We start from the raw sequence: 62,148 nt of genomic DNA, 5'->3' as shown, positions 1-62,148 counted from the left end.
CTTAGAAACTCCTGGTTCTTACACTTCAAAGCCTTGGCGAGCGTGGATTGTTTTGTTTGATGAAGGCCGTGCCCTCCCCTCCCCATGAAAGTGGAGGGGTGCTGCTCCCTCCTTGGGAACTGGCACAGGAAGATAGTGTTCAGCTACAAAGTGGGGATGGGGAATGGAGGGTATCATGGAAGCTGTTTTGGGACCTAATCTTTAGTTCTTTCAATGGAAGTCTAAACGCCTTATCCTGATACTGTTTTCAATCAAGGAAATTGTTTGACCACAAAGTCTCATTATTGAATAGCCCAGGGGCATGACATTATGTTTATGGAGTGGTTTGCCACTGCCTTCCCAAGTCATCTACATTTTACCCTCAGCAAGCTGGATACTCATTTTATTGACCTTGGAAGGATGGAAGGCTGAGTAAACCCGAAACCTGAACTGACTTCTGTCAGGATTGTACTTGGGTCGTGAGCACAGCTGGACTGTAGTACACCACTCTGTGCCACATGGCTCATATTTGGTATAGCCTGATCTTGTCAGATCTTAAAAGATAAGAAGGGTCAGTACTTGGATGGGGAGGGCCGCCAAGGAAGACTCTGCAGGGGAAGACAATGGCACACCACCTCTGCTTCTCGCCTTAAAAGTCCCTTCCTGGGGTTGCCATAAATTGCTTGCAACTTGACAGCACATATACACAAACACAATCATTAACAAAATGTCTCTCTAATGTGGTGGAAAGTGCTGTTAAGTCATAACCAATTCATGGCAACCTCATACACTTTTCAAGGGAATAGACATTCAGAGGTGGTTTGCTTTTGTGTAGCAACACAGGACTTTCTTGGTGGTCTCCCTGCCTTTGTGTAGCAACACAGGATTTTCTTGGTGGTCTCCCATCTAAATACTAAATAGGGCTGACCTAGGCCACTGCACCACCACATGCAGAATAATGCACTTTCAATCCACTTTCACAATTGTTTGCAAGTGGACTTTGCTACTTTGCACAGTAAAATCCAGCTGCAAAGTGCATTGACTGTGGTTTGAAAGTGCATTATTCTGTATGTGCGGAAGGGGTCCTAGATTCTATGTGGGCCTCACTTAGGGGTTTTCTTATGACATCTGACCGGATGCTAGGCTGTCCAGCATCCTAGTCTAGCATGATCCGGTCCAGCATTCTTCTGTACCTTCCTCCATGTTATCACTCTTCAGATTCCCCCCCCCCCCCCCCCACACACACATTTGAGCCTCGGGAATTATTTGTAGCAGCTATGAGGGATTTTTTAAAATTGTACTTTTGCACATTCTAAAAACAAATATCAGGTTAAACTTATAAATGAAAACAAAGCACAAACTTGGTTTCCCTGGTGTTTTGCTGCTCTCTTTTTATGGTTCGTTTCGAGATTTGTTTTTCTTGAACAGAACTTCAAAGAGTGTAAGTTGGAGGCGCCTCCGCTCACTGGGAGGGCAGAGCCACTTAACAGACCCTCCTCCTCTTCCTCCCTTCCGCCCTTCGATCCTATTAACTCCCTTGTCCTGTCGGAGGGCACTTTTCGTCTACGCTTCCGCCTCCCCTTTAAGAGCAGGTCGCCGTTACTAGGGCGGTCGGAGAGGCGGGCAAACTGAATAGCTCCGGAGAGGCAACAGCCAGGGACGGCGGCTGGTTCCGCTTGAGCTAGAGGAGCGCCATGGCGTTTGCCTGCCTGGTAAGGGCTCGGAGGAGTAGAATGGAGGCAAACGTTCCCTGGGCGGCGTTGGTGCCTCCTCGATAAAGTTGGCCTAGGCTGGTTGGGGGCTGCATCGTTGGAGGGGACTGGGTAGACTTCGCAGCCCGGACCGGGGGCAAAGAGCAGCGTCCCGGGTGAAATGGGGGTTTTTGCACAGGAGCCAAAGAAGAGAGCAAGACCAAGCAGTTTGCTCCAGCGTCTGGGTGTCAGTCTAGACGTCTAGCAGACAGAATTGTGCAGACAGTCGTTAGGGAGGAAAACTTAACACTTCGCATCATAATATTTTTATTCGGTTGACAGAAATATCACAGTAGGGAGTCAGGTTTTGAATTTGCTGAAACTCATCATTAGAAATTATACTCCGGCACCAACCTGCCATGAACAAAAGATTTGTGGAAGTGATGGCAAAATTCCAATCTGCAGTTTTTAATTGTCTTACAATGGAATGGAAGAAGCGTAAAGCAGGTGTAATCAGATTAGGCCATTCCAGGTTCAAAAATAGCATTGTGTTCTGCTATGTTTAGGAGTCAGGTGGTTAGGGTAGGGTGGGTGGTTTTTTTTTTTTTTGCAAGTTAGTTTTTCAATCTCCACCTTCTTGTGTTGGTTGTATGGGGAGCTGTCTGGCTCACCAGAGTTAGATATACTGAATTGGCACAGTAATCTGAAAAATAATTTATTCAGATATGTATTTTTAATATTAAGAATTTCATTTCAGTATTGAGATGTGTGTGTCATATTCCAAATACTTTTACTCGGAAGTAAAACCTATTGCAGGTGAAGGCAACCTTTTTGGCCCACGTGCCAAGAAAGCAAAACATCCCCCTCCCAACATGGGTAATGCAATCCTGAAGGCTGTCTGTGCTACTTTAGATTACGATTAATCCAAGACATAATGTTGCCAGAAATGCACAGGGCCCAGATTGGTTCTAGGTGACTGGCAACTCCAAAAGAAATAATTGCCAGCAAGGCCTAGGTGCCTAACAGTGGTGCTGCTAGTCTGCTTCCGAAAGGGTTCCAGCGGAGACCAGGCACAGGGAAAATCCCCATAGAAGGGTCTCAGAGGCTGCAAATATGTGAGTATGTCCCCAGCAGACATCCCGTTGCATTCCATACAGGTTAACAGCTGACTGTGATGCAAAGTGCAGACAGAACCGAACATGGCCTAGCAGGTGTGGGGACCTGGCCCTGTGTATGTCATAGCCAAGGGGCAGAGCCACATATCAAGTTTCCATCTCCCCAGCAGACACCATATTAAAGGAACTGACTGACAGCAGCTGGCAGTGATGGCAAGGGCCCAGCGTTCTCACTGCAGCAGTGGCCTCAAGCTGGCCCATATGATGCAAAGACTGCAATCATCCAGAAAGGGGCACAGGGAGAAGATAAGGAGAGTGTGCCCAGCCAGAGGTCTCTCCCACTCACCTGCAGGGGCTGCTCCTGGCAGCCCAGCCATGCTGCTGAGGGCCCCCTGGGCCCCAAGCCATCCCTGCCTGTTATGGAGCAGGAGAGGAGGCCACTGGAGTGTGCTTAGATGTGGTGGCATGTAGTACTGCCAACAAATCCCCCAATAGCCTCCTCAGTGGAGCAGAAGTATTCTGGAACTGGAATGACCATTATTCTGCTCTGGGTGCTGTCATTCCAATCCCACAGCAGTCTATCTAAAGCCATTCTGTACTCCTCATAACTTCTGTGTATTTCAATGGAGCCCATGCAAGTCTGTTGGCATACCTGTCTCCTAATGTGGGCATTCTGACATCTCTCATTGTTCCCAGCGGGCAACCTTGTCATTCATTTTAGTATTTCCCCTCTTGATGCATATCTGGCTGTCTTGAATGTCAGTTTTGAAATCCAGCAGCCCATCCAGGTTCCTCGCAGCTGTTACCACATATTCTGCCAACCTCTCCATGCCCTCAGAGAAAGTGTTCCTCTCCAATGCAGGTTTCCAGTTGCTCCTGCTCAATTGCCACTCCAGGGGCCCAGCATGGCTCTGAGTCCCCTGCTACAGCTTCTAGGACCTGTGTCAGCTGCCTGCCTCCTGCCCCCCCCCCCCATCATCGCCTCCTTCCAGCTGTTCTAGTGTTCCATGATTCCCTGCACCCTCACTGATACCTCCTCTGGCTGACTCAGCCCCCTCCCTTCCTTGTGGCTATACATATTTATTTACTTCATTCATGTTGCCTGCCTTTCTCCCCAAAGGGATCTAAATTGACTTATATCATTCTCCTCTCCTTTGTTTTATCTTCACACCAACCCTGTGAGTGAGGTTAGGCTGGGTTTGTGTGACTAACCTAAGGCCACCCAGGTAGCCTCTGTGGCACAAGTGAGGATTTGAATCTGAGGGTCCCATTTCCTAGTCTGACTACAGTGGCTCATTCACCCAGACCACCCCTGGCTCATCCCCCCTTTACAAAGCTGCCAGTGGGGTGAGTGGCAGGGGAGGGAGGAACCAGGTATGAGGTCAGTCTTGGAGGTGCTCCTGGGCCCCTGCTGTGTTTGGCAAATGACCATGATGGGGGACCACTACCATCTACCCAAGGCACCCAAGAGCCCTCCCTCTTAGACATGTCATCAGGGAGAGTCACAGATAGGTTAGAGAGGAAATGAGGCAGGGAGGGGTGTGGAGTCCCTGTCAGGTAGTTGAAATCAAAGAGACTGAGATGCAGTTGTGGCACAAGCTAGACTTCATTCAACTGAGGTCTGATAACTCAAGTTTGCATCTCCCTGGGGCCATGGCATGATACTCTAAGCCTTCCCTGGCATGACCGACATGTGTCTAAGTGGGGTGTAGTTACAGGTGAAACTTGGAAGTGCTGGCTGCATGCAGTGCTTTATTTCAGGAGGCAGGTTTGGACAGCAGACCGAAAAGTGTGTGTGTGTGGGGGGGGGGGGGCAGGAGGAATGGCACTAGACACACCATGGTGTCTCCCTGTTGAATCCTCACCTGCAGAAGCAAAACAGAGATGTGCGCAATGACAAGTGGCCAGAAATGCCTTGCTGGAATTAGTCACCAGAAACTTCACTTTCCCATTGAGGCACGGGCTGGAACATTCACCTGTTCTGAGTTGAAGTGTTCAGCAACTGCTAATGATCCATCCGTCCTGGCAGCTGCTGCACAGAGCTCTGTTCCTGCAAGATAATGAGCTCAAGCGTTGTGTGGCAACCTACTCCACTTAGAATGGAGCAGCTTGACTACCCCCAAAGTGGATCTGGGGAATTGCCAGGTGGCTCTCAGCCACAAGCAAGGGGAACAGGGAAGGAGGTTCGAGAGCCAGGCCCCTGGCTACCTGTCATTGCGTGGCTACCCCTTTGGTTCTACCTCTGGAGATGGGGTTCCTGTTTGGGTTCTGAAATGGGAGAGGTCAGCCATAGAGTATGGACTTTGCTCTTTCCTTTGGGAGCTGGGGCAAAGTGCTTGCCCAGTGGTGCTCAGGGCCCTTTCTGTGCCTTGCCCAGCACCAGAATGCCTTGCTGCTTACTCTGTGAGATGTGCTCAGTGAACAGGTGAGGGGAAACCCTCTCTTTGGAGATCTTTAGGAAGCACTGCAAGGTTTGCTTGTTTGGCCAGGACTTTGGGGGATGTGTGACAAGACAGCAAATTTTTAAAAAGGAGGGGAGTTATTTGGGTTTTTTATTATTATTTGTAATTGATCTTGAGCCAAGAGGAAAGATACGGAACATAAATATTATAATATTTTTAATTGTATTTTGGAGTTTGTACTGTAATCCTCACATGACATTTTGACAAGGCAGAGTCACCAGAAGCATGGAAAGCATTAAATACACCTTTTGTAATATTCAGAGCTGTTGCATACATTCAGTTCAAAGAAAGGAAGAATCCTGTGGCACTTTGAACACCAGCAAATGCATTGTTGCCGCACGTTTTGTAGGCTCTTTTCACATTAAAATGGGAATTCAGATGTGTCTCTCCTGTGACTTACAGTGGTACCATTACCAGAATTAAGACCACTGACTTCATTTGTACTTCTAAGACCACTGACTTCATTGTACTTAAAATGGTATAATTCTGCTTAGTGTGCCCCTGTTAGATGCTGTCACAAGGCTGTATATTCTGTGCACTAAAATTCTGCACAGTGCTGTCTAAATAGAAGGCATGCTTTTCCATGCCACAGAAGAACAAATTGTGTATGATACATATGAGCATGGGGGGGGGGGGGGTCTTTTTCTTTGCTGCTTCTGCATAGCTGGATTTCTGAACATTAACGTTTTAAGTATATAAATGGAATTACCTCACTGTCATTCTGTGTCACATGCCATCGTTTGCAGTGTTTTGGCACCAGGCCTAGATCTCTTTATTTCAGCCTGCTTTTAATTGGCAGGTTTATGCTCTCTCCTCCACCCTTTTTGGCTTTTGGTAACATTATGTTTCTAATTGATTGATGCCTTGATTTTAGCTACTGCTGTTTTAGTTTCTTTAGATGTTTTTTGCATTTGTTTTAACCTGTATGGCTGTGTGTCTTGTGTAATGGAATCCCACTGTTGTGAACCACCTCTGGCACTTCTGGCAGAGAAGCAAAATACCATTGTGTTAAATAATAAATACTAGTTGCAGCATTTGTATGCAGTAGTAACACAAGTTGAGTATGAACTTTGCCTTATCCCCTACTTTTCTGGCCTTTGAAAGCTTTATAATTTTCCAGCTCATCTGATGACAATATATTTTTGTTGTTTCAAAGTACTGTATTTCTTAATGGGTTTTTATATCTTTTACAGGAAGATCCAACACTGGAGAGAAATTTCAAAGGCCACCGAGATGCAATAACTAGCGTAGACTTCAGTTTAAATAAGAAACAACTAGGTGAGCCTGGTTTCAGTTCTCCTTCGCATTAAAAAATGTGCGAAGCTTTGGCAAAAAAAGTTGCTTTCAGATGAGTCAAACGTCATAGTGTTGCATCCATTTTTAAGTAGATAGTCAGACTTGTTGGGATTTCCTATGGAATGCTGTGTATGCTGCACAGTATCAGGATTACACCTTGACTACAACACTGTCAGTATTGATAGCAGCAAACCAGAAAGAAGTAGTCCAGAGTAATATTGACTTGAGAGAGGAGACTGGTGTGACTAGGTATACTGATGTAACTTAGGGAAATGAAAACAGTTTTTAAAGATTTAAAGTGCTGTGATGGGACACCTAAAGAAAAGAAACTGGTTCAGGTTTCTATTCATATATTGTTTTCCAGATCTCAGCAAGCCAGATTCTACTGCATTGCTCCCACTCTGCTGATTGTACTGTTTTATTCTGTGTGATCCAGCTTGAGTCTCAGTAAGAAAGGAGAACTATTAAATAACGTAAATAAATTACATATATTGCACTTAGGAAATTTTTACACTGTTCAGAATAGTTTGGAAATATCTGCAGCTGCTCAGACTATTTCAGAAGATGGAGTGTATTTTACAAAGCATATTTTCAAGGGATTCTTAGGTTGCCAGAGATAATTAGGGGATGGGGTGGTATATCAAAACTAACAAATAAATAAAATAATTTACATGTTGGCTTCCAGTTTAGTGATTTGTGAATACGTCATTCAGTGATAGGAAAGATAATTTGAGGCTTATAGTTAGAAATACTTGCTGGCTGCTTGCTTGTGTGTATGTGAATATGAGAGAACTGTTTTCAACGCAATTACCAGTAAAAGAAGACTCTCACATTATCTTTTTAAATCTAGTAAGTGGCTCTATGGATTCATGCTTGATGATCTGGAGTATGAAACCCCAAATGAGAGCCTATCGCTTTGTGGGTCACAAAGATGCAGTGACGTGTGTTCAGTTTTCACCTTCTGGGCATCTGATTGCTTCAGGTTCTAGAGACAAAATGGTTCGTTTGTGGGTTCCAAGTGTGTAAGTATATGCTTTTTTTGTTCTTCATGCTAAGGTTATATATGATTTCCCTTACTGCTGCAGAACTCCAGGGCTTGAGAACAAATTTAAAACATGAACTCAGTCATGGGAAAGTGACAGCTTATGGACTGCGGAAAAAGAAATAATTCTTTGGTATTGATGTTATCAGTGTAAAATAGAGGGTGCACAAGGGGGAACTGTCAAAACCTCTTTGCAGTTACACCAGAAAGAATGGGTTAAGAGACTCTTGGTTTATGTGTCATCTCACATGGGGCGCAATCAGTGGGTGGAGCTAGGGTTGCTGCCTTTCAGTCTTAAAATGAATAGGTTAATTCAGTTTATGGCAGTTGTCAAAATGAGATACTGACTAGGACTGTACTGTCAAATGGGGTATATGGAGAAGCTGAGCCTCTGCACTTCTCTTGCTCAAGCTATTGCTTTAGTCCATTTTGCCAATTGTCTTCAAATTGTAGATTTTCCAGAAAAATTGTAATTGCAAAACTTGCCAGAAAATTACTCAGTGCCCTAAATAGGGCATGATCTGATTTAATATGTTTATTTTGACCTATTTTATTAGCAAATATTTATGAGTACCCAATGTTGATTTTATGTCCCAACTGCAGTAATCAGACTGGTGTGTGTGATTGAGGGGGACCCAAGGGTGGTTTAAACATTGTATTGAAAACTTTACGTAAACTTGAATTTTATTGGCAAGTAGTTGTAAAGTTTGATGACAGCATGGCATGTACTTCTGTTACATTGTTTAAAGAACAAAGGTATTGAAAACTTTTGCCATACTAATTCTAGCAACCCAAAGAACTGTGAGCGATGTGCCATGTTATCCACTTGTCTACATCAACAAAGTGTTGTCTACAGAGGTCATTAGTTGCATTACTTGTGAGTTTCATATCTGGTTAATGGTTGCAATGAATATCTGGTTAATGGAGACATGAATAAGAGTTTTAGCTTTGCCTGTGGGTAGTCAAAGTAATCAGGTGAACTTATAACTTGATTACAAATCAATAAAAGACTTAAAATTCTTAGAGATGATAATCCGAAAAAAATTAATTACAACTTTGATGCTGCCAATATTGTGCTGGCAGTGGCATCTGTTCATTGTTGTTTTGTGTTGTGTGTGTGTGTGTGTGTGTGTGTGTGTGTGTGTGTGTGTGTGTGTAATCAGCATCAAGTTGCCTCTGACTTAAAGTAATCCCAACAAGGCAAGTGATAAAGCAGAGGCAAGGCAAGTGATAAAGCAGAGGTGGTTTGCCATTGCTCTTCTCTGCAGACTCTTCTAAGTACCAATGCTGCTTAGGTTCTGAGATCTGATGAGACCAGGCTATACGATTCTGCCTTCCCTGCTCCGTTGTTTTTAGTTTTATAAAATATTGACTCTTTACAGATAGATTTCCCCCCCATGGAAAAACAAAGCATTGACAAATTTTCCATTCCAGAAAAGTTTCCACAGAAAAATTTCCACCCTGCAACTCTGACTGTATTAGATCCTGAAAATATTTCATAAGATTCCCACGGGAGCAGCGTGCATGGCTTATAAAAATGTGTTCTACAGTAGTCAGTTTTTAAAGAATGTGCTGAACTAAAGTTTTCTTCTGCTAGTTCGCTCTACGTAACTCTCTGGCAAGGAGACTGTCATACTCATTTTTCAGAAGCAGGAATGCACTAGTTGAGAAGAGAATACATGGCAATTGACAGATGCTTTTACACAGGCAGCAGAACAATCACTGAATGTTTCTGGACATCTGTCTTTGGCTAGGAAAAGCTAGACAGCTTTTAGTTTCATATAAGCAATTGACTTATACACAAGAACAAGACTTATTTACAGTATTTATAATTAACTGCGTATTTGTGCAGAAAATATTCAGGGCAAAGTCATTAACGTTTACAATTGAATGATGGTCATAAAGCTTTTCCAACTCATCACGCAGCCTTCTTGTTTATGTGCCCTTTCCCTTTTTGCACCAGTGCATACTGCGACGTGATGTTCTTTCATGTTGCATCACTGGGACAAACAGTTTTAATAGGATGCTGTTTGACTTTTGCTACTTCAAACATTCTGTTTTATTACTCTGCACAGAGGACACAGACGTAAATTGGCTGAAGTTAGGAGGCTTTCCAGGAACTCAGTCTAAGCAGAAGAGTTCCTTCTTGGGCTGTGTCTCGCATTGCATTTAGGATTTCTCTTGAGTTTAGGTCAACAATTTCCTTTAATGTCAATTTGTGTTGTTTTCTGGAATGAGTGGGCAAGTTTATGTCTGGGCAAACTGTTTAGAACACAATATCTTGGTCTTCTATTGCACTGTTCTGTCTTTTGTCATTTAACAAAACTTTTCTTTCTTAAATTAAGCAAAGGAGAATCCACTGCATTCAAGGCTCATACAGCAACAGTTAGAAGTGTTCACTTTTCTAGTGATGGCCAGTCGCTGGTTACGGCCTCTGATGACAAAACTGTTAAAGTGTGGGCAGTCCACCGACAAAAGTTCTTATTTTCATTAAGTCAGCACATAAACTGGGTTCGCTGTGCTAAGTAAGTACAACTTTTTTTCCTGTACGATAACATTAGTTTTATGAGAAGCAGGCATCACCTCAGAGTCTTTTGCATGACCAAATAAGCATCTGAAGTTTTCACACCAATAAAAGAGCTGAACTTTTGTTTAAGACTCATGTGGATTCATTAGCCACAACATATATTTTGGGAATTAGTCATATTTCAGAACTTCAGATTTTTTAAAGGAAACTTGTTTTCAGTAGAAAGTCCTTTCTGCAAAATATAATCACTATAACTATCCTGAACTGCTACAGAAACCAGAGCAGGACAAGTAGGAAATGAACAATGCAGTTAATATATGGAATAAGTCAGTTCATTAAAACCAAACCTTCTCCATTTTACTTTTCTCCCAGGTCTAAAACACAGGAACAGGTTGGTGCGCAGAACAGCTCCCACAACTCCTTTGTTTTTAGCTTCATTTAACTTTAAGAGAGCAGCAGTGGCGTAGGAGGTTAAGAGCTTGTGTATCTAATCTGGAGGAGCCGGGTTTGATTCCCAGCTCTGCCTCCTGAGCTGTGGAGGCTTATCTGGGGAATTCAGATTAGCCTGTACACTCCCACACACGCCAGCTGGGTGACCTTGGGCTAGTCACAGCTTTTCGGAGCTCTCTCAGCCCCACCCACCTCAGAGGGTGTTTGTTGTGAGGGGGGAAGTGCAAGGAGATTGTAAGCCCCTTTGAATCTCCTGCAGGAGAGAAAGGGGGGATATAAATCCAAACTCCTCTTCTTCTTCTTTAAAGCCCTTAAGGGTGTGTGTGTGTGAAAAAGCTTACACAAATTATATTTGGGGTATGTTCAGTACTCCAAGGCTAATTCCAATGTCTCTTGGGGTAGAGAAATACACTCCCCCACCCAAACTTCTATGTTGTTGGTGGCAGAAGTCAAGGGTGTTGCATTGCTGGCTACAGCCTTCATGCAACTAAGATTTCACTTCAGAGCCTGCAGAAAATCATGGGACAGGATGTAACATGGGCTGACACAAAAAAGTAATTTCAAAATCAGTAGATTTTTAGCATTTTAATGCCCAAGGTCCTTTACTGTGTAAAACACACTGTAAGTGGCTTTACTTTCTTGTCATTGTTTACTAATCTGCAGGTGACAGGATCCTGGAAGGACAAAGTTGCTGAGATACTTTTTATACATTCTGACAAAATACACCACTGGGGTGACTTCTTATCCCAGCACTATTACTTACTGAAAGTTTCCCTACAAACATAAAATGTTATTTTTACATTTTAAATGGCTTTCTAATAATTATTGTTAATGCTGAAGTTGCTTAGAATTTTAGTATAGAAGCAAATGGGATAAGAAATAGAAAACAGAAGAGCATGTTCTGCATACATCTTTACTAATTGGTAAATAATAAGGAAAGATTTTTTTCTGCTACAATTTTATTTGGAATGTTAAACATCTCATAAGAATTGAATCAAGGGAATTCAACTATCTTGATTATATAATCAGATTCACTATTTGACGTAGGTAGTAGAAGGAAGGAATTACCAGTGTGTCTTGACATAAGCCTGATTTTTAACACAAATCTCTTATTTTTGAAAGCATATGGCTATTGCGTTACTGTTGCGAGGGTAATCCAAAGATAGCTTCTGTTACTGACTACTAAATTTTCCTTAACAAACGTCTTTATTTTAGATTTTCTCCTGATGGAAGATTGATAGTATCATCCAGCGATGACAAAACGGTCAAACTTTGGGACAAAGCAAGCAGAGAATGCATACATTCTTTCTGTGAGCATGGTGGGCAAGTATCCGCACTATATCTTGGGACTTCTTGGGCTTTTCAAATGTATGAGAAGTATTTTTTAAATCAAACATAGAATTCTATCACTTACACATCCTAAAAAAAGGTATCATTGTGACCAACCCCATTTTTAAAAATAGTGTTAGTGTTGGAGTCCACAAGGAGAGTCAGCACAGACAGTCATAACATTTAATTTTAAGACCCTCTTGGGCGAATGGGATGGCAAAGCCAGTTCCTTCAGCCTTGCCTAGTGAAAATGAGCTCTGGTCCGCTCTGCCAGAACGCCACCCTGAGTGAAACATAAGCTGGGGCAGCAGTGCCTCTGAGGAAAGTGCATGCAAGGGATGGTGAGGTTAAGAGGGAAGAGAAACTTGGGAAGCAGGTGTAAGAACATGGGATGAAAAGAAAAGAATGGCAGGTTATCAAGATGAGCTGCAATTTATTGCCCCTAATGACACTTTATTTAGTGGTGATATTTTCCTTGTATGTTCATTCTCTTCGATGAACATCCTGTAATCAAATTTTGCTGCATTTTTTCCCCACCTTGATAAGGTTTTTAAAGGCCACATGGTAGAACACATAACAGATTGAAGGAGAATATTGGGTGGCATTTGTAGCTGCTTCTTGGTATTATATGACATATTTGCATGTAATTATTATGCAGGTTTTAAGTCCTAAGTCCCAATATGCATAAGTGGCAAATTTCCTCCAAGGCAACTTTCACTGTCTCAGTTTTGTGTGGTGAGCATTCCTTTTGCACGTGCCTTTGAACAGCAAGAGCTGACATTTGCTATTTCGCAGTGGACTGATGCTGTAAACGCTATGGCCCCTTCCGTACATGCTGAATAATGCACTTTCAGTCCACTTTGCAGCTGAATTTTACTGTGAGAAATAGCAAAATCCACTTGCAAACAATTGTGGAAGTGGATTGAAAGTGCATTATTCTGCATGTGCGGAAGCGATCTGAAAGGTGCTCTTATTAGACCACAGGTACAGCCCTTGCGTCCCATGCCAGTGAAAGTCTCCTTAGGGTAGCTCCTATCCAAAATCTAGGAGAGAGGATCATTCTTGTCATGGGGAAGGGGTTTCAGTCTTCATTGACATGTGTTGTTTAATCAAGGGCCCCAGGCATGAGCTTGTGCCTGTGCTCTAGATGTTGTTTCAGGCCCCAAAAGGACATACAGTGGGAAGGTTTCCTTTTATGTAGATATTGTAAACTCCTATAGCTGCTGAGTACTTTTTATTCCACTGCTGCAGAGTAAAATATTCTTAATTCTTCTTAATTGTTTGCTGAGCTGCTGTGTGGTCAAACTTGTATCTCTGTATTAAGGAGAGGAAGACATGGCTTTTGGAATGATGAGGTGTTTTGAATCTGCAGAGGGTGGAAGGGCTGCCTGATCTGATTAAGGTTTTGCAGGATCTTTCCTGTCTATGCATCGTGGGATGTTTTCTGACTCTATAAATCAAGAAGCAACACTGTCATTTCCTACTATAGATTCCCTACCCCTCTTGTGAAGGGTGGATCTGGTGTTCACAAATAAATATGAATGAAACATTAACTTATATGGGTTTGGTGAAATCTCATCTTGGTGACTTTACTGTTCGAGAATATGCGAGAACTTGTTTGCAGAGACATTCATATTCCTAGAAGAGTCTTGTTGCACCTGATAGACTGTAATAATAAATCTGTTATAAACTTTTGTGAACGAGAGCCTGCTTCATCAGTTGCATGGCATGTGCCATCAGGAGAGATAGATGCCACTATGAATACATCTGCTGAGGGCCAACTTTATGCAACTGATCGTGGTATCTAATACCAAAAAGTTTACGCTATAGTACATTTAAGGTTCCTTAATACTTTGTTTTGTTTTGTGATTCTATGTGTATTCTTCTGGAATTCAGAGAACTGTACTCATTTGTGTTTTAATCTTTGCAGGTTTGTTCCTCATGTGGATTTTCACCCTAGTGGCACGTGTATTGCTGCAGCTGGCACAGACAACACAGTGAAAGTATGGGATGTTAGGATGAATAGGCTCTTGCAGCATTATCAAGGTAGCCATCACACTTGTTCATTTTTGCTTTCAGCCAATGCTGGGTCCCCAAGTAGAAGTAATACCTGTAGGATTCAATCTAGAGTAGTCCTTCTGCTCATGTTGGGGGTGGGGGGGAGTTGGCAATTTCAGACACTAGTCCCTTAGACTACAGCCTCTGTACTGTATTCTTGTTCTTCCTGCGGTTCTCAGGAAGTTGGAGTCACTGGCTTAAATGCAAACTGTATAAAAATAGAAATAAAATACTCTTTAAAAAAAACAGATCAAGACCCAACAAATTATTTTTAAAATGAATATCTTAACCTTGTACAAAACCTTAATGAACATCCAGACTACAAAACATTAAATCATGTAATATATTTAAGACCTTGCTGTAGCTATAGGGGATTTCTTAAAATAAAGAATCAAGTGGGATTGAGGATTATGAATAACAGAATTGGCTGCAGAGTTTATGGATCTGTCTAGATTAGTGTTGTCTTCTCTGACTGGTTGCAGCTGTTTATGATCTCAAGCAGATCCTTGTACTGAAGATGCCAAGAACTGACCAAACATGTTGACAACCATTAAATTACAATCTCTCTCCTTTTATAGGAACATTGAGCTTTTATATGAAGATTTAGCTTTTAATAATATATATATGCACACATGCACATATAACATACCATAAGCAGCAAACATGACGATATTTTAATCAGAAAGTACTCAATCATCCCTCACTATCAACAGTTCACTTAAAAATCTCATGGTGTCTCAGTCATATTTGTGCAGCTTATAGAATGCAAGGATATGTTTTTTAAGATGTATGCCATTAAAAGGGGAGGGGGGAGGTCAATTTACATGTGCATACAAGTTACTGTTATGTCCAATAGTAAATTTGTGCTTGTGCGTGTAACATTTTAGGGGGATGCCTTAATCCAGGATCGTTGTTAAAAGGTAGTTTAACAAATGTTGCTCGTGCATCTTGGTATTCCCAGTCTTCAGTTTCCCCAACTCCCTCCTGCCACTCAGCTGTGTCTCAAGGCTGTCTGAGCCTTCTATGACATTGGATAGGTGAACCACGTGGCATCCACCCAGGTCGCATGCCAGAGATCAAGGGAGAAAATATAAGAATGCAAATATGGGGGAGTACAAGCAAACCCAAGTACAGTCTGTCCTAGGGAAGGGCTCGTGGATGGAGTCACTGCTGAGACTGGATGTACCTCAGATAGTTCTGCATTGCTGTAAATGCAGAAGTGCCTCATTGTGATATTTGTAACCTATGTAATTAAAAACATTTTAATTATATGTGTTCTTAAATCAGCACAGAGAACTTTCTGTGGCTTGAAGAACTTACATTGGTGTGCATGAAAATCATAAGCAGAAAAATTGCCTTTCAGCCACTTCATTTGAATGGGGCCTAGTCTGTTTCAGTTTTGTGTATATGTTGGTAATGTGTTATGCATTTATGTGTGTGTTATGCATTTGTTGTGTGTTGTTTTTTTTTTTTAGTACATAGCGCTTCAGTGAACTGTCTGTCTTTTCACTCCTCTGGAAACTACCTCATCACTGCCTCCAATGATTCAACTCTAAAAATATTGGATTTACTGGAGGGGAGGCTGCTTTATACACTTCATGGTCACCAGGTGAGGAGAAAGTCTTGATAAGAAAGTGGGTAATTTTAGACCAGTGAAGTTGCATATGACAAAATGGGTGTATTACAGCTTGGGCACAACATCATTTATATGTTATGGTTTCCCAGCATATGCAGTCATGGCCAGGCAACATGCTGTTTCCAAACATGGTAATGTATAAGGGTATACACATCTTCCCCCACTTCACATTACCTATATTTTCCATATTGGGAAAAGGTTGTCTGTAAAATAACCTTGAGTTTCCAGTAAGCATTGAAATGTTTCAGTTGTATCTCTTCTCTGTAACTTGCAGGTTTTGTTAGTATAGTGAGCAAGCTAACCCTGTGTGTTAGAGCTGTGATCTAGCAGACAATTAGTGTATGCTCTGCTGTGGTGTCTGAATTTTTTTTTTCATTTTGCCTTTTATAAGATGCCTGCTCCCCTCCCCCAGGTTTCCAATCTGGTCTCGTGAATTCCTGCAGGGCATTTTAGCTGTTTGGAGATTAGATGCATTTCAGTAGGACTTGTGAGAGATTTGTTTTCATAGTGATTTGTCCTGCAGAATGACAGCACGCTTAAAAACATTGTACTTTGGGCTCTCTTTCTCAAAGTTGCATTCTTTGATCAAGGAATAGGTAGATGTTCTTGCTGTTGTGGAGTTGCATTCCTCCTGAGGGACCAGGTATGCAATTTGGGATGCTCTTGGATCTAGCTTTATTATCTGATTTTCAGGTGGCATTTGTGGCCAAGAGTGCTTTTTAAATCTCTTGTCTGGTGTACCAGCTATGCCTTCTTTTTGATGACTGATGTTTTGGCTGTGAGAGCCATGGCCTGTTAATCTATAGATTAGTTTACTGTAATGTACAAGGCTGTCCTTGAAGATTGTTCAGAGGCTGGTTTAAACTCTAGCCAAAGTTTCGACTAGAACAGGGGTAGGGAACCTGCGGCTCTCCAGATGTTCAGGAACTACAATTCCCATCAGCCCCTACCAGCATGGCCAATTGGCCATGCTGACAGAGGCTGATGGGAATTGTGGGTACTGATCATGCTCCTAGAGAGCCACAGGTTCTGAACTTCTGGACTTTCACTTGTATAATTCTGTTCATGTGACCGTCTTGGGACTTTTAAAAGCTGGATTAGAGGCTGAAGTGGATGCCTGAGCAGACTTCCCTGGTGATTGGAAGGAACATTGCTTCGATCTTTTCCACAAAAGTGTGTGCAGAGCAGGCCAAGGCACTGTGGCACTTTGTGGCTTCCTTAAACCTATCATCAGGTGGGGATGGCGTGAACACTGCGAGCAGATAGGCAGATGTGTCATAGATGAACGCCTCTAGAAACAGCAGAACTCCTTGAGCCCTCAGGAAAGCCTCCTTGAAGAAATTAGGCGAATTCATACAGAAGCAAGTGGCCCTTGAAATACTCTGATCACAGATCACTTAGTTTTTAAAGGTAAGAATCAGTGAGGTCCTCAAAACTGGCAAGAGAGATTTCCAGGCTTTATAACAGCCAGCAGTCTTGCAACCATATTCAGGACCAATTGAGGTTTCTGAGCCATTTTCAAAGGCAGCCTTATACAGAGCATGTTGCCATAGCCTTACATGGATGTCGTGAGTACATGGATGATGAACAGTCAAATTCTGCTTCTCCAGGAAGGAGTGTAATAAGCAAACCAACCAAAGTTGGTTAAAATTCTGCAGGCCAAAGTGATGGAATGTTGTTAAGAACTGTGGGTGAAAGCAATGTTAGGCACAAATATTTCTAAACCCCATTTAGGTCCATGGGGAATGTTAATCACTCACATAAGCAACATGTTAAAGTTTGCATGTTTGTGTCGAAGAGTCTGTGTGACTCAGATTTGGTTCCTGTTCTGACAGATGACTGGCGTTCTGGGACATTTATTCATGAGAAAAACTCTGGATTCCTTAGATATGCCTTGACGTAACCATTGAAGTACCAGGAATCCACTTCCAGATGATTAGCTGCAGTTTACATGGGGAAGGCTGCCAAGTTTACATTGCTGTCTTTAATTATAGTGGTGCTTATTATTCATACCAGAAGGATCATACCGGAAGGATCATTAGAGAGATGAGCTTAACTCTGTATTTATAATTTGCAGCTGCATGGTTTGGTATATTGTGATTGCATGTTAAGTGTACTTTCCCTTTGGACTTTCCCCTTGAAATACAAACTTAATTTGTAATGAATATATAGGCCCATACAGAAACAGAATGTTCTGCAACTAAGTCATTCTTGGGTGGTCGCAAAAATCTGCATGCAAGTGTATACCCTGTGAATGTGAAAGTACATCAGTTTCTAAACTGTATGGATTGCTTGGAAGTTTTAAAATTTCCTGCTGTTGAATAGAATAGTCCCACATGACAGAGAAGGCAGTAATCATGGTCATTACTGGAAGAAACTTCATAGACATGTAGAACAGAATGTCTTGCAAGAAATGAAAACTTACTATGAAGGATGAACAAAGGCTGAAAGCCCAGTTAGGACAAGATAAATGCCTCATCACTTCTTGAGCTAGAACATAGGTGTCAAACTCGCGGCCATCCAGATGTTATGGACTTCAGTTCCCATCATCCCCTGCCAGCATCAGATGATGGGAACTGTAGTCCATAATATCTGGAGGGGCGCGAGTTTGACACCTGTGAGCTAGAATCTTAAGCTGGTTGCAGCTGAATGGAAGAAGTCTGCAATAAAACTATGTCTTACAAATATCAAAGTTTATTAATTCCACAGTCTTCTGTAATGTCATACATTTAGTATACAAAGGAATCCTTCAATACAAATCAAGTATACCTGCTTTGACCTTCTTTTATTTATTGAAAAACAGATCACCCTACCCTTCTAGGATAGCTAATAGTATAAGAATTTTTAGAGTATAAGAATTTTTAAAAATTCACAAAATACAAATGTCCTGGATTGAAACCTGCCCATAATAAGCATATTAAAATATCAGAAAAATATTACTCCTGTATAATTCTCATATAAACGGGCCAAATCAATATTGGCAAAAGGCCTTCTGGATCACTTGTGTCCCACTGGCCTTTAACTTTAGTGGTTTGCACTAATCAGGGGTAGGGAACCTGCGGCTCTCCAGATGTTCAGGAACTACAATTCCCATCAGCCTCTGTCAGCATGGCCAATTTGGTACCCATGCTGGTAGGGAAAAGCTGATAAGATATAGTTCCTAGTCAGAACATCTGGAAAAGGTCCCTGGAATCCTTGATTGGAGAAAGTATTGCATTTGGGAAATTTATTTATTTGGGAAATTTCTATGCCACCTTTTTTGAGGACCTGCCCAAGGAGGCTTAATATACAATCCCAAATCTGGCCTTCTGTGTTTGATGGGCTTGAAAGTTTAGTAGACAGAATAACTAGATGGAGCAGTTAAATAGAAGGGTGTTGGTTTTTTCATAGATTGGATAGTATTTTAACTGTATTTATACTGTATGTTCCGTATGCCAATAAAGGCAAATTGAAATTGAGATTGAGATTGGATAGTCATGTTCAGGCACTGTAACTCAGCAGTAAATGTCTCATAGTGTCCATCAAATTGAGTTTTTGCAAAAGCTGAGTGTAGAAGTTTGAAATTGTATTCCCTGTGTGCTTATTCTTAGATCATTGCAAAACTATTTTATGCAGATGTGTAGTAATTGAGGACGGTAGATCAAGATAGTTTTACATTAGGAGAGTGGCTATAATATTTTGTGAATATTATTAATCTTGGCCACATTGTCCAGATCATAAGACAAGAGATGGGTTTTGTGCGTGTGCCTTCTCCAGTCCTGAGACTCCTTTATAGGAAAATAAAAATTGATGGCTGTGCATTCTTGTACAGATTCAGGACCCTGTCAATTGGTAAGATTATTGTATATCATACATAGTATTTGAATTTTCCATTTTAGAATTACTGAGGTTTTGGGGCTATATGTAACAATTTATACATAAATTGTGTTTATAAGAATTCATCTTGTAAGTAAGTCCCCTTGGGTTCACCATGCAAGGAATCAAAGTGCTATTAAAGTATCTCATTTATCTTAAACCTGCTCAAAGTGACTTACCACTAAAACAATAAAAACAAATGCAGTTAATCATTTTAATAAATGTAGTTTCTCAACGTGTATAACACCAGCATTTAGAATTGTTTGTACCAAATTGTTTTCCCATCTCTTCAATATATTTATTTTTTCAGTATTTTACTATATTGTATATGTTTAGTGTTACATGACTTATTCTTTTGTCATTTACAGGGGCCAGCTACCTGTGTTTCTTTCTCACGAACAGGAGATTTGTTTGCTTCTGGGGGCTTTGATGAGCAGGTATCACCTGTACATTCTCTTGTACCAGTTCATGTTACCGATACACAGATCTCGAAATTTAGAATGCAGTGCATTAGGAAGGTTGAGAACCACTGTCTTAAACCCATACATGCTAACATGGTTTCCAAGCCACTGCTAAAATAATGTCATGTTTCAAATTAGCATTATTTTTCAGGTAATGGTATGGAAGACAAACTTCGATGCTGTAGATTATGGTGATGTATTGAAAACGCGAAAATACAACATGAATGTGAACGGTGCTTTTAACAGTGAGGTAGGTTGATTTTGGTAGCTGTTGTAAAACTTTATGTTCCCTAGGTGATTATTATGTTTGTGACAGCAGATAATTCAAGATCTGTTGGTTAAGAAATCCTAAGGGTCTGCGCAGAATCTTACTTGGGTCTATTAAGGGAAGCTTATTCCCAGGAAATGGTTTTTATGATTGCAGTGCCATGTGGCTTGCCTTCTCCACATTCAAAATTGAACTTCCCTCAGCATGTTAACAATGATAAAAGCTGAGTTTTAAAATGAGAATAGTCTTGATATTTTTAGGAAAACTGTTGGGTAGAGTTCATCTGACGTCTAAGTGGGTGTAGTGTGGAATTGTATCACATAGCAATGTTTTTGACCTTTTCGCCCAGTTTGTCATTGCTCACTCTCTTTATTTGTTTTGTATAGTCATCATTCTCCGCTGTTTAATAGAATATCTGTAAAACTTGGATATCCTAATAGGATATCTGTAAAACTTGGATTTGTACTCTGCACTTTGTGTTATTTTTAAAACAATACTTGCCTAATGAATTTCTCAAGTTGACTGTTATTCCTTGTTAAAACTGATATTCAGTCTTTCTTTACTGATAGCAGAAGAATGTGCAGTGTTTTTTGGGGGGTGGGGAGGAGGGATGACTGTGCAGATCAACCATCCTGGAATTTGGAACTTTTCAGTGCTGAATGCTCTCAGTCTGGTGGTTTGTTTTTAAGAAAGGGAATCAGCAAAGAAACTGGTAACAGGAAACAAAGAACAACAGAGGAGAAGTGGCAGGATACCCCCATTGTCAATCTGTAGATGTTTAGAAATTATGCTATTGAAACAGGGAACAAAAGATGAACACAAAGCTTGCCAAGGGAAGTCAGTTTTAACACAAATATCCACCTTATTTATTTATGTTCGATCATTCAGTTTGGAACCAGGTATACAGAAAAGGATGGTTTTCTGTCTTTATTTCCTACTGAATAGGATTCTTCTTCTATGAATTTAGAGAAAATGAGAACTTTGTAAGTTCAGCCATTCAAATCGGACAGGGAAAGAAGCAAAAACCTTGTTTTCTGGCTGTATTATTTCTCCTTGTAACAGCTCTCCAAACTGAATTAACTTCGACAATACATTGAATTAACATCTCTCACCATTTCACACTGATCAAAATCATAGAAGAATAGTAGTTTTAAAATGGAGAGGAATGGAAGTGCTTTCTAATGTACTACTTAGAATCACTCTCTGTGCTTCAGTACTTCCATTGAGGCTGCTCATAATAAAAGAGGCACTTCTGCTGCTGCCTCTTAATAGGCTTGGTCACTTTTGTGGCAGTTTCACTCATGATACTAGAGTTAGCTTCCCAAAACATGTAATCACAGCCCAACAATTTACAAGATTGTAAATAGTGTTGCTAGTATACCCTCAGGGCTGGACAGCCCTGGATTAACCATTAAACACAATCAGAACGTGTTTAGGGCACCAAGGGGGAAAGGGGGTACCACAGAAAGTGAAGAAAGGGCACCACCATCACAAAAAAATTATCCTAACTTAAAAAATGGGGGTGGTGGTAAAAAGGGGGCACCACCACCACAAAAAAGGTAGTTCAACTTCAGGGGAACTGAGGCCCCGATCATAGCTGGTGTGTGATAAGCAATGCAGGCTGTGTGATAGTGATGGGTTCCATACACCTTTCTCTGCATCTATTCCTGCCCCTGGATATATGGTTGGTTTTAAGACCAGGCACAACACCAAATAATTGTTTGTATAGCACCTAGTTGGTTAGTGTTCGTTACTGTTAGTATGATTATATGTGAGAGGATGATTTTATGTGACCCCCTTTCATTTCCTGTCATGCATTTCATAATGGAAGTGATGTCTTATGAATGCTTACACCTGAAATCAATTTGTCTCTAAACTGATATTCATTTATTCTAGCAAGGGATTTGTGAACGTGTCACTCTTGAGCTATTTTAGCATTTATCTGATGCTAAAATAGTTTGTCTTTAAAGATGGTTATATGCCTTTACTTTTGTTGTAAGCTGTGATTGCTGCTTTAACTTAGAAATGAGAAATTCTAAATATAATCCTCTTTCTCTCCTAATCAAACTGCTTGATGCATTTAAACAAGGTATCAGTTGAATGTGAATACACACATGTTTTTTTTTTACTGGAAACTGCTGAGTTCTGGAAGGGAGAAAGGTGGCTAATAAATGTTTTGAATAAATAAACTATAATCCTCAGAATACTGCTAGATTCTAGACCAGGTCCAGGCATATTTTTGGAAGGACACGAGTATTATTTCCTATCAGTTAAGGTGGCCAGAACTTGGAGGATCATCATAAAATGGCTGGGAGTTCAGTATAACCCTTATGCCTGCAGCTTTTGGCAACTGCTAGTTTTTGAGAATAAACAGTGGAGCTAGGTTGATCTTTGGGTTGTCCAGTCCATGGCTGTCAGGAATGCTGCTATTACCTTAATGGTGAGGAAGCTGATTTGTGAACTAAGAAGTCCTGATTAGCAAGATTGTAGGTGACTTTATGTGAACCACACTCTCAGAACCCTCCCCTTCTAAGCAATATGCAGAAAGAATATCATCCTACTTTGTAGGATAGTGGTAATGGTTACTAAAAGACAATATCTACCAACTCGGTCTAGCCTTTAAGATGGCCCCTCACCTTGATACGGTTGATCTGGCTACCTGGATTCATGCCATGGTGACACTGAAACTAGGCTACTGTAATGCACTGTACATTTGTCCCCCCTCAAAGTCAGTTTGGAAACCAATTGGCTCAGCTATTATCAGGAGCTAGACAGAGCATGCATATTACTTCCATTCTGCAGAAGCTCCATTAACTATCCATTTGTTACTGGACTCGATTTAAGGTATTGGCTGTCAGATACAAAGCCTTTCATGGCCTTAGTACCTCTGATATGTGGGATTGCCTCTCCCCCTATGCTCCACCATGTCAGTTTTTCTCATGTGAACAGGGCCTCCTGTGGGTGGGTAGAATTGCAAATGGGTAGAATTAACAAATGCCTGCAATGTGTACTTTCTCCGTTGTGCCGCCCACCTTATGAAATGGCCTGCCCAAGGAGGTCAGGAAAGCTCTGACTTGCCTAGGTTTCTGCAAATGATGCAAAACTGAATTATTCAGGAGGGCTTTTCTGCAGAGTCATAGAATTGGCATTTGTACAAAATGGTTCACAAACTTCCTTGGATAAATAATTAGGGACTGTTGACTATACTGCTGTGTAGGAGTTACTGAAAGTAGGATCTTACTACATAATTTTACACCTCTTAATGTGTCATATTAATACTTAGGCTGTGCTTCAGTTCTTTCTGGCTGGTTCCAGACTTCTGCAATGCATTGTTTATTGAACATCCCATTTTGTTGATTGTATGGACTTGCTATTTGTAATGTGCCTTGAGTCCCTGGGAGAAAGGCAGACTATAAATAACATAAATAGACAAATGTCCCATATTAAGTGGTGGTGATAATAACTGTTAAATCCTGTTGTTCAGTGAGAAAATCACCTCTAATGAATATATGTTGTTGAGAAACGGGGGAAATCGCTGAAACTTAGTTCAGTCTGTCCAGGCTATCCCACCTCTCCCCCGGTTTCCTCAATTTACAAGAATGTTCTATAATGCATTTTCTATAATGTTCTGTAATGGAATTTTCATCTAAATACTTTTTTTTCTTCTACCGCAACCAGATTAGTTGTAGTTGCCATATTCTGGTGGCGATTGTACACAACTCATTTATGCTGCCAATAAAGTTTCTAAAAACCTAGGGTCTATCTGACTATTTAGTGTTCTTTTGTTTATTTAGATATGTTCAGTACTTGTTAAGTAGATATCTAGTAGCAAAAATCTTTGTGCTGAATAAATAATATACAAAAAGAATAACTAAGATAGCCTCTGCAGTAGTATAATTATATAGTACTCCTTCCAAAAAGCCCCTGTTTAGAATGTTGCATATTGGCAGTAAACAGTTTCTGGCAATACCTCATTCATAGCAGGAAGAATATTTAAATTGGCTCACTATGATTAGATAACCATCGAGTTATTTATTGGGAAGTAATGTTGTCTTTGTGCATTTGTATTTTCATTTATTGACATAGGATGATAAACCCAATTATTTTGATCTTAACATAAAGAAATGGAAGACTTAGCTTGGAGAAGCTGTAATCTGAAGGGGACCAAAGGAAACTCTGGTGAATGAGATACCTACTATGGAAAAGCCAGCTGCCTTTTTATGGCTGACCTTTCACTTCCTTGCCAAATAACTGCTTCCTAATAAGTTCCTACTGTATCTACTGGGAAGAGCGCCATTGTTTTTTCCCCCACTGAGATCAAATGATTATGATTCGGGAAAGGAACCTGAAGTCAAACAGCCCAATGCAGAGCTGTCATGCAGGCGGAGGCAGTGCCACTCCAGCACCACCTTGCCTGCTCCAAAGGGTTTTCCTGCAGTTTTTTAATTTATTACCTTTAAACCCCCCACGCCCCATGGGGGAAGTGGCGATCACGGCGTATGTCCAAGCCTTGCTCCGCTGGTGCAAGAGGGCTAAACTGGCAGTGGAAGCCAGCTAAGGTCAGCTCCACCACAGGAATTCCTCCATCATGCCAACGCAGATCTGGATGCCAAGGAAGCACTGGTGAAGAGCTGGGCTCTGTGACTGGGCGTCCCAAGGCTCTGCAGCAGCCAGGCACTGGTGTAAGTGCCCCGGGGAAGGCACTTCTGCCAGCGTGAGCCCACACCACATCCAGAGGGGGATTCACCCCTCCCCTCTAGATTAGGCTGCCAGATTGGTAGTTAATATCTGATTTCTGAGACTAAAAAGCAAAAGCATTTAAAAGTTTCATTTTGGGGGGATATGCAGTATTTACTGATAATTTGCATTGTAGCTGAGAGCTCAAGATTTGTGGCTGCCAAGCAAAGACACTTGGTCACTGTTATATATATTGGTATATTTGTCCTGTTTAGTAATACAGCAGTTATGTGACTTCTGAAAACCTCACTGAGAGTACTAGGGGTGTTTATGATGTATATAAAACTTCATACAAAAATGAGCCTGTACAAGAAGTACAGACTAATATACGCTGTCTTGGAATGTTTTTTGTAGAAATCAATGGACCCTGACAATGTTAACGGTCAAAAATCTGGAGTTTACAGACAAGAAAAGGTAAATAAAGTTGAATTTTTCTCTGTCAGGACTTTTGTTGTTCTGTTGAGCAAATTCAATTGTGTCCATGAGTATTTAGATAGAGGCTTTAGGTATGGGTTTATTTGTTGTCTTAATGGCAAAGTAATGATTTGTGTGATACAGGAAAAATTTTTTTACCTGCATCCTTCTGAATTGTCATGAGTGGACTATCCTAGTCCACATAGATGAGTTCAAGAAGCAAGCACATACATACAGGTATTCTTAAATTGTATGTTTTTTATGGTATGTTTTTAAGTTGTTTTATCGTTGTTGTTCACCGCCCTGAGCCCCTAGGGGGAGGGCGGTTTAGAAATGAAATAAATAAATAAATAAATAAAAATACATACATAGGCTATAAATGAGGGTAAATGTCTAGTAATTGTTGAAGGTGATTGCAGCCTGTAGATTAAGCTGGGAAAGTTGAAAGGATGTTTATTGAGATGTCATGTGAAACCATGGTTTAATTCACTACGTGTGTAAATGGTATACATAATCCATTCCACTGTGTGTGACTGGTATGTCAGACTAGGATCTGAAACCATTATTTTGAAGCAAATTTGTTAACCACAGTCATAACTATGCTTTTTGTGTGGAAAACAACTGCAGACACCCTGGCTTAAGCCTGCCTTGTTTCCTGGCACAGCTCACCCCGCCTTGTGGGCTGAGATGCCAACTGGGGCTGTGTGCCATAGGCTTGGGTAAAAGCTAAGACAGTGAAACCACTATTTGTTTGAAATAAACCAGGTTTTGAATGATGGTCTGCGAGTCAAACTGTGGTTTCACAAACTAACCCAAGTTAACATAAACCATGTGTGCTTGCTATGTCTGAACTAGGATTAAGTGTTAAATTGGCAAGGAAAAGATAATATGTATGCTATACATTTTAATAACATATAAACTCATTGGATTGAATCCAGCTAGATTTTCCCACTGGTGCAAAAGGAAGGAGGTATTCTCTTTTAGTGGGGTGAATCATGAACAAAGGACTCTTGTTGAATGTCACTGAAGTGCCTTTATAGGCTATATGAGCACAACTTTTACAATTGGGCACTCCTGTGTATTGTCTGTTCCTACTATTGTTCCTTTTTTAATATACATATAATTTTATTTTTCATAAATAAAAACAGAACAGAACAGAGGAAATCAAATAGAAACCATATCACAACAGCAATTACATCAAGAGAAAAAGAGAAGAAAAGAGTATGCATATGCAAACAGTATAATAAACTATGATAAGCAGTAAACAGTATATAATAGCAACAATTATAAGCAGTAAATAGTTATATAATAGTGAGCATTAAATGTTTTTTCATTCGCTATTATGAGCCATGTCTCTTCATGATCTAGCAGTTGGAAATGGATTTTGGAGAAGTTCCAGATAAACTAGAAACTCAAACTACAGAATCGGTCAGAAAGCAGCAAGAACAAATTCAAATTGATGAGACTAGTCTTGCCAGTACCTTACAGCACATTGTGGGACAGCTGGATGTCCTCACGCAGGTATGGAATGACTTCAAGAGTCTTGTCGAATGGATTGTCGAATGCTTTCACGGCTGGACTCAACTGGTTGTTGTGGGTTTTCTGGGCTGTGTGGCCGTGGTCTGGTAGATCTTGTTCCTGACGTTTTGCCTGCATCTGTGACTGGCATCTTCAGAGGTGTGCCACAGAGAGAAGTATGTTACAAGTGTGTAACACACTTCTCGCTGTGATACACTTCTGAAGATGCCAGCCATAGATGCAGGCAAAACGTCAGGAACAAGATCTACCAGACCACGGCCACACAGCCCAGAAAACCCACAACAACCAGTCTTGTCAAACTTTTTCGGTCTCTCTTGGTTATCGAAGTTCATTCTTCAAGAGCAGACAAAAGAAAGCTTTTAGTACACAGTGCATAAGTTTATCAAATGTGCAGCCCCAACGTGTAATGAATGACCATAGCATTAGAGGGCTTTAAATTTAAAAAAATGATTGGATAAGCATGTCTATCCATAGTTATAAGCAGTGGTGGTTAAATGGAGTCACTACATACAAATGGTTGGAGAATGTTGTCTTCATGTCCTGCCTGTGAACTTCCTGGGGGTATCTGTGGAAAAATGGGATGCTGGGTGGGCATTATTCCTCAGGGCTTTTCTATTTCCCCTTAGTGTGCATAGATCTTGTTTAGACAGCATTCCGTCTTCTGGACTTTCTGTTTTATTGTCATTCTTCAAATATTGGATATCCCCTGTGAGATTGGAAAACAGGCCAGACCTAGCAACCTTTAGTAGCCTAATGTTGGGTAACAAAGGATATCAACTGCTATTTGGATCTGTATGTCAATTCCCAGGTAGCTCCTGAGACATGTTTCTGGATCCTATAACCTTCTGGATCTTGTAATCTTCTCTAACATTTCCAGTTTGACCTATCACTAAAAAAACCTCCAATGTACAACACATTTACACGTGTTCAGCCAGAACTGATTATGCAAGTGAAACCAAGTTGCTCACAGTGGTATTGCAGAACACATCATCTGAACAGAATGTCTGCCCTTGGGGATGGATGTTTGTGAAATAGCATGCGGAAGAAGAGCAGCTCTTCAATTTAAAAAGCTGAAGTTGACCAATAGTTTTGTTATATGGTGGTGAGAGAAGCACACATGTTTCCCCAACATGGTCGGGAGGAGGAAAAGAATTAGTCTAAAATAAAACAAAATTGAACATTTAGAGACTCCATACATTGAAATTCTTGCATCACTATAAAATCATACAGTAAATCATTTAAATTAAACAGTGCGACTTATGGTTCAGTATTTTACGCACAAAACTTTAAAATAGTTCTCTTTTTAAGTATTAATTGGCTGTGGTCCAGTTGAAGCATAACAAGGTAGCAGTTTTAGAAGTGGAGTGGGATGGAGTGCTCTGTGCACAAGGAAGCAGTAAGGTGGCCTTTATCCTGCAGTGCATCCACGGTCTTCCAGACACTCATTATAGTAGGAATGATGACAGCTGAAGTGGTATTATGCCCTGCACAACAGGACATTCCTTGCTTCTGCACCTCAACATTTTAACTAACAATAAAAATCCATACTGGATGAGGGCAGTGACTGCTGAATGACTAATTTAACAAGGACTCTCTGAGAAATCAGGCGTATGTCTCTATCTTAGCAAATGAATGAAAGTGCAGGAGACACCAGGCAGAGAAGAAAGCATGTGATGTCACAGCAGCAGGTCTCCTGTGTGTGATGCCTTCATGGTGGCATTCCCTTTGACAGTGCCACAGAATGACCAGTAGAGGGCCCTAAAATATCCTGCATTGAAAGAAGAATGGTTTGTGTTGCAACTGCATATATTCTACTTTCCAATAGAAGTAAAATTAATATCCAGTTTTATGTGGATATTTAAATATACTTTAAATATACATTCTCTCGTTTGCATATAAGATAATTGTTAGAGACTGTTTATTTTTTCTTTTATTACACATATTTAAGTGGAACTGACTGTGTTGAGGCATTCTGCTTATCTTGGGTATTTCCAAATCAATATTTCATTACAGACAGTGACATAATATTTCATTGCAGACAGATGACAGCCAGTTTTCAGCCTCTGTCTGAATGTATTTGTATTTATTATATATATGCAAGTATGCCAGTTCCCTTCATTCTTTTATACTCTAGTGTGAGCAACAGGCCTCAGGCCGGGATAATATAGGAAGAGGCTAGGTTGGGTCTCAATGGTTCTCATTTTCTCTGGACAAAAGAAATGAGCTGCAACTTTGGACTCCAGTAAAAGGAAGCAAAAAAAGATTGCCTCTCAGTAGGATCACCAGGATTAAGGGGACACACTAACTCAGTCATAAATAAACAGTTTCACTTGATCCTGTGGATAAAAGTGAAGCACTTTTCTTAGAATATTATTGCAGTAAGCAAAGGAAACTGACACTGGGTGGTCTGACCACCACTGATGGGGGCCCCATGAAAGGGACAAATAACCCTCTTGAAGCCACCTCTCAGGGTTCAAGGAAAGGAACTGTGCTGTTCCCAATGGTTTGTTCCCCACTCTCCTCCACTTGGGTTTCTGCCTCTTCCCACCAAAAGGTTTGGGGGAAGGACTGTGTTCCTTAAGACCTTATTGGAGCCCAGAGGTCAGATTTGGCTTGGGGAAACCTGGTGGGGTCAGGTTTGAAAAAGCAGACCAGTTTTTCCACCTTGTTCTGCCCAAGGCAATGGTGTCAGTGATGAATAAGAGGGTGGGGAACCATGTTGCCTCCTTCTCCCCTATCTGTCACACTCAAAGAGCCTTTAGCTGCTATACAGTTAAGACCATAGTTCTTTGATGCAGCAATTTCCTTAGAAAGGCATATTTTTGGATCTGTGCTGGTTAGCTTCTCCTGGGTGAGATTGCTTAATTGTGGAGAGCAGCAAGAAAATCATATGGATAATAGTAGTTCGACAACACAATAGTAGTTAGTTTTGTTGTTTAAGTTACCAAGGAGAATGTATCTGAAATTAAGTAGCAATGGAGGTTTTTGTTCCAATAGTTAGGTCAGTTCACAGAATCTGCTCCAGCCTTGTGGTATGCGTGCATTCTGTCCGTGACACTAGATGCTTCAGGGTTTTTTGGTATGCTTGTGTGGCTTACCAACAAATTACTCTGCTGATGCTGTCAGCAGTGTGTACATTTAAATACAAATAAATGTGATGTGCAGCACATCCAGGTCCTCTGCATGTTTACGAAGACGTAAGCCTCACTGAGGTCAGTGGGAATGAATCCCAGGTGTGTTTGTAGGACTGCAGCTTGAAGTGGCTAACCTTGCAGTACTATCCTACAGCTGGCTTTTCTTTTTCATTTTTCCAGACTGTTTCCATTCTGGAACAAAGGCTGACATTAACAGAAGACAAGCTGAAGGAATGTCTTGAGAATCAACAGAAGATTGCTCAAAGTAAACCCAGTTGATTCCCCAGGGACCTGAAGGAGCCAGGATCATTGGCACAGTGTGCATTTTAGGCATTTTTGTATGAATGGGATTTTTAAACTGAAAAGTGATTTTATTGGATTAAATTGTATAGTTGTCTGTAAATACATTTCTGCTAAGATTAAATTTTCCTTTCTTACTAAAGAAGCCCTTGGCTTTACCAGTTGAATTTTCACATCGTCATGTTGAAGGGTATTCATTAAAATAACAACCTCCCTTCTCTCAACTTCTATGTTGTGTTCTGAGGAGCATCAGTTTGGAAATGGCAGGTTTCTAAGCCCTGCTTTGGTGGTTGGTGTGAGTGTTCCCATGTGTAGGAAAGCAGTGGGCCTTCTCCTCACATACAGAAATAGCAATAAGCAGAAGAAGTTCAGACAGATTCTGCTTCAGGCATCAAGTGGCTACAAGAAAATTTCTAGTGGGACAATTTAAGTACCTGAAATGTCCACAGCATAAAAAAACTCTAGCATATACCTTTCACCATATGTTAAGAGTTGAAAATAACAGATCGGAGTCTGGGATAATTCATATCAGCAAGCATCCATTCTGCATTCCAGTTATTTAATAAGTGGTCACTTGTGTTTTATTTTGCATATTTATTTGCTTCATTGATAGCCCACCTTTCTCGCTGAGACTCATGGCAGATTACAAAATCAATTAATTCAGACAGCCTTAAGACCTAAAATAAACAATTGCGCTGGACTTGGATTACAGAATTAGAAGATGATGCAAACAAAAAAAGAGTTTAAGACATGAGATACTTAACTGCAGAAATCTGGGAACAGAATCTGGATTTAGACATAGCATTCATACCACTCTCATTCTGCAATCACTCCATTGACTTCCCATCAGTTACTGGAATCAGTTCAAGGTAATGACTGTACCATATAAAGCCCTTCAAGGCCTTGGTTCCTCTTATCTGCAGGACCATCTGTCTCCCTATGGTCTGCCATGCCAACTTCACTCATCCCAGAAGGGCTTTCTGAAGGTACTGTCCCATAAATTGGTAAAATTGCTAACTACCTGTACTTGCACATTCACTGTTGCAGACCCAATCTTAATGATCTCTCTGAGAAGGTCACAGTGGCTACAACTCTCCTGGCTTTCTGTACACTATGCAAAATGGAATTATTCAAGAGGGCTTTTTTTACAGGTAAATAGAACTTAACTGTAATGAAATGGTCAGAAAGAGGATAGGGTCTGTGACCTACACCATTGTGTTGCTACCTACCAAAGTAGGTAGTTTCTACACCACTTAACATGTCATGTTAAAAGGCTCATGTTTTGTTTCAGCTCTGTTTGCAATTTCAGTTCATTTTCTGATTTCTGAAGTCTGAACCAATCATTTGCTCAGTAGATGTCCCATCCTGTTGATTGTACTTAATTTACACTACTTAATTGACCTAGAGTCTCAGTGAGACAGGTGGACTTTAAATAACCTAAATAAAGTAGATTACAAAAGTGGAAGACAGTGATACAATAGCAAGCTAATATATTTAAGAATGTAATAGACTATGATCCTATTTCTTTTTGAAAAGCGCCTTCCAGAACTGTGTCATGATCCTATAGCACAGGGGTTCCCAATGTTTTTGAGTCTGTAGGTGCATTTTTAATTCTGCCAAAACATGGAGGGTGCAGCAAAATGGCTGCTGCAGGAGATGCAGCCAGCTACAAAATGATTGCCATAGCTGAATTTCAGTAACACAATTCAGATCCTTATGCTGTGGTGGCCACTGTTGCCAAAACGGCTTTACATAGAGGTTGAATAGCATGGGGATTAAGACAGCCTTTACAGGACAAGTCTCACACTGATAACTGCTCTCCCAAGGCATCTCTTTGAATCTAGTCCATAAAGAACGATTTAAACTTAAACCAATCCAAAGCACATCCCTTGATACCTACTTCCAACTCCAAGCACCTCAACAGGTTGGTCCACAGTATCAAAGGCTACTGAGATAACCAGTAACAGCAACAAAGTGGCATGGAAATAATAGCTAAAGCCTCCAGCACTGCCTTAGTCCCATAGCCCAGCCTGAAGCCAGACTGTGGGGGATCTAGGGCACAGGAATATTCTGAGAAGCCCCAGAGTTGTTCTGCTACTTCTCACTCTGTCATGGTATGTATACCAGAAGGGCACGTTAGAGATCCCTTTTCTCTAGCAGTGGGGGTTTTAAGTAGTGGGTAAATAAATTCCTGTTTTAGTGACAGAATAAAGGTTCCTTGAGTTGAAGATTTAATTACACTTTGACAGGAAAAGAATATGATTGCATATTTCTGGAGCCAGAACTTGGTATTAGTTTTTTCCTGTGGTTCATCAGGGCCAAATTTGGCTCATCAGTTTTTTCCTGTGGCTTGTCAGGGCCAAATTTGGCAGCAACCACCAGGCAACTTGGTATTTCCCTACATGCGTAACTCACCCAGGCCTGGATACTTGCTACTGTTCAGCAACAGCCACTCCATGAAAGCCAATGGGGTGCAGTGGTTGGAGTTTTAGACTAGGAATTAGAGAACCAGGTTCTCCAATTCTGCCATGGAAGCTGATTGGATTACCTTGATGCAGTTACACATTGTCAGTTTAACCTACCTCACAGGGTTGTTGTGAGGATAAAATGAAAGAGAGGAAAATGCTGTCAGCTGCTTTGGGTCTCCATGATGGAGAAAATGGGGTATAAATTAAATAAATAAAAATAATACAAGCTGAAGATGGAGGAGCAGATGAAAGGTTGGCTGGTGAATGCTTGGGAAGGGACAAAAGGAAGCATGCCAAGGCGAGGAAAGTGTAAGGAATTCCAAAGAGCAGAAATAAAAAGGCTTTTGATTATAAGTCCGTTTATTCAGACATCCTGGAAAGCACACACACACGACATGGCAGGAATGAGCAACCCCGCTCAAACAACAGGTTATAATGCTGACTAACCCATCCCCCCTGCCCCGTTCTCATGAGAACGGAATTCTACTATGCAAAAGCGAGATAAGCATTCTCACAAGGTTGGTGCAGGTCCTGGCCGGACGCCCGGCCAAAAGAATCTCCGTCAAGGCCAGGTTAGGCTGTAAGGGAAACAAGAACGACTGAGATCCTTACACTCTGCCTCTCCTAAAAGAAATCTCCTCTTTTTCCCCCTCCCCCGGTTTGTCCGGAAAAGCTTGGTGAAATGCAGCAATTAAAGAGGGGGCATCGATATTCTCCTTATACACCCATTGATTATGGCCAGAAGAATAGCCAACCCATGACACCAGATATTGTAGACGTTTGCGAAAGAAGCGAGAGTCCAGGATAGCGTCGCCAGGAGGAGGAAAAGAGGAAAGAGTGTGGGGTGTTCCCAACAAATCCTTGTGGGTCCCCTGTGGTACGATTGGCCCCAACCTGACAAATCCTTGTGGGTCCCCTTTGGTACGATTGGCCCCAACCTGTGGTACGATTGGCCCCAACCTGACAACTGACAACTGTGGTACGATTGGCCCCAACCTGACAACTGACAACTGACACTATTCAGTGGCTGAAATTTAACACAGTTTTTTCACAAGGAGGGAAAGCTGAAGATGGTCAGATAGAAGTTGGTTGGCTGATGAGTGAGAAGGGGAGGAAAAGATGAAAAGCTATGGAGGTTTCCAGGAAAGGAAAACAGAATGTAGTGAGTGGGGGGGGGGGGGATACCAGTGAAAATTAGGTACTCCCCTTTTATTAGATTGCATCATGTCAGAAGGCCTGTGAAGAGCTACAAGTGATGTCCTTTGGTTTGAGACAAACCAACAAAACGATTTGTTCCCTGCTTGTTTTTTTTATTTCCAGCATTATAAAATATACACTCCTTGTCCAGGGGTCTTTTTGCTCATTACAGGGTGCCCCTAAAGAAGGCTTACGAGTGATGTGTGAAAATAAGATATGCAGATGTGAGGAAACTTGGTATGGCCCCAGGAAGAAATGTACGGTGCTTCCTTCTGCATGCAACAACAAGAATGGAAAAAGAGATCTTAAGACTCTTCTCCCTCTGTCCCTTTTTGTGCATCAAGCTTTGAATAGTGTCACTTCAAAGCCGTTAAGAATTCCTTATCAGTCAGTTAACTTAAACCTCTTCTTGCTAAAATATGTGGAATAAGTCCTGGAGGTCAATTTTTCTAATGGTAACCTTTTGTTGTGAAACCACAGAGGGGAAAGAACTGTGGCTTGCTGGCAGAGCATCTAGCAGAAGGTTCAGGGATCAGTCGCTAGTATCTCCAATTAAAAAATTATTATGTCTGAGCATTATCTATGATATAATAGGAACTATGAGTAGTTGTGAATTGAGTCAGTTAATTAAAAGATGTTTGATGGATCTTGATGATAATAGTATGCTGATTAGAGCACACAGAGTATGTTAATCCATTTCGATTGGTATTCTTCCCTCAACAAAAATGGCAAACTTCCTGTTAGGTGCTGCTAGAAAGACTATTCCACACTCTCTGTGGATGTGGAACTAACCAAATTGACACTATTGATCATGTTCTTTTGGATTTCCCTGAAATGATTTTTCTTTTGCTTTAGCTGTCTCTTTAGAAGTGAAGTCTTCTTCGTTACTAAGAGATGAAGATAAACAAGTAACTTCGCATGTTGCTAAATTTTGTGTGGCTGTGGTGAAATCATATTGCAACTTAGGTAGCAAATCTTAGGCTTCCCGTTTAGTTTGTGATGGCTCGCTATTTATGACTTTTGTCACAAAAACTCTAAGAGAAGTAAGTGTTAAGTCAGTGGCCAGCCACTCCTTTGTTTAAAATAGTCTTCCAGAAAAACTAAGGGATGTATCTGTCACTTTTTGTCTCACACATTTTCTTCAATATCTGATCAGTGTCACTTACACATAATTACAGCCACCAGTGAGTGCCACCAGCTTGATTTTCACTTACTTTACTACCCCTCCCATCAAGACCCAGTACTTTGAACAGAATATTCCTACTCAGGGGACTATAAATATTCTCTCTGTCCTGCTCTCTTTCCTGACACTGGAACATCTGTGGGGATCATCTCGCAAAACTGAAAGCACAGGAAGCAACTGAATGTAGATTATTGAGGGGGTATATCTTGCAAATTCCAGAATAAGCTCTCCAAAGTGAGGACAACTCATTTAAAGAACTGCAGGGCGGATTCCAGAGAAGGGTTAAAGATTCTATTTGGATCTCCAAGGCAGCTGCTAAGCCAAGTTCTTAAAAAAGCAGTTTAATTTGTTGCCCTTAGACTTGCCAAACATATGACCTCACTAAAGTTTTAGCAACAGCTCTTTTTACTCAGATTGGTCCCCAGGGAAGCAACATATGCCAGCGGGCTAAAGAAAGGGGAACTTTTGGCTGCGAGGGGCATGGAACATGTTAAAACATACTCAGGCACAAGGAAAAGAAATAATCTTTTAAAGCACTGCCCACCTTCCTTCCTGTCTGGGAGTTTAAACTGAACCAGTATCATGGATACTTATAATTATAGTTGACAGAAACACGACATCATTAGAAGAGGGATTGTTAGAGGTAAAGGTCATCCAGCTGAAACCAGCTCTGTTCCTTTGCTCACAGTGGCTAAAATCAACCCACCCAACCCAAATTTTGTCGATTTCAGGTACCTTCATCCTTTAAGTCCCATTTTTTGGTCCAGTCTCCAAAATAACTTCTTTTGCTATCTTTTTTTTTAAAATGCTTATATTCCCTGGTTTGACATGGTTCACAACTGAGTTTCTCCAGGCCATTGTGAAAATCAAGTCTTCTTTTATCTGATGCAGCAAAGCAATGTCTTGCAGCTCTTGTGCAAGTCTGATGATGGGTCATTGTCCTATGGTTTTGCAAAGAATGCTGTCTATATTGTACCCTTTACCTGCCTATCTTTTGTGGGATGCAGGGTGGCATACATGGTTCTCTGGTTCACTTTTTATCCTTGCAGCAGCCCTGTGCAGTAGGTGAATGGCTGTAGGTCTAGGTAGCTAAAGAAGAGAGCTTTGACTCTTAAAAGCTTGTACCCCCAAAATCTTGTGGGTCTCCAGGGTGCTGCTGAACTCAAAACTAGCTGTTCCAGGTTACTCAGTGAGCTTTAAAGCAGTGTGGGAAATTTGAACCAAGGTCTCCTAGGCTATAGTTCAACACAATTGGTTAAAAAATGGGGAGTTTTGAGATCCTTCCTTCATTCTGTTGTGTGGCTCTGGAGTTATATAGAACAAATCTTCCCATGCCTGAGTTTCTCTCTCAGATCACTGTAGTGTGTGTGATTTGATTGTAGGAGTGGAAGAAGCACAGCATCATTCATGCTGAGCCTGCCCTGACAGGATCTGCTTAGGACTCTTTTGCTACCATGCCAACAGCTGGGTTGTCATAGGTTGTTAATGGACACTGCATATGAAAAGGGCACATATTGAATCTGATTTTCAGCCAAGGGCAAGATCTTAGTGGTCAGGTTTGGAGGAGTCTTGACAAGCCACGGTCATCGCTGTCTCCTGAGGATTTTGCCATTCTTCTTCACATGGGCAGAGATCCAGTTAGCAGGTTAGAATTATTTGAGGAATTGTCAGAATGATTATGGGCAGCCCCTCATTTGGAAATGGAATATCCTCTCGCTTTGCCTTGTGAGACCTATGGTTCCTTATTATACAGAATACAAAAATGTGTGGAGATCATCCAGTAGAGACCATGTATGCTAATTTTGCCTCAGATGAATTGTGTCCAATTTTCTGAGCAGTTCATTGTCGATTAAATCCTAGATCTGAGCCCACAGAACTGTGGTTCATGGTGATGATTTGCAAATGGGATCCTTGCCCATCATGGCTTGTGAAAATCTAAACATCCTGGTTTAGGAGAACTATTGGTTCAAATGATACATAAAATACAAAGATCCATGGTTCATCATGGTTCCAGGATCAGCCGAAGATGTGATTTATTGTTCTCTTTATTTAAACTGTGTTGAGTTCCTACTGGGGAAAAAGAGAACTAGGAAAAACCTTAAAGTAAAATAAAATAATCAATACCCCTATAGTACAGGGTGAATTTCCTTCAGCTGTAAAGAAGGCTGTGATCTACCCCTAGTGAAGACCATTAGATAATGAGACTCTGGCCAATTTTGGGCTAACTGCAAACCATCCATTTTTGTGGCTGTGACAGAATGTCTTGCTGACATGTGAGAGCTATTGAGCTTTGGGTCCTCTGAGAGGTCAAGACACTCTGTTGCCGTCCTGGGTCTCCTCAGTGATGCCTAGGGTGGGGTGGGGTGTGTTCCACACTCATAAGCGGAGCTACCACAAGGCGGGCAGGGAGGCAAACACCCCGGATGCAGATGTGGGTGGGGGGAGATAATAACTTTCCCACCCCTCCCCTCAGACCACCCCGCGGCACGGAGAAGCCTCCTCCGACTGGGGCAGGCTGCTCTTTTAGCTTTTAAAGGTAAGTGAGGTGTGGGGGGGGGGGGCGCCATTTTGCCCTGGGTGCCAGTTTCCCCCTCTACGGCACTCTCCTCACTTCTCACTGGGTATCTGTGCTGCTACCAGCTACTCATTCCCTCTCTCACTGCAACCTGCTGTGTTCCCCAAAATTATATCCACAACAGTCAGCAGTTGTAAAGGACCCACCCCCTATGAGGAACATAGCTATGGAGAATGGCTATGAGAAGGGGGAATCTGTAAAAGTGTCCTTCTTTCTTGCAGACAAAAGTGTCTTTACCTAGAATCCTGCCTAGAATTTTTGCAGTTGCAAGCGGCTATTATTTTCACCAGTTTCTTTTCTGATAGCAGCCTAATATGCCTGCTGAAATTCTGTTCCTGGGGATGAAAGACCATCACTCTCACTCGTCCAGTAATTTGAGGAGAATTAGGTCTCCTTCCGGAAGGTGCAGGGTGTGTGTGTGTATGTGTGTTTGTGTGTAAATGCTTCCTTTCCAAGCTCATGGAAATTTTAGGCAGGGTCCACCCCGCAGTTAAGACCATCCTTATAAGTGTGGGATAATGTGGGATTCAGATGAAATGAATAAAATAGTGTTCTAACTTTACTTAGTGTCAATTTAGGCTCTCTCTCTCTCTCTCTCTCTCTCTCTCTCTCTCTGTGTGTGTGTGTGTGTGTGTGTGTGTGTGTGTACATACCTGTTTTGGCCCAAATAGTACCTTTCCCTCCTTCAGACTGGTCTGGTTTTTTACTAACTCAAACTAAAAGGATAGAATGTGTTCTCCAGAAAGCATGTCTTTGATCTGCATAAAATCACCCCTTCCCTTGGCATCTTCTTGAATTCTCACACCCAGCTGTTTTTCTAATGAAAATGAATTTGCATCATGTGGTTGCGTATGGCAGCCTCTGCTATATCATTTTGTGTTTACAAAACTAATAATTTTCTGCTAATAGATGCTTCCATCTCAAATGAGGTACCACTTTAAATCCTAATTACTTAATTATGCCATGCTGGCCCTGAGTACATTTCTCCTTCTCTCTCTTAACTTTCCCACTCTATGGCGAAAAACCATCAGAGCCATTTTTCTCCCCTTCCCCTTGGTAATGGGTCATTTGAGCAAGCTTGGTTACTGGAAGGGTTAATGTAATACTTTTGCAGTGTGGGTTGTCTGGCTGAAGTTCAGCATTGCTTCACTTCCCTTTTACACTCCCTCTGTGAGTATTTTCTTAACAGCTGTCTGGGATCTGTTCCATTCAGACTTCCCCTAGTGTGGGTCTATGAAAACAAGCAGTCTGCTACGCTCAGTAAAATTTCCATTGTTGCACCCTTTACTGGAAAGGGGAAAAAGAGTTTAGTTCAGGGGGCTTAAATCAAACATATGGTGCATTCACTCTGAGATAGATCTTATTTTAATATTAAAGGGTGGGAGAGCAATTCCATCACTGCTTGAAATCCATCTCTGTGTGAGTCTCTTGAATGTCCTATGCAGCCACAGGCATTGTGAAAAACATTTATAATGAGGGTACTTGAGTTTGAAGCAAGTACCTTTTTATTCCTGAGGGAGGCCCCTTAACAGCTGCAGGGCATACAGGCAGGTATGGCTGCCTCTTGCACTGTCTGCATCTCTAGATTGGGAATCTGTACTGGATGAGTGCTTGCAAGCTATTAAAAGTACTCCAGGGCCCCTCCACAAAACTGAGTCCAACTGTCAGCTCCCTCTGTGGCTTTGTGGTTCTGGGGAAGTGGGCCTCCCAGCATTAGTTCCCAGTCTGTAAAATGAGAATAATTGCCTACCTCTTTGGAGAATGAAAGATACCGTCAGAAATCAATTTACTCATTAAATGAGTTGTAGAAATTATAAACAGTAGTTTAGCTTTGATCTTTGCTCATCAGCAGTGCTGAAAGAACACAATCTCTGCACAAACCTTTGAGGGATATCAGGGATATTCCTTCTTTCTGGGTGAGAGGGAATTTTAGAATTGGTATGCTGGATGCCACTTATACTTCCATCTTGTTGTGATCTATTATCTGATTCCCGGAATTTATTAATATGGTTTTACCGCTGCTTTTAATGTCTTAATGTTTTAATTGTCTTATGTTGTTTTCTTTATATGCTGTACATCGCCCAGAGCCCTTCGGGGATGGGGCGATCCAGAAATTTCAGAAATAAATAAATAAATAAATAAGGTTAGAAGCTGATTAAGAAACCTTATTTTTTTTCCCCAGGGATCTTTTCAGTAAGCAGACAAATGGTATTAATGTTTCAGCTTTGGCCATGGATGCTGCTGCTTAGGTCAGTGGCTGGCTATGGGGATCACACCTTATATTCTAATAGTCAGGCCATCCAAATCTTTGAATATTTTCATTCAGTAACTGGAACTGTGAACAGGCAAGAGAAATCATTCTACCATCCTGAAAAGGGCCCAGGTTTTTTTAAAAAAATATCTGAAATTTCCCTCTGCCCCCAAATGGTGGTGGTGGGGTTTCAAACACCCTGAAAGTGATAAAATAAATACCTATTGCTTTAAACAAAGGGTTTCTCAGTGGCTGTTGCTAGGCAACCAGAGCATCAGCTTCAGTTTCTGAAAGTAAAAGGCAGGGGAAAGTGACAGCGCCCTTTCCAGGCCTATTTTGGCTTTTCATGGAGGAATTACTTTTAGGGGTAATAACCAGGGTTTTTTTTAATTGGCATTTTTCAGGTTTGGGTTTAATAGTCCTGGAATTTTTTTTTTAAAGCAAAAAAGCTGATTTCTAATATTGTTTTTTGGGGATTTTTTTGAATTTTTTTGGGTCTATTACACAAAATATTAAAAATTCCTGCAGCCTCCCAGTTCCACTTGGAGCTGGGAGGTAGCAGCACTGGCTGCAGTTCCAAAGCATTATGAATCATGCCAATTTTTTTCAGCATGATTTGGGATCTGCTTCTCAGATCCCGTTTAATTGCTGCCTTTTTTCAAGTGAACCCCCCCCCCCCCCGAAAAGTACTGATAAGGTATTTTGAAGTGGGGTGGGTGGGTGTCTGTTCAGCATTAGCCAAATGCCCACTCCTACATACCAGTGCTAGGAGGTTGGGAAACTCCTGGAGATTTTGTGGTGGAGTGTGAGAACTGCAGGGTTTGGGGAGGGATGAGGCTTCAGCTAAACATAATGCCATAGAGTCTGCCATCCAGAGCAGCCATTTTCTCCAGTGGAATACATTAGGGGCTATCAACTCCAAGTTGGGAAATACTTGGAGATTTTGCAGCCGGAACCTGAGGAGGTTGGGGTTTGGAGAGGGGAAGGATTTCAGTGGGATATAATGCCATAGAGGCCATCTTCCAAAGCTGCCATTTTCTCCAGCTTGACTGCTGTCTACCACCTGGTGATCAGTTGTAATCCCAAGAGATATCTGGAAGTTGGCAACTCTAGACAGATATGTGACCTCTACAGTTCAGTTGTGATTATGGAAGATCTCCAGGCAACCCTAGGCCTAGAAGCAACCTGTGAGTAATTTGATACTACACGATTTGCAAGACTCAACAACACTTGGCTGCTTAGTACTGTTCAATAGCAGTCAATCTATGAAAGCCAGTGTGGTGTAGCAGTTAGAGTATCAGAATAGAGTCTGGAAGACCTAGGTTTAAATCCCCAATTTGTTGTGGAAGCTCACTGTGTGATTTTGGACCAGTCACGTACTTTCAGCCTGACCTACCTCACAGGATTGTTGTGCAGATAAAAAGGAGAATAGGAGACTAATTTAAGCTGCTTTGGTCCCTACTGTGTAGAAATGCTTCTCAATGGGTGGTTGTCCTGTCCTCCTTAGTGCCACTGCTTTTCAATGGAAGTCCTTCAACCAGCTGATTCTTAAGCATATCTGTGTATCTTCAAAGACGGCTCCTCGAAAAAAAAAGAGGAAAACTATATATTACTGAATCGGCAAGACCAGCTGAGTGCAACTATGTACTTTTTGGCCTTGAAAGTTGCCCAGGATTGAAACCTGAAGAGCAAACATCCTGAGGCAATCTTCAGCAAATGGAGGCAGGGAGAATGTCTTCACTAGCACACAAAATGTCGGCCCAAGCTGAGGAGGAAATTGAGCAGAGAGCTTAATGGTTGGGCAGGAAATGCCTCTTGAGCTCTGCATTTCCCACAGCCGGGCAAGGGATGTTTTGCGGGCGCCTTAAGAAAAAAAGGTGCACTTTGAAAAGTTTTCAAAAAAAGACGCCTTGAGCTTCAATAAGGCAACCAGAGAACATCTTGGGAAGAAAACAGTGGAGTGCCTTTCCAGGTTACCTCTTTTAGCATCCCCAGGATATCTTATTTAGACTATGTGAAATGGACCTATGGGAACTCTGGTTACCAATCTCCAGGTGGGAGCTGAAGATCACCCAAAATTGCAACTGCACCCTAGCTAACAGAAGTCAGTTCCCCTGGAGAAAATGGCTGCTTTGGAGGGTGGACATTACCTAACTGAGGTGGCTTCCTCCTCAAATCCTGCCTCTGAAGGCTCCACCCCTGAGGAATTCCCATCCTGGAGCTGGCAACTTTAGAGACCTGATCTCTGTAGTTGTGGTTCCAGCGGATCTCCAGACCCTACCTGAAGGTTGGAACCATAGAAGGAGAGAAAGAAGTAGGAAATGGGAAAAGGCTGTGGGGGCTTTCAGGGCAGGCAAAGAAGAAATAGTGGGGGAGGGAGATATGAGATGCTTCCTGCAAGTTCTTGCAGCTGCCAGCTTGTCAGGCCTATTCGCTGATTATTGCATTGGTTGGCTACTGGTTTTAGTATCCAGTTCAAGGCACTGGTGTTTGCCTTCATGAATCGGGCCCCATATACTTGAAGGACTTTCTCTCCCTGAATATGACCATGCAGCAGCTTTGCTCAATATCTTTTGGCTGTTCCAACCCCCACATATATCCAATCTACTGCTGTCCATTTACAGTTTTGTTCTGTGGTGGCTCCTATTTTGCAAAACAGTCTTCTAGAAGAAATTAGATAAGATCTGAGTCTCTGTTGTAATTCCAGTGGGATTACAAAATGAATCTTTTAAGGAAAACATTGAGCTCCTGTAGACAAATATTTTGTGGAGATGTCTTGAAGAGCAAGGGTCTCAACTGTGGTTTTAACATTATTTTGAGATATATGTTGTATTGTGCTGATTTTGTTGTTGTTATCCAACTCAAGTACCATTTATGAGAGGGAACCAGTTTTGTGAATGCATTGAACAAATAAATCAATTCTGGCACAGCTGAATAGGCTGGGGAGTTTATGGAATAGTCACAGCCTAACTACTACCTGTCTTTCCCGTGTTATGCTGCTGCCTGCTCTTTCATTTTTGAGCTTCTGGACACTTGAGGAATTCTGACACAGGGTGGTGGGCACAACCACAAGATGAGTACAATGGGAGGTGGCCCCATCTGCCTGCCTTTCTAAAAACACTTTGCGGGCACCAGGAAAGGTGTTGATGACCACAATGGCTCCTACAGGCATCATGTTGGACACCCCTGTTCTAGAGGCTTAGAGCATCAAGACATGAATCACAGAATTACATACATACTATAGAGTACTATTATTTAATACTTTTGATATTACATGTACCATTTTTGCCTGAAAGGTTGGCCACCACTGGTTGAGGTTACTGAAGGGATTACAGTAACCCCCTTTCCTTTATTGAGAGCTAATAATGATGCAAGCCATTTCTAAAATAGCTCATTCTTGTAGACAAAAATTCTGTCTTGCCTTTAGGTACTGACCTAAGCATGCATACTTGAAAGAACATTCCATTTAAAAGTTATGAATAATGAACATTGTGCCTTGCTTAAACCTTCCTTATCTTTAGTAAATACCAGTGAGTGAAGTAACATTTCCTTCCACGAAAAGGAGCTTGAGTCAGTCTAGCTCAGGGGTAGGGAACCTACGGCTCTCCAGATGTTCAGGAACTACAATTCCCATCAGCCTCTGTCAGTATGGCCAATTGGCCATGCTGGTAGGGGCTGATGGGAATTGTAGTTCCTGAACATCTGGAGAGCCGCAGGTTCCCTACCCCTGGTCTAGCTGAACCGAACACGTCACCATATGACAGGTTGTTCTAATTTCAGGAAGGAACTCGATGCGTTTTATATAGCCTAATGAAGCTGTTGCCCAGAGGTGAGTTATGGGAAGCTTGTCGGTAGGTCATAAGTTTGCTATTAGGAGATGCTGGAACCAGTGGAATAAAACTGATAAGGAAAAGACACAAATTCTGTAGACCAGCTGCAGACTGTTCATTTGCCTCCAGTTCAGGAGATGGAAGTATGCGGAAGCTGCCACATTCAGTTAATAGATTTGAAAATTACTAATATGTACACCACTTACTCTAAAAAAGGCTCCTGAGTGTCCAAATTAAAGATATAAGACAGTACCAGTACAGAAGCTAAAAATAAGCTGTACAGTGTATATCATGTATAACCTCTTTCCATCTCATATAGAGAAAAAACTTGGTGTCATATCTTTCTCCCTTATCCCACCAACCTTCACAGAGTGTCTGTGTAAAAGTTGCCTATCAGTGAATCTGAAAGGATGGCCATGTGTTAAGAAGCATGAAACATTTGTCTGAAAAGCTGGGTTCAAAATAGGGTTGCCATTCCCTTTTCTAAGTCTAAGTCCCTTTCCCAGTTTACTGGATTGCTAATGTTTGTTAGTGTAATCAGATGGCTATTTTTGCCATTCACCAAATTCTATTGCTGTACAAATTTGCTTAGTATACCCACCTTGGTTTGACTTTATCTCGTTCCAGTTGCTTTTGGGTCAGTAACGTTAGTGTTCCTCCCTTATGTGCCTCAGTTTATTGTGAGATAACAATTACTAACAGTGATCATGGTGTGGTACAGGAAAGATTACAGGCTCCTTGTATGTTGAAAAATACTATTCCAGGGTTGGCGCACTGGAGGATAGTTTCAATGGGATCTAGGATTGCAGCAACTATTTTGGACTTCCATTAGTTTCAGTTTCAAAAGGTATGCTTCTGTAAAGGATGGGAAAACTTGAAGACTGATTAAATCTGGCATGAAAAACTCCAAGTTTTGCATTAAAGGAGCAATCCTCCTCATCTGGCAAAGTTCAGAATAATAGACTTAGCCAATTCTTCTTCTCACATGAACTATCTTTTCAGTAACCACGTTTTATTCTGGAACAAATATGTAGGGGCTTCTAATCATGGTACAAACTTGTTTGTCTGAATGGAATGGAGAACAACCAACATGATTATACAGCATGAATGTGTTTATATAGAATTGTTCGGACTGTTTAGATTAGTCAGTGATCTTGGATAATCCAGGAGATTGAGATAGTAATAATAAGGTTTTAGACAATGGGCTTTTGTTGCTACTATTGCAAATAGAGGGACCCAGAGAGACAGAAAGAGAGAGATCCTACACAAACACACTGACTATGTAGACCCCAAAATAACATTCTGAATCATATTCTCCTATTACTCCATTCCCAAGAAAAGCAAGCACACTAGCCATGGGCTGATTCTTTTTTTAAAGAACATTTTAAATGTAATGCAATCACTGAGGAGACACGTTCAATTTGAAGATGGAGTAGTGGGAGAGGACAGAAGTCATCTTAACACTTTCCTTTTATATTTTTTGTTCAGTGGCCCACCTATCTGAATTTTTGCCCCAGAAAGTATTAGAAGGCATATAGATTCTCTTAGGCTCATTCCGCACACGCAGAATAATGCACTTTCAAGCTGCTTTCAGGGCTCTTTGAAGCTGTGCGGAATGGCAAAAACAGTTGTGAAAGCAGCTTGAAAGTGCATTATTTTGCGTGTGCGGAATGAGCCTTATACAACTTTGTCCCAAGCCTTAAATGAGATGATTTTTGTGAGATGCAGCTAGCCAGGGAAATATATGCAGATCATGGTTTGTAGTTTATAAGTTCCCAGGAAGAGACCTTTGTGCCCTCTTTCCACACCATTCTATGTATGTACAGCAATGTGTGCTTTGAAAACACTGGGAATTTGAAGGTTTGCTCTTTAGAGGTCATTTCACTCCAAGTTCTGCCCTGCAACTGTTTGATGTCATCATAGTGACTCTACTCTTTGAGTAAAACATTTCTGCTTTCCTTGCCATTTCTTTGGATCCTATTAGTTCAATGGGTTGAACTTGTCTTGTTGAGTCCATGTTGTCTTTAGAAGGCAGACTCATGTTTCTTGAGGGGTACAACAAGCATGTAGCCTAGGCCACAGAGTCAAGATTGCTGAGTGGCTCACAAAATGGTAATGGTTTCTCCAGGGGTTCAAAGCATGCTTTTGGGCAGTCTTAATATGTGGTCAGTGACCATGAACATTACATCCAAGTAGATTGATCTTGTTACAGCTGAAGTTAGAGTACTGAAAGCAGAATTTGTACCCTGGGTGTCTGCAGACAAGCTCTTATTCTCGAGCTCCTGTCATTACTTCTTTGGTTCCTATGAGAAGTGGAAAGGAGCATTAAGAGGTCATATTCTCAGAAGAACCTTCCCATTCTTGTTTTTTTTTACAGGCACAGACAGAAACAGTGCGAGCCTGTGGGCCCCATTCTCCTCTTTGTACTGGGTACAGAACTATTTGACTGTGGGCTGTAAGTCCTGGGACTATGTGATGGAGACAAACATTTATGTGGTGAGTCATGTGGTGCCCCTGGCCTCAAGCCATTCCTGGAAGTTTCCCTTTCTTGCTCATCCTCTCAGAAAAAGACACCTTCCGTATCCCCAGTATTGTTTCATTGATCCTGCTCATTCCACTGGTTTCTGAGGCACTTCTGAGCCCTCCTACTGTGTGAGGAGTCAATTGTGCAGAAACCAAGTCATAGAGCCACTACCTGACCTTCTACTGTTACTCATTTTCCAGGCTGCACACATTCCTAGTTTGAAAGCATACTTCCAAATATAATACTTTTTTTATATTGTAGGTTTTGGCAGAACCTCTTTATATGGCTTCAGCTCAGCATGCCAGATTAGTATCATGGTTGTTCACTGTGTGATTCTGCCCACTCCCAATTCCTTCATAACCCACATTTGTGGATAACAGCAGGGAACAACAGAAATCGTGGAATTTTCTGTCTGGAACAAGAAGATGGAGTGTGTAAATAGTGTATGTCTCATGGAAAAGCTTGTGAGCAATTAGCAGGCCAACCTGAACAGCCCCAGCCATGCTCTGCTTGAGCAGTTATTGCCAGATATCACTGAAGAGGAAGCAGACTCAAGTAAAGGAGGGAAACATACCAGGATTGTGAAGAATGGCAGGAGACTTAAAAGAAGGAGGGGGAGGAGAAGGAGAAGTAGTAGAATTTTGGATTTATATCCCCTCTTTCTCTCCTGTAAGAGACTCAATGGGGCTTACAATCTCCTTTCCCTTCCTCTCTCTCAACAAACACCCTGTGACAAGGGTGGGGCTGAAAGAGCTCTGAAAAGCTGTGACTACTAGCCCAAGGTCACCGCAGCAGGCTAATCTTAGTTCCCCAGATAAGCCTCCACAGCTCAAATGGCAAAGTGGGGAATCAAACCCGGTTCCTCCAGATTAGAATGAAACTGCTCTTAACCACTCTGTCACTGCTGCTTTTTAGGTTCCTCCTGTCTTCCTTTCCTCTCATCTTTATTCGCAGGCTCTTGGGTACGCAGACCATTAAGCACATGTAAGCAAAACCTCCACAGTTAGAAGCTGGGGATGGGGGTGGGGGTGGGGTGGATCTGGATCCAGAATCCTAAAGGTTTAGCTGTCAATTGATTAATTTGATTTAAATAGCCAGTTTCAGACCTTTAGCTAAAGAGTTCATTCAATATTAGGTCTTCTAAAGACAAAGTTTAACTTTTCCTGTGGGAGAGATCACTTGACTCTTCACTGATGAGGGATTTTCTTTCACCATGCAACTGAATGGAATCAATAGATCATAAACCTCATTCTACAAAATCTGTGCAATCTAGGAGGATGAGCTTGGTCACATTCTGGAAGGATGGCATTAGGAGATCGTGGGAGGTATGGGAAGTGGAAGGCAGGGAATCTTTGATGTTGATACCACCTTGATCCATTTCTTTCTTCTTAACAGCCTTATTTTCCTTGGTTCTATGGAGAAAATCTTAAGATGTGTCTGCATTATCAGAAGTGGTTTTTCTGATACTGCAATGTGTGAAAATGAGGCTGTGTTCAGCTGTCACATGAAGCCAAGACTTATTTTAACAGTGGTTAGATTGTGAAGCCAGAATTCAGCTCACAAACAATTACTCAGTCCTAGTTTACCTTAACAAAGCCTAGTTTGGGAGTCACCAACTTTGCAGGAGTCAAGCTTACCCAGCTCTTAGTTTTGGAGTCCCCCCCCCCCACTCACTCCGTACTTTATAGCAACTGGCAAAAGGCAAGCTTTCCTATGTCAACAACTTAACTTTCCACAAGCCAGCATTCTTATAGGGTAACAGATGTAGGGATGAGCCCCGCGAACCCAGCAGAGCCTCAGAAAGAGCGCAGGAATGCCTGTGCCATCTGTGTCCTTCTGGGCGCACACGCTCACCTACCCCCCCCAGGCCCCCCGTGAGTCACAGGTCATGAACTACCTGACTCATGGTCACCAGATGTCCCAGATAAAGGGACAAAGGGGTGCTTGCCCCCAGGTATGGATTAGACCCAGACGCGAACGTTTCCTCCCGCACATAGGCAACCCCATGATGTCATGGATCATATGATATTCTCCCGCTCTCCCGCTTCCCGGTACGCCCCTATTGTAAACCCTAATAAAAGGTGCCAGGGACTAGCACACGGCAGAGTTGCCAGATCCACGAATCACGCTTCCTGCTGCTGGCTCTCTCCACCGGATGATATTTCCGCGTCTCGCCTCTTCCTTGCGACCCCCGCGGGCCGACTTCAAACAGATCTATACCCCATTTTAGGAAGCGAAATAGCTTTTGACACAAACAATTTCTTCATCCCAATCTGACAACATCTTGGTTAAACTCTGTCTCTCTCATCTAAAAATCCAAAGGTCCAGCAGAACACGATCACCCCTCCATTGGCTGCCTTATGCAGTAACTGTATCTCACCTTCCAGTCTACTGATGGAAAAGTTTGTCAGGGGGGCACAATTGCTAGAGTCTGACCAGACCACAGTGGATGTGCACAAGTTCTGGAGCTGTTCTTGTATCACACCAGTGGCCTCTAGAACTTGAAGTTGTATACACTGCCGTAATAGTATGGAGGTGTGGGAATCAGAGACCTCATGGAAAGGCCTGCCGTGAAAGGAAGCTGGTAGACCACTGGAGCTCACCTTACAGCACAAGAGTATGGAGATCTACATCCCAGGCCTTCCCCATTGTGATCCTGCTGGAACAACAAAATAGCTTGGTTTTAGTTTAGCTATGTGTAAGGAAGGAGCATGAACCATTAATTTAAGACCCTCTGAATGTATGATTCTAGTGAAAGGTGGTCAAAGGTGAGAGAGGTTTTGATGCTGAGCTGTTTTTGACAGGCCTTTCTGCAGATGGGGTGGATGCAACCAATGGCTTCTTAGATTTGGGTTCAAAGTAGCATCTTGGCAATGGATTGCTCGTGTGCTAAGCATAGGTAAATCGCTCTCTTTTGGTCTTGGCTCTTTTCTTATCTGATAGCGATCATTGTGTGATTAAATGTGAAGAGGATTGTTAACTTCTCTGTATACATAATATATCATATGTACAACAGAAGTAACAAGCACAGATGACCAAACTACTCCTCCTGGCCATAAGTAAATGGGGTTTTGAGGAAGCAAAATGAGATGCTCCAAAGGCTATATTACTAAATGGTTGTTAGAGGAGGAGTTTGTATATATTATGTGAGCGCAGAAGTCTGTCTAGATAAACCTTCTTGTTGATTTTGAGGCTACAATAAAAGTTAAGCAGTGCTTTTATAGAGACTGAGATGTTGATAGTCTTGGAATTCTATTGGGGGAGGAAGCCAAAGAATTATTGCTGCCTGTCTGTCACCCACAAGTTGTGCAAAGGCAGTATTTTCAATGCATAAAACTGTCAGCAAATAATCTTGTCTCAATTAGGCTTCAGTACACTATGGGCAATGCACATGTGCCAAACCAAGATTCTCTTTCCTAGTTCGAACTGTAGATAATGCCATGGCTCTTCTACACAAGACAGAGGGTATAAAAATGCATTTGTGATGAGGCATAGCTCCTGAAATCCAGGAATGCTTATCAAGGAGACTTTTACCTAATTCTGTCCCGGTGAATGTGGTCAGGTTCAGAGGGGAGAAACGTATCTACAACCTTCCCTAGGTTTACAGAACAACGCGAAAACAAAGAAAAATAGAGGGATGGTTTAAATTCCTCCACCAAGAGATGAATTTGTGGTGAAATGTTCTTATACTTACCTTGAGCAGGGAGGGCAGTAGGAGGAGAGGTAGCTGAGTCCACATGCTGGACATAGCTGCTGACGACAGTCCCCCCATTATTGCCTCCCTTTTCAGACTGGTGACTGGGAAAAGGAGAAAGAGCTGCTGGGTGGTTGGGCCAAGGAATGGCAGAGCTACTTGGTATTGGTAGAGTAGGTGGTAGCTTGGGGGAGGGGCAGCGGTGGGACTTGTAGGTCCCAGTTTGTACAGTTATATCTGCAACTTTTCAATAAGTGATGTTTATGTAAGTGTGCGCATACACACACATTTCAGGATATGTTGATCAATATGTAACGCAAGTCTCCACAAATGTGTTAGGTGATTGAGCGGGGCTGGAAAAAGCATGTGATTTCTTGACAATGAAATGTGCACAGATCCTGCCTCTCAGTACCAACCATCCTGTGATGATCACTAAGCCATACTGAGAGACTTCTTGGGTTGTTATTGTTTGGTGCTGAAGCAATTGGGCATAAAAGGACTTGTCTTGATGTAATAGTGACCGTCATGGAGCAGCATGCCCTTCTTTGGAAAATAGTAAAGAAAAAAGAGGTGCGATCTCAAGCTGAGACCATGGCCTTGTCAGGTGGAGGGATCAAAATTTGTCACAGACTTTTGGGCAGCAGTACAGAAACATCAAGTTGTACTCATGGATTGGAGTCCGCACATATGAATGAGGATATCCTGGGAAGCCAGAGATGTATCGAACACTCACCAAGGCATTTGTCTGCACATTTCTATACCAGCTTTCCTCCAAAGAACCTGGGGTGACATACTATTGCTTTTCCTGCCTTCATATTAACTTCACATCGGCGCTGTGAGGTAGGTGAGGGTGAGTAACTGGCTTGAGATCATCCAGGAAAACTTCAAATGGGGATTTTAACCCAGATTATTCATATTACATTGTAAGAGTTTGTATCAAGAAATAAAGCTGAGCAATGAGAAGTTTGGCCATGTCCCAAAAACTCCCAGAAGGGATCTAACAGCAATAAGGAAAAAATGGAACAAGCCTACATCAAGCTCCTGTCAGGATAAGGCCATGTAACAATCTCAGTCAGATTCAGAACTAGTTACTGCTTGGTCTCATCATGATGAGGGAGATAATACAGATCTTGGACTGACCATATCTGTCGCTGGTTGAGATGATGAATCATTAATCATCCACAGTGCAGACAATAGTGAATTCCATTGCTGTTCAAAGGTAACAGTCCATGCACTGAAAGATCCATAAATGCTTTCTCAAACTTCAGTATCAAAGCTCTGCTCAACACTTCATTGTTTCAGGTAACTCAGCACACTAGCAACGTGTGCCATGGCTATTCTGGGAAATTTTGGCCCTGATTTATCCCTCATACCCCAGGGAATTTCCGTGTCTGTCATAAACTTAAGCAGAAAGTTCCCTCTTTTCCCTGCTTTGCCTATTATTGCCATGCTGTGGACTGAATTACATCATAGCAAAGTCAGTTGGTCACTACAGGAACTTTGCCATTTCCAGTGATATTGCCAATCCACTTGGTTCAGCATACAAAAAGATGCCTCATTAGTTTTCACCATCAGTAAAATGCTGGGGTGTAGAATGGAATTTCCTCCCTTGAAAATGTGCACTAATAAGCAATACATGTTGAATAATAAGCAATAATAACCAGTACCTGATATATTCAAATTCCCAGTTGTTCCACCAGGTTTATGCTTGAGACAATTATGGCAGCACCATACCTATGGCTGCCTCTTTCTCTCTGCTGTATACATTGTCAAGGTTATTTATGTGTTGTTCAATGTAAATCGATTTTATTCACTGCCTAGGTTTTAATTGGTTGGATATTTATGATTTTATCTATAGGTTTGTGTAGGGTTGTGTAGCTGATATGTGTCCACAAGGGGAAGGGCTGGCATACAAAACCAACAAATAAATGAACGAACAAACAAACACATTCTCATCCTAATTTACCCACAGAGGCAGGGGCAGAGTGGCACTCAGAGCACTGTGATGCCTCCTTGTAGGCTGATGGCATCCCCTTCCCAGGCTCAGCTGGTCTCAGCAGCCACCCAACAAAGACCAGTGTGATTGTAGTGGTGAGAATTTCAGTACAGGATTTGGGAAAGCCACATTTGTATCCCCACTCTGAAGTGGAAGCTCATTGGGTGACTTTGGATCAACCACTCTCAGCCAAACCTACCTCAGAGGGAAGTTTTGAGGATAAAATAAAGGAAAGGGAAAAATGGTGCTTTGATTCCCCAGTGAGGAGAAATATAAAGTATGTAAAAAGATAATGAATAATAAATACAGCTGAAGGAAGGGGGGCAGGGGACATCCAGGGACAAACGCTAACCCTAACCCTAAATCTAGACACCCTATATATGTTTAGTCAGAAATAAGTCTTGCTGAATTTGCTGGGGTTTATTCCCAAGCAAGTATGCATTGGATTGATGATTTAGGGTAAGGAGGGAGGGGTGGCATGCAAGGGAGGGGAGGGAGTGATGGGTGGCATGCAAGGGAGGGAAGGGGAGGGGACCTGGCATCTGGGCATGGCCCACCCACCCTAGCGGAGGGAAGGGGAGGGAGTGAGGGGTGGCATGCAAGGCAGGAAAGGGAGTGAGGGGTGGCATGCAAGGGAGGGAAGGGGAGGGGACCCGGCATCTGGGCATGGCCCACCCACCCTAGCGAAGGGAAGGGGAGGGAGGGGTGGCATGCATAGGAGGGGAGTGAGTGAGAGGTGGCATGCAAGGGAGGGAAGGGGAGGAGACCCAGCATCTGGGCATGGCCCACCCACCCTAGCGGAGGGAAGGGGAGGGAGTGAGGGGTGGCATGCAAGGGAGAGGAGGGAGTGAGGGGTGGCATGCAAGGGAGGGGAGGGGACCCGGCATCTGGGCATGCCCCACCCACCCTAGCGGAGGGAGGGGGAGGGAGGGAGGGGTGGCATGCAAGGGAGGGAAGGGGAGGGGACCCGGCATCTGGGCATGGCCCACCCACCCTAGCGGAGGGAGGGGAGGGAGGGGGTGGCATGCAAGGGAGGGGAGGGAGTGAGGGGTGGCATGCAAGGGAGGAGAGGGAGGGAGGGGTGGCATGCAAGGGAGGGAAGGGGAGGGGACCCGGCATCTGGGCATGACCCACCCACCCTAGCGGAGGGAGGGGGAGGGAGGGGTGGCATGCAAGGGAGGGGAGGGAGTGAGGGGTGGCATGCAAGGGAGGGGAGGGGGAGGGGACCCGGCATCTGGACATGGCCCACCCACCCTAGCGGAGGGAAGGGGAGGGAGGGGTGGCATGCAAGGGAGGGGAGGGAGTGAGGGGTGGCATGCAAGGGAGGGAAGGGGAGGGGACCCGGCATCTGGGCATGGCCCACCCACCCTAGCGGAGGGAGGGGAGGGAGGGGTGGCATGCAGGGGAGGGGAGGGAGTGAGGAGTGGCATGCAAGGGAGGGAAGGGGAGGGGACCCGGCATCTGGGCATGGCCCACCCACCCTAGTGGAGGGAGGGGGAGGGAGGGAGGGGTGGCATGCAAGGGAGGGGAGGGAGTGAGGGGTGGCATGCAAGGGAGGGAAGGGGGCAGACAAAAAAAGTAGGTGGATGAATAAGAAAGAGGGAAGGAAATAGGGACATTTATTTATTTATTTATTTATTTATTTATTTATTTATTTATTTATTTATTTATTTATTTATTTATTATTAAATTTATACACCGCCCTCCCCCTAAGGGCTCAGGGCGGTTTACAACATGGAAGATAATAATACACTTTAAAATACAATATACAATCATAAAAATAGACAACGGCAGCAGCTCAGAAAAATGGATGGCATCCAATAATCAGAACTCCCTCTAAAAGGGAACAACAAAGCCCCAAATTGTTAAATTAAAAAGGGGAGAGGAGAGGAGGAGGGGGCAGGGGGCACCAATCAGCGGCTGGTCTCTCCAAAAGCCCGTGGAAAAGCTCAGTCTTGCAGGCCCTGCGGAATTCATTAAGGTCCTGCAGGGCCCGGACAGCTGGAGGGAGAGCATTCTGCCTGCAGGCAGGCCAGGCTGTAAAGGCCCTGGGTCCGAAAGTGGAGGCCACAAATGCATCATAGAGGGCCAGGGGTCACTAGTTGGCCTCTGCTGACCGCAGAGGCCGAGATGGCCAGGCAGCCGATGGTCCCGGCAGGCACGAGGGTCCCCAGACCACGAAGGCCTTAAAGGTTAAAACCAACACCTTGTAGACGCATCCGAATTCAACCGGAAGCCAGTGCAAGCGCAGCACAGGTAGGATATGATCTCTAGCAGCACTACCCGTGAAGCAGACGAGCCGCCGCGATGCTGGACCAGTTTAAGTTTCCCGGATCAGCCGCGAAGGGAAGGCCCGACGAAAGTTGCAATAGTCCAATCTGGAGCGGACCGTTGCATGGATCACAGTGGCCAGATCCACCTGGGAGAGGAAGGGGCCAGACGCTGGCCTGATCGACGGTGGAAGAACGCAGTCCCGGGTTACATGGGCCACCTGGGTCTCCATTGAAAGAGACGAATCCAGGTGGACCCCCAGGCTGCGAACGGAAGGGGTCGGTGCCAATGTGACCCCCCTCCCACACCGGGCGGCTGAAATTCCCCGCCCCAGCACCGCCCAGCCAAAGGATCTCCGTCTTTGCTGGATTCAGTTTTAGCCTGCTCTGCTTCAACCAACCAGCAACCGCTTCCAAACAATGCTGGAGAGCTGCAGGGCGGTGGCTGCCCTCCATCAACAGAATGAGCTGAGTGTCATCAGCATACTGATGGCACATCAGCCCAAAGCTCTGCATCAGCTGAGCAAGGGGTCGCGATGTAGATAAAGTTAAATAACAGGCTGGGACAGCAGCCCCTGAGGCACACCGCAATGAAGCAGGCACCTCCGGGAGGCTTGGTCCCCACACCACATTCTTGCTGACTCGCTCGGAGAAACGAGGCAATCCATTGAAGGACAGTGCCCCGCACTTCAGAAGCTGCCAGGCGCAGGTGGGTCAAAGGCACGTGATCGAGCACATCAAACGCCAAGCGGTAAGATCTAATAACACCAGCAGCTCGATCCGCCTTTGGTCAAGCTGCATACGGAGCGATTCCAGGACGGGCGATGAGAACAGTCTCCGCCCCATGCCCAGCATGGAAGCGAAGGGATCGAAGCCGCTGGAGTCCTCCAGGAAAGCCCTGAAGCTGCTCCAACACCACTCTCTCAATTACCTTCCCAGAAACGAAAGATTCGAAGACGGGCGTAATTGGCCGGATCACCAGGATCTAACAGCGGTCTTTTAAGAGTGGGCGGACCACTGCCTCCTTCCAACCCACCTGGAAAACTCCTTGCTCAAGGGAGCTATTGATGATGTTCAACAGGTGGGGCCACGAGTTCGCCTCGGCAGGCTTTACCGCTTCAGGAGGGAACGCGGATCCAGAAGGACAGGTAGTTGGTCTAACAGCAGCCAGGACCCTGTCAACAGCGGCTTCAGAGAGCAGGAGAACTGGGTCAGACTGCCCAGAAGACGGCAAGGGAGCCTCCAGTTCACTGATTGTCTCTAAGGTGGCAGGAAGGTCTTGGCGGAGCGATGCGACTTTATCTGCGAAATGGCTCATAAATGCCTCACAGCCAATAGCCAATTGATCACTTTTTGAACCCTCAGATAAAGAGGTGAAGGACCGAATGATATGAAACAATTGTGCCGGGCGAGAGCTAGCAGATGTGAGAGAGGAGGAGAAAAACTCCCTCTTCGCCTCCTTCGTCGCCATCTCATAGGCTTTCATAAACGTCCTATAAGATGTTCGGCACTGCCACTTCAGACTTCCTCCACACTCGCTCAAGCCGTCCTAAGCTCCCGCTTCATACAGCGAAGCTCCTCAGTATACCACTTAGGCCAGCCGAAACGGGGCTTAGAGGGCGCCGGGGAGCAATGACCTCGGCGGCATTATATACAGTCCGCTACCTGCTCATCGAGGGTGCCGGTGGAGTTCAGGATCCCGCAGACCATTCAGGAATCCAATAGGATCCATAAGTCTCCTCGCTGGCGGTAAAACCGCCCGTCGCCCTTCAGACTGGGGTGTTGCGGCGTATGTCCACCCGGACCTTCAGGGCATAATGGTCGACCATGGTGCACTTCTATCAATAGAGGATATGACCACGCCAACACCCATCCCAAGACCAAGTCCAGCGTGTGGGTCGGCCTCATGAGTGGGGCCAGAATTTACCAAGGAGAGGCCCAGTGTCGCCATGGATGACACCAGGTCCGCAGCCACCGTCGACACTCCAGGCGGTGTCGACATTACAACGTTGAAATCCCCAGAACAAGAAGTCTGGGGAACCGTAACGCCCAGTCAGCCACCACCTCCAGAAGCTGCGGCAGGCTGTCTCCGGGCGCTAGGCGCTACGTACACCAGGAGGACAGCCAACTTCCCAATGCCAACCACTCCAGGCCGACACACTCAATGCCGGGCGCATCTCTGGGATGGGGGCAGCCCTAAAAGGAATAGACTCACGGATGAGCATTGCCACGCCACCGCCCTGTTTCGCTGACATCGGTGGAGGCATGAACCCGGCTTACTTCATGTCGGTCTCACCTTTGCGCACCCAGGTTTCGGTAATGCAAGCCAGGTCCAACTGCTGATCCCCGAGAAAATCTCGGAGAACTGCGGTCTTGTTATTGATGGTCTTGTTATTTTCACATTTGAGAATATGGGAGGTATCAGGATGAGAGGGGGAAGTTTGGGGAGGAAGGTACAGGGGAAAATGAGATGCCTTCTGAAGTCCTTGCAGGTTGACAATCATGCAACTAGATCCAACCCAGCCTGCACCACAAAACTCAGCCCAGCCCAGGGGGTGGATCCATGCAACTGGGGCAGACTTTTTCCCGGGAGAAGCTTCCGGGACTGGGGAGGAGGGAAAACTGAAGATGGGGTCGGAGCAGATAAAGGAAAGCTGGGGGGTGGGTGAAAAGAAGAGAGGAAGCAGAAAAAAGAGAGGATATGGAGGCTTTTGGAGAAGGAACAACGGAAATAGCAAGAGAGAGAAAATGAGATTTGAATGGATGAAGCTACTCTTTGTCCTTTAAGGTCAGCATTGTCTATTCAGATTGGCAGTCACTCTCCAGGGTCACAGGCAGAGGTCTTTCACGTCACTCTTACGTGAGCTTTTTTAAACTGGAGATGCTGGAGTATTGAACATGGGACCTTCTGCATGAAAGGCAGATGTTCCACCAAATGAACCATATCCCCTCCCATGTATTTAATTACAGTGTTCACAATTATTTAGTTTCGAAGGGGACACAGTTCACCAGTTGAAAACTGTTCTTCACAAAAATGTGCTGCTTGTTCTGTTTGAGAAATAAGAGTATTTTTAATATACTTACATTCACAGTTATAATTTGGAGAGTAGTAGGGTGCAGTGGGGGAATAGAGAACTCAGATCTCCCTGAGCCCTTTAAAGACACATTTCAGAAATGTGTAGCCTGTGTTTAGAACAGGACCATTGAGGGGAGAGGAGATCCTTTGATTCCCATAGGGCTTTGCTAATTAAAATGGGTCTTTCAACTTGCTTTTATCTCTTCAAAAGAATAAAGATAATTATCCATCTTTTGTTTTTAAAGGGCCAACTAGGAGTCTGCATCCCAAAATGTCCAGACATAAAATATACATTAAAATCACCATTTCAGGTCATCACTGTAATAGGAAACACAAATCTGGGATTACAAAAAACACATCCCAAAACTTGTTGTTTTTATGATCAGGTGCTCAGCAGCAGCAGGAGGAATCTTGTTTTTCTTTGATTCACTGATTTCACAGACAACAGCATTTCCCCCTTCCAACTGGATCCTTGCAAGAGCTCAGGAGTGCTCCCCGTCGATCACCTTTGGACACCAAGAGAAGAAATTTTTAGGGCCCAAAGCTGCTGTGCTAAACTTGACAATATTTTTAGAGGAATCAGACTCCACTCATCAGGAACTGTTTAAACAATAGTAGGAGTTCAGGAACCCATACACACTTGATTGATTGATTGTTTGATTAAAAAATCAAATTATTTTCAAAGAGAGCAATGATGGGGGTGGAGGACAGTTTTCTACAGAGAAAGTTGCCCTTACTTTGTGAAAGGAGACCAAGGTTTACAACAAGGAAGGATGGGAAACAAAGAATATTAAGTGAATTTTTTTTTCAATTGTACAACAGTAACTGTAAGCGTACATAAAGAAAGAGGTTGCAGCCAGGATTTTTTTTTTAAGACAGCAGCCCAAGGGCCAACATTCTCCAGTTGAGCCATTGCCATTCCCCTTCCACAGGAAAGAGTCAAGAGAAGTACACCAAGGGGCATCTATTTCAGTGGTCTGTAAAATCAAGCTCCTTTGTCCATTCTGCTTGAAACTTAGGAGGTCTTCAGATGAGAGGGAGGACTATGAGCCTGCATGGTATAGCAGTTAAGAGTGGCAGATTTTAATCTGGAGAGCCAGCTTTGCTTCCCCGCTCCTCCACATGAAACTTGCTGGGTGACCTTGAGCTAGTCACAGTTCTTCAGAACTCTGTCAGCCCCATTTATTTCACAAAGTGTGAGGAAATGAAGGGAAAAGGAGTTTGTAAGCCACTTTGGAAAAAAGGTGGGGTATAAATCCAAACTCTTCTTCTATTATCTATTTGGTGCCATTAGCTTTAACAGCTGCATAATGTCCCCCATTGAAAATAATGATCTAAAGTTCCAGAACCTGAAACAAACCCCCTATTCGAATCCTGAATTTGAACGTCCTACCAAAAACAGAAATAAATGGTAAAGGTGTCCTCCCCAAATCCAAAATTATAACGATTTCTTTTCATAGAGTACATGCCTAGGGCCAGCAACAGTGCTGAGGGAAGGCCAAGACCATTTTAATTAGTAAAACAATGAGGTTAAAGGATTTTTATTATTTATTATTTATTTATTTATTAATTGGGTTTATAAACCGCCCTCCCCCGAAGGGCTCAGGGCGGTGAACAAATTAGATAGAGCACAGCATTAAATTGGATACAATAAATATGGATTAAAACAGCTCCAATAAGATAAACCCTACCCCATTTAAAATGCAGCATCAATTAACTTGAGATGGCGCCTGTTATCAGTTCCCACAAGACCCCAAAAGGGGAGGGGTGGCAGGGTCCCCATGATGTCATAAAAGGGGAGAGGAAAAGGAGGGCCCCTTATCAACGGCTGGTCTCCCCAAAGGCCTGGTGGAACAGCTCAGTCTTGCAGGCCCTGCGGAACTCAGCAAGATCCCGCAGGGCCCGGACAGCTGATGGAAGAGCGTACCACCAGGCAGGGGCCAGAGCTGTAAAGGCTCTGGCCCGGGTGGAGGCCAGCCGTATCATCGAGGGGCTAGGGATCACCAGTAAATTGGCCTCTGCCGAGCGCAGAGACCTACTTGGGACATATGGGGTAAGACGGTCCCGCAGGTACGGAGGTCCCAGGCCGCGCAAGGCCTTAAAGGTTAACACCAACACCTTGAAAATGATTCGGAATTCGATTGGTAACCAGTGCAGACGGCGAAGCACAGGGGTAATATGTTCTCTCATGGCACCCCCTGTGAGCATTCGAGCCGCTGCATTCTGGACCATCTTCAATCTCCGCCACCCCCACCCCCCGCAATGCTGCCTCAGTCTGAGTTGAGGCTCCATCCTGCTTTAAGAATCACTTGGAAGATCCAGTCAGCGTTATCCCAGCATCTTTAGGCCCTATGAAATAGGATGATCACAAAATATAGGAGTAGGGTGCGGCTGCTGCCTCCTCCCCACCACATCCTGTGCATACTGCTCCATGTCTGGGAATTTCCTGCTTCCAGCAACTCTTCTGTTGCTGACTGCAAGCAAACAGTTGTGTGACCTGAGGTAAGAGATCATCTGGATTGGCTCCATTTAATCTCAGGTCTATATGAAAAGTATTTATTATATTAAATACATTAAAGTATGATATTAAACGCTTCTAATAAAATATTTTAATAAAGAAATGCCAAGTGCCTGACAATTATTTCAATGCCTTGACATCCACTGAAGTGCAAGGATCAGCAAATCAGCATATTTTCTCTTGAGGAACTTTTTGTTAAAAAATGAGAGCTGAAAATTCAGGAAAGGGGCACGAAAGACTCACCTCTTTCTGTGGTTGTAATCCCGGAAAAGATTTTATCAGAGCCTTTTCATCAGCAAAATGTTCAGGAACAATGGAAGTGGAGGCGAAAAACCCTTCACTAGACCAAAGAAAAGGCTGCTTTGTATAGTCTACTGCCTGCATTCCATAATTAACTTTCCTTTGTAAATTTCATAATTCAATTAACCTTGACTGTAATTGTCAAGCTATTTAATTATGGCATACTGAAAGGCTTGAAATGGTTACTTGACTTATTCTATCATGCCCTTCAACTGTTCAGTGAGGGTTTCACTATAACAAATTCTCATCAAATTTCTCTGAAGTGTTCATATTTCAATGTAGTTTTAAAATCACTGTAAATAACAGTTTGAAACAAGCATACCAGTGTGGTTGCTGAAGTGGATTTCTATCCATACTTACAACTTATGGAATTTACAAAGGAAAATTAATTATAATTTTTTCATCTCCACTTCCATTGTTCCTGAACATTTTGCTGATGGAAAAAGCTCTGATAAAATCTTTTCCGGGATTACAACCACAGAAAGAGGTGAGTGTTCAGTGCCCCTTTCCTGAATTTTCAGCTCTCATTTAAAATAAAAAAAAAGTTCCTCAAGAGAAAATATGCTGATATGCTGATCCTTGCACTTCAGTGGATGTCAAGGCATTGAAATAATGTTGCTGATGAAAAAGGCTCTGATAGGTTGTTTGGCACAGTGCAAAATGCAGAGGGCCACTTTGAGCATTTTGAATTGGTTCTCAGTTCTGCAGGGGTCTTCTTGGTACTGGTGCAGAGAGAAGGTTCAGATACAACCTGTGTCAGGCCTGTGCAGAACTAGGAACTGAGTTCTCAGCTGTTTGACTATTCATGTGTCTACCACAGTCACTTTATAATATGTAAATTGGCTCTAATTGCAGCAATGTAGGCAATACCCAAAACATCTATGAGTTTGAGATGGGGTCTTGCCAGAGAGACTTAAAAACAAAAGATGGTTACAGCCCTTGACCCCAAGAACATTGTGACCAGTTGACTGGGAAATATGTGGAATGCAGCCTCCAAACTCAACGAAGGTTACTGGGGGCAATGCTCCGGGCACCCAGCTCATTTACGATTCAGTTATTCAATTTTGGCTTGCCCTCTGGGAAGCTAAAATGGGATTCTCTCCATGGAGTAAGTAGTTATTTTGAAACAGAATGACTTCTTGAGTCATCTATGCACAACATTATGCATGTAGAAATGAGCATATATACATAGCGGGACTAGGCTTGCATAACGCGGTCTAGTCTATGCATGATTGCTGACTCATGAGTACAAATGAGTACACAGTCTATATGTATTCCAAAAAGTTAGAGAAAGCAGCCTTAACTTGTATGTGAGTGCACCCTTCCTACAAATGTAGGATCTGTGCTCATGAGCCTGTGCCCTGCTGCCTGCAACCCCTCTAAGTGCATTGATTTCACCATGAAAATATCATGTGGAAAGGGAGGGAGTTTTATGTATATGTGAACACAGATACTCTGTCCTCTCATTCCACTACAGTTCTGTGCTGTATTGCAGGAATAAGAAAGCAGGAGGCATGCAGACAAAAGCAGTCTATAGTCTCTCCCTCTAGGTAATATGTGCACTATGCTAGATTATACTTGTCCAGGACAAGCCTTCTACATGTGTGTAGCCAGTTGTGACGAGGATTAACTGAATACCTGGTTGGATATACAGTGGGAACTGCGAATGCATTGAAAGAATACATAGCTGGAGGAGTGCCACTCACTGGTTATAAGTGAGCAGCTTCCTGCCAGTGCTTCAGCTCCCTCCCTGGTGCTCAGTAAAGTGACAAGGTGAAATCAGGGTGAGGGGGAAAGGGAACTGAGTTGCATGATGCCAAGATGTCACTTCCAGTGGAATCTCACAGAGTTGTTATGAGGTTTAAATGGAGGAAAGAACAATGTAAGTTGCACTGAAGAGAAAGAGTCGGTATAATGAAGTACACAAATTATAAATATAGCTGGAGATTGGGGGCAGATACAAGGTAGGTAGA

General features: G+C 42.9%; 1 protein-coding gene across 2 annotated transcripts; it reads left to right on the top strand.

Annotated features, from left to right (window-relative positions):
- Positions 1-1,555: 1,555 nt before the first annotated feature.
- Positions 1,556-30,438, top strand: POC1A (POC1 centriolar protein A). 2 transcript variants are annotated; one of them, XM_048490666.1, is made up of 12 exons: positions 1,556-1,691; positions 6,441-6,525; positions 7,394-7,565; positions 9,931-10,110; positions 11,778-11,885; positions 13,822-13,937; positions 15,425-15,558; positions 19,809-19,877; positions 20,053-20,151; positions 25,261-25,320; positions 26,692-26,841; positions 30,174-30,438. In XM_048490666.1, the coding sequence occupies exons 1-12, from the start codon at positions 1,674-1,676 to the stop codon at positions 30,270-30,272; spliced, it is 1,290 nt and encodes a 429-aa protein (XP_048346623.1). In that variant the 5' UTR covers positions 1,556-1,673; the 3' UTR covers positions 30,273-30,438. The 2 variants fall into 2 exon arrangements, with proteins under 2 accessions (XP_048346623.1, XP_048346622.1); XM_048490665.1 differs by having other exon boundaries at positions 26,689-26,841.
- The last annotated feature ends 31,710 nt before the right edge of the window (positions 30,439-62,148 follow it).

This window comes from Sphaerodactylus townsendi, linkage group LG03 (assembly GCF_021028975.2).
Source record: "Sphaerodactylus townsendi isolate TG3544 linkage group LG03, MPM_Stown_v2.3, whole genome shotgun sequence".
Classification (NCBI taxonomy): Eukaryota; Metazoa; Chordata; class Lepidosauria; order Squamata; family Sphaerodactylidae; genus Sphaerodactylus; species Sphaerodactylus townsendi.
This window is presented reverse-complemented; position numbering and strand designations above follow the sequence as displayed.

Coding starts and splice junctions, on each gene's coding strand:
- POC1A (XM_048490665.1), top strand. Junction 7,566..9,930: donor CGTTTGTGGGTTCCAAGTGT/GTAAGTATATGC, acceptor TCTTAAATTAAG/CAAAGGAGAATCCACTGCAT. Junction 15,559..19,808: donor ATACACTTCATGGTCACCAG/GTGAGGAGAAAG, acceptor TGTCATTTACAG/GGGCCAGCTACCTGTGTTTC.